Below are 72,089 nucleotides of genomic sequence, written 5' to 3'. Positions count from 1 at the left end.
CAACGTGTCATTTTGTGTGTGTAAAATGTGTATACATTTATTGATGAGTAAACCGCCTTTTCATTTTATAGATCGTTCATCGAAGCTAGAAAAATATTACACCCCTGGATTCAGTACATTGAAATGTTTTGTCAGACATGAATGATTTTTATGACAAAAATATATTTAAAAAGTTATACAATGAAATATACTGAACAATGATTTTCTCTACAACACCTGATTACATGTAACAGACTTTAGCCAACCCGATTAACAGACCAATTGGAATATAGCCGCATACTCAGTATAGATTAACTGACCAAAGTCTCGGTGCCGGACATGTAGTCATATATTGAATATATGAGAGCACATGTAATACAACACTTTTTTCCCAAGTTACACAATTATGCCGTAAATATTTATTTGTCTATTCAAATTGTCTAAACAGAGCAAGGCTACAATATAACAGTATGGTAAACAGGAAATTTGTATCTTTCATATCGACTTCTCAGTTCTGGAGATCATTACAATGTTACTACGGCAGCGAGTGTGACTATTTGCAGTTACATGTATATAATTAGTTATCAACAAATGGAGAGTCATTAGTTTCTTAATTGGAGAAATTGATTTGTAACATGTATTGCTTTATGCATCATCAGCATACAAGCCTGTATCGCTGCTATGCTAAATTAGAGAAAAAATAGTGTAACAATTATTAAATCGATTTAGGTTATACAAAAACTTTATTCAAAAAAGGTTTTACGAAAACATTTGCTGCTCGTTAATTTAAAGGGTATAGTTGCAGACGTTTTCTTTTATCGTGGTAAACAATATGATTGATATAATACGTAAAAATCAACACTGTGCATCCTCGAAGCAAAATACCAAGATGAATGAAAACGTAAACGAACATAAAAGGAACATAAAATCAACCGATTCTTAAAAAGATCTATAGACGAGCACGTACTCTTCAACTTGGAAACGATTGCTTTGAGGTGCCTTGTCAAAATAATTTTCATGAAATCGGAACGTGGGCGTGTCTGAGAGCACCTTTTCTTGATGTCAACAAGCGATGCAAAACTTTCTTAGTGTACATTAAGTGCGAATCCAGTTGGTTCATCGAGACCAAATTTTGCAATGTGTTAATCTACTAGGCAAGATACAGAATCCGTCCATTACTGTAAAACATGCCTCCTGTAAATCGTCCTGCCTGAACATTCTGACAATAATGTAGTAACTGTTAAGAGATTGTTATGGACCTTAATTGGCTTTCTCTCTGTTCAAATCGTCAGAATAGGCCCAGTTTGAACCTGTTCAGAGAAGTATGCGATGAGTGTAATCTTGTTAAAACACATTTATGTTTCAACTGTTCATTTGAATAAAGTTTACTATCAATATATATGATCAAAGAACTTAAAACATAAAGAACTAACTTTTCGTATAAAACATGTTATGAATAAAATGGATATTTTTTAGGGTGTGAAACATTATTTGTAAGTTTAAATAAATTACGTGCTTTTGATGGTATGTTTGATTCTGTTAAAATTGTTGACATGTCTCTTCCATAAATCTTAACAAACAAAAGTTTCCATTTTTTATAATAAAAGTGTCGTTGATAAATCATAATCGCCAATATATTAGCTGCATCTCATTTACATGAACTTACGAAGATCAAACAGGAAACTGGCTCGGACGTCGCCCAGTACAAAAAGGTCCGGAACAGAAGTTACATGGACACAGTGTCGTCTGATATGGCAAGTGTCCCCTCATCACCAGACATGACAAATATCTCAAACATGACTCATTCAGATCATCGTACTAGTGAAAATAGCAATATTACACATATACAGCCATGTTCAGTTCTCCTTAAAGACATTTTGATTTTGATGACTCAGAACAACACTGTCGCATTTCGAAATGTGAGACCGAAGGCTGCAAAACTTTTTAAAAATTTTAATAACAGGTGCTGAATTCACTAGCAATTTAACTAAGATGTCATATTTTACCAGAAGTAACGATGATCTGAATGGTAAATCGAGTAATGTCGTCTACGGATAAGAGTGAACCTCTGCGGATTGGTATAAGTCGGTGAAATGAAAGGAAGGCTAAACAAACGTATGTGCGGTCATAGATCGGACATTTACCTCACTGCTAACGACATTCTTTACCAGCATTTCAAACAGCCCGATCATTTCGCCGTTTCTATGACAGCACGGGTTATCGAAAAAATAAACCATAGTTCTAACAATCATAATCTTGCAACGCCTCTCCGTAGACAAAAAGAGGACTACTGGATTAGACAATTGGGAACTGCGACACAATATGGTTGCAATGACAAAGTTGGTGGTATAGGTATTCTATCTAGTCCTTCGTGTAGCTCGGTGAATGTGATGAATATTTTCAACTCTACTCCTCGACGAAGACGCAGTCATGGTCATCGTCATTTTACATCACCTACTCTGCATGATGTCTCTATTAATGACTTGCTGCCATTTATACAAAAGCCGTTAGGTATTCATCATATTCGCACGAAACTATATGCATTACCCCTTTCAAAACTTCATTCTCTGTTCAATTAATGTTTGGTAATCAATGTTACAAACCCTCATTCGAATCAATACAAACTTACAGCTATAATTTCGGATATTGCAAGTCACAGACTTTTCAAGCCAGTCCGCATTGGAAAAGATGAAAAAAAGAAAAGATATATCCTTAATCTTTCCCTTTCCAACAAAGGTCTCGATGGCGTCAACTTAGGCAATATCCTTCATCATAAATTAGTTCAATCGAAAATACCTCCTTATTTCAAAGACCAGTCTGTACCAATCATTTTTTATACCTATACCAAACCTATTGCAACTAAAATTTTCAATTACAAACACGTTTTGCAGGATCTCAGTATTGACGACTTCAGGTCTAAACCTCCTGAATGCACTTGTGCTAGTTCCCAATTCACATATAATCCGGCTGGCCACGTTATTACCGGTGACTTCAACATTGTTAATAACACTTCCCTACGAAATGTGTTATCGAAAGGTCCAAAATATCGTGAGCCGAAATCCATCAATTGGAAATACAACTTTAAAATGTTGATGGATTCAGTCGAGGATTATGCCAGGCAATGGGCTAAGCGTGAGAAGGAAGACGTAGACACTCTTTCCGAATGGATTAAGGCAGTGATGTCGTTGATACAAATCAGAATTAAGAAGCTGAATGGGTCTATCAATGCCCATGCTACGTCAATTTTTAAAGACCCTAATGTTGCAAAACACTTATCCTATCTTCATGACAAATATGTTGTTGTCCCCGCAGATAAAGCCCCAAACAACATCGTTTTTGTGTGTAAAACTCATAACATTAACTGCTTGATAAATGAATTAAGTATTGACAATTCACTTAGAAACCCAACATATACCCTCATCACACTTACCAAAGAGGAAATCCTGGATAATCATAGGTCTGTTCTATGTTCCTTTGGAATTTCAACCAAAGATGATGAACTGGATCTTCCATCACTGTATTGGATACCTAAACTGCATAAGTGTCCTTACAAACAACGGTATATTGCTGGGTCTTCAAAGTGCTCCACGAAACCTCTTGCCAAGTTATTAACATTTATTTTATCAGCAATCAAAGACGGGCTTCAAAGTTATTGTGAAACTGTCTATTCTAGAGGTGGCGTGAATCAGATGTGGATACATAAAAATTCCAAAGATCTTTTAGAGTACACACAATCTAACTCTCTTTCATCTTGTAATAGTATTAAAACGTTTGACTTTTCCATACTTTACACAAGTATTCCACATTCAAAACTAAAAGACAAATTGAAAGAGTTGGTTTTGCTTTGTTTCATAAAAAAGAATGGCCAACGAAGATACAAGTATCTAGTCTTAGGAAGGGATATATCCTACTTTGCAAAGGATCACGTGCACTTTGATTCAAACAAAAAATTCTCTGAAACTGCCATATCAAGATGCTTGATTTCTTGATTGACAACATATTTGATGCGTTCGGAGGACGTGTTTTTCAACAATCTATCGGCATTCCAATGGGAACGAATTTTGCCCCTCTTCTTGCCAACTTGTTTTTTTTTATTAATATGAGGCTGACTTCAAACAGGAACTTCTAAGGAAGAAAGATAAGAAGTTAGCAATATCCGTTAACTCTACAATCCGCTATATAGATGATGTTCTTTCACTAATTAATTCACAATTTGGTGACTATGTCGAACGCATCTATCCAATTGAACTAGAGATAACGGATAAAACAGATACAGTTAAGTCGACTTCATATCTTAACTTACATTAAAAAAAATTGACAATGAGGGTCGATCAAAAACAAAACTTTCGACAAAACAGATGATATCAGCTTTCTAATTGTGAACTTTCCATTTCTAAGTAGCAACATTCCAGCAGCACCTGCATACGGAGTATATATCTCCCAATTGATACGATATTCCCGTGCTTGCATTTCCTATCATGATTTTCTTGAAAGAGGGTTGTTGCTCACAAGGAAGCTATTAAATCAAGAGTTCCAAATGGTGAAGTTGAAATCATCTCTCCGTAAATTTTACGGACGCCATCACGAGTTGGTTGACCGTTATGGAATAACCGTTTCACAAATGATATCGGATATGTTCCTTAAGTTGTAACTACAATCCCCTTCCCTTTCATAAATGTGACCTACCGAATTAGACTATTTACCGGATTTGTTATCTTATAAGCAACACGACGGGTGCAACATGTGAAGGATCTGCTTATCCTTCCGGAGCACCTGAGATCACCCCTAGTTTTTGGTGGGGTTCGTGTTGTTTATTCTTTACTTTTCTATGTTGTGTCATGTACAGTACTATTGTTTTTCTGTTTGTCCTTTTCATTTTTAGCCATGGCGTTGTCAGTTTATTTTCGATTTATGAGTTTGACTGTCCCTCTGGTATCTTTCGTCCCTCTTTTACAGTCTTCTTTTCTAATTGATAAACGTAAGTATTCCATTATGCATCACTTGTACACCTTTTTTCAGGCAGACTTGTTCTTGTATATTTATTTATATGAATCATAGTGTATGGCCAAACTCAGTAAATACTTGTCAAAATTGCATTCAATAGAAAACTTCAACAACACTTACCGACAACGTGATAATTTTTGTTTTCGTTAAATAATCAGGAATGTTCTAAATATTCTGCCGAAATTTACCAAAAGAAACTTACTTCAAAGAAATCAAATATAAATTGCCAAACTGTCGTTTCTTAGATTTATATATTTAAGTTTTAAACGGGAATCTCTACACATAAAAATTACCACAAAAGGGACGATTTTTAGTTCCATTTGTTTATTTCGCTTTTTTTGGCACCATCTTGCGGTGCTTATATTTCACAGCTCGTTCGATACGTTCGTTTCTGTTTTGATGTTTTGGATTCCTATGAACGTTAGCTATGCATGTTTAAACTTTGGTCGTTTGCTGTCTTATTGGCAATCATGCATGTTTCACATCTTATGTTTATTTTGCTGGTTATTGTTTTGATTAACACAACTTCCTTAAACCTTTACTAACTTCTTTTATTGATAAAATATTTGATTGTACCTGTAGAAAACGTATTCTAAATTGGATTGCACATTCTGACTTTTACGCAGATGTTGGTTACCCAGCCTGGAAACATAGATATGATCCGGGTAACATGATCGATACTTTAATTAAACTTTTTATAAACATGATAAAAGGTTACAAATTTCACACTTATTATATCTTGTAATGTTGTTGTAATTGTATTAATATCGATTTTGTTAGCAGAAAAATAAAATCAAACTCTGTATTATATTTTATATATGTATGCACATGCACTGCTCTTCAATCTGTCGGTACCTGTATCATGACATTGTATGTCATGTTTTTTTCTGATTGATATTACGTATTTACACTTGATCCATATAATGATAGATGTGTACGGATGAATATTTTACATGATAAATTTATGTTATCTTGTCTTTGATTTTTACTAATATGCTTGGTCTGTATGCCATTGTGTGCTTCTTCGTTACATGTTTGTATTTGTATTTAGTGGTTAGGGTTATAGAACAATGTTGAGTGCTGTATTATTGACATTTTTACATATTATGTCGTTGTTTTGTTCACGCATCATTGTCAATATAATGACATTTGATGCGACTGTCGTACAAGTGAGAGGTTTAACTAGCTATAAAACAGGTTCAATCTACCATTTTCTACATAAGAAAATGCCTGTACCATGTGAGGAATATGACACTTGTTGGCTGATTGTTTGATGTGTTTCAGATTTTGATTTTGCCATTTGATTCGGGACTTTCCGTTATGAATGTTCCCCGGAGTAAAGTCTTATACGCACTTTTTTTTATAAGTTTTATATGGCTTTCAATTAGCTATCAGTAATTGACAGTACTCTAAGATCAGTACGTATTATCTTTTTGTTGTTAGGATTTATAAATACCCATCCACGTTCGGTTTGTTGAAGGACGTATGCATCTTTGATTTCTTAATTATTATGTAATCAAGTTACTCAATTTAGTGGAACAAGTTTTCTCAATAGGGTTCGTAAAATTCATTTATGTATTAGATTTTAGATTGACTCTTTCCTGTTTTCGTCGCCGTCTAGAGATTTTAAGGAACGGCAATCTAATATTAAAATTTTTTAACACGGTACTTGTACTGGTTACATATACCTATCGGACTTTTATTGTATAAGAGTTATGGGACGTTTTTAGTAATGTGATATATGTGACACCCAAATAAAATATACTAACACCTTGTGGACGCAATTCCTTACGTAAAATTTCACACATAGCTCTTATACTTGGTACTGCTGTGTGCCATTGTTGGTAATTGACAAAATTGTACCTCCATTTTCATTTAAATATATTTCCGGGACTTTGACAATCGTGTGAGTATTGTAACAACACCACCGTGGGTGTGCATTCATAGCGTATCTACATTAAAGAAGCTATGCGCATTTTTCCATTGCTAAAACTGTATAGTGATTGCAAACATCCATTTTGTATTATCTTGTGTTGTTTTTTACTTTTGGACGTCACCCGAAAACCATCAGTCTGCTATCTTCACAATATAATCAATATTACTAAAACGCTATTTAGGTATTTATTAATTATTAGGAATTGTATTGATTTTTCTCTTGAAATTCGACAATTTGATACATTTACGATTTTAATCAGGTAATTTCTTTTTACTTTTAAGCATATCAAATTCCAGTTTTCCATCAAAATTACTTCCTTCAAACAGTCTTTTTACCTGAAGTCGAAACATACATCGTACGTAAACATAATCTAGAAATAAACAAGCAGGAAACATTTTCTGTTGTTGTCGTATCTAAAACAATGTAATTGTTTTTAACAGCTTTGAAACTTTCAACATCATGTATTTGTTAAAAATATCTCCAATATCCTATTATAAGTACTCCTGGACTGAAGAGGGAGAGCATACATAGGGTCTGTTTATTTGATGTAGTCTCGGTAAACAGTTGAGTAAAAAAGACCACTTTACGGGTACAATTAAATTGAACTTTTAACATAACCAATATAAACTCCATAACAGGAAACTGGCTCGGACGTCGCCCAGTATAAAAAGGTCCGAAACAGACGTCACCATGGACACGGTGTCGTCTGATACGGCAGGTGTCCCCTCATCACCAGACATGACAAATATCACAAACATGACTCATTCAGATCATCGTCCTAGTGACAACAGCAATATTACACATATACAGCCATGTTCAGTTCTCCTAAAAGACATTTTGGTTTTTGATGACACAGTACAACACTGTCACATTTCGAAATGTGAGACCAAAGGCTGCAAAACTTGTGCAATTTTTATTACAGATGCTGAATTCACTAGCAATTTGACAAAGAAGTCATATTTCACCAGAAGTTACGATGATCTGAATTGTAAACCGATAAATGTCGTCTACGGATTAGAGTGCAACCTTTGCGGATTGGTATACGTCGGTGAAACGAAAAGAAGGCTAAACAAACGTATGTGCGGTCATAGATCAGACATTAACCTCAAGGCTAACGACATTCTATACCAGCATTTCAATCAGCCCGATCATTCCATCGTTTCCATGACAGTTCGCATTATCGAAAAGATATACCATAGCTCTAACAATCCTAATCTTTCAACGACTCTCCGTAGACAAAAAGAGGACTACTGGACTAGACAATTGGGAACTGCGACACCTTATGGTTGCAATGACAAAATTGATGGTGTAGGTATTCTATCTAGTCTTTCGTGTAACTCGGTGAATGTGATGAATATTTTCAACTCGACTCCTCGACGTAGACGCAGTCATGGTCATCGTCATTATACATCACCTTCTCTGCATGATGTATCTATTAATGACTTGCTGCCATTTATACAAAAGCCGTTAGGTATTCATCCGTTTCTAAACTTCATTTTCTGTTCAATTTATGTTTTGAATCCACTGTTACAAACCTTCATTCAAACCAATACAAAATTACAGCTATAATTTCGGATATTGCAAGTCACAGACTTTTCAAGCCAGTCCGCATTGGTAAAGATGAAAAAGAGAAAAGATCTTTCCTTAATCTTTCCTTTGCCAACAAAGGTATCGATGGCGTCAACTTAGGCAATATCCTTCATCATAAATTAGTTCAATCGAAAATACCTCCTTATTTCAAAGACCAGTCTGTACCAATCATTTCTTATACCTATACCAAACCTATTGCAACTAAAATTTTCAATTACAAACACGTTTTGCAGGATCTCGATATTGACGACTTCAAGTCTAAACCTCCTGATTGCACTTGTGCTAGTTCCCAATTCACATATAGTCCTGCTGGCCACGTTATTACAGGTGACCTCAACATTGTTAATAACACTTCTCTACGAAATGTGTTATCGAAAGGTCCGAAATATCGTGAGTCTAAATCCATCAATTGGAAATACAACTTTAAAATTTTGATGGACTCAGTTGAGGATTATGCCAGGTAATGGGCTAAACGCGAGAAGGAAGACGTAGACACTCTTTCCGAATGGATTAAGGCAGTTAGGTCGTTGATTCAAATCAGAATTAATAAACTGAATGGGTCTATCAATGCCCATGCTACGTCAATCTTTAAAGACCCAAATGTTGCAAAGCACCTATCCTACCTCCATGACAAATATGTTGTTGTTCCCGCAGATAAAGCCCCAAACAACATCGTTTTTGTGTGTAAAACTCATTACATTAACTGCTTGATAAACGAATTAGGTATTTACAATTCACTTGGAAACTCAACATATACCCTCACGACACTTACGAAAGAGGAAATCCTGGATAATCATAGGTCTGTTCTGTGTTCCTTTGAAATTTCAACCAAAGATGAAGAACTGGATCTGCCATCACTATATTGGATACCTAAACTACATAAGTGTCCTTACAAACAACGGTATATTGCTGGGTCTTCCAAGTGCTCCACGAAACCTCTTTCGAAATTATTAACATCTATTTTATCAGCAATAAAAGACGGGCTTCAAAGTTATTGTGAAACTGCCTATTCTAGAGGTGGCGTGAATCAGATGTGGATACTTAAAAATTCAATAGATCTTTTAGAGTACATACAATCTAACTCTCTTTCATCGTGTAACAGTATTAAAACATTTGACCTTTCTACTCTTTACACTAGTATTCCACATTCCAAACTAAAAGACAAATTGAAAGAGTTGGTGTTGCTTTGCTTCGTAAAAAAGAATGTCCAACGTAGATACAAGTATCTTGTCTTAGGGAGGGATAAATCCTACTTTGTAAAGGATCACTCTGATTCGAACAAAAAATTCTCTGAAACTGATATTATCAAGATGCTTGAATTCTTGATTGACAACATATGTGTTACGTTCGGAGAACGTGTTTTTCAACAGACTGTCGGCATTCCCATGGGAACAAACTGTGCCCCTCTACTTGCCGACTTGTTTCTTTATCATCATGAGGCTGACTTCTTGCAGGAACTTCTTAGGAAGAAAGATAAGAAGTTAGCAATATCCTTTAACTCTACTTTTCGCTACATAAATGATGTTCTTTCACTAAATAATTCAAAATTTGGTGACTATGTGGAACACATCTATCCAATCGAGATAGAGATAAAGGATACTACAGATACAGTTAAGTCGGCCTCATATCTTGACTAACATCTAGAAATTGACAATGAGGGTCGGTTGAAAACAAAACTTTACGACAAAAGAGATGGTTTCAACATTCCAATTGTGAACTTTCCATTTCTAAGTAGCAACATTCCAGCAGCACCTGCATACGGGGTATATATCTCCCAACTGATACGATATTCCCGTGCTTGCATTTCCTATCATGATTTTCTTGATAGAGGGTTGCTGCTCACAAGGAAGCTATTAAACCAAGAGTTCTAAATGGTGAAGTTGAAAATATCCCTTCGTAAATTTTACGGACGCCATCACGAGTTGGTTGACCGTTATGGAATAACCGTTTCACAAATGATATCGGATATGTTCCTTACGTCGTAACTACAATCCCCTTCCCTTTGATGAATGTGACCTACCGAATTAGACTATTTACCGGATTTGTTATCACATAAGCAACACGACGGGTGCCACATGTGGATCAGGATCTGCTTACCCTTCCGGAGCACCTGAGATCACCCCTAGTTTTTTGGTGGGGTTCGTGTTGTTTATTCTTTAGTTTTCTATGTTGTTTCGTGTGTGCTCTTGTTTGTTTGTCCTTTTCATTTTTAGCCATGGCGTTGTCAGTTTGTTTTAGATTTATGAGTTTGACTGTCCCTTTGGTATCTTTCGTCCCTCTTTCATAGAAAGACAAATACACACATATGATAAAATACTGATCATGCTGATATATATATATTATTCAATATCTATTTAAGGCAACACCAGGTATATATATTAAGTTGTGGTTTTTTTTTTAACTATTGTTGTTTTTTTTCCTTTTTTTTTTTTTAGACATGGCGTTATTTTCTACTTACTAGTTGAATATACTTCAGTATTTTCTCCTCTATCTTATGTGCGTTCGTCTTATGAAGGTTGGTTTGTAGAAATAAAAGTTTTTACCTGAATATATTGACACAGGTTTTAGGAATTTTGTAGTTTCAATGCTCAGCATCGTATTTAATTTTGCCCTTCAACTGTTTTTATTCTAGCGCCACTAGATACTATGAGTATTTAAAAGACGAAACTAGCGTATCGTGTACCAAATCGAAGTATTTGATCGTTAATGAAAATTAACTTTCACTGGGTTGACGCAGATGCTAGTGAAACTGTCGTGCCCTATGGAATCATCAACGCAGGAGTCATCACTTTAGCACCGGAGAACCTGAGATCACCCCTAGTTTTTGATGGGGTTCGTGTTGCTTATTCTTTAGTTTTCTGTGTTGTGTCATGTGTGCTAATGTTTGTCTGTTTGTCTTTTTCATTTTTAGCCATGGCGCTGTCAGTTTATTTTCGATTTATGAGTTTGACTGTCCTTTTAATGTGTTTTGTCCCTCTTTAGTATAGAATTATGGTACATAAAGGAAAGGAGAATGTCCGGTAAGACCCCTTTTTGGCCCCAAAATATAGCAGTATTACCAAATTGTTAAAATGTAAACGTTTTGTTATTTTTTGGACAGTAGAATGCTTCTGCTACATAAATATGGGCTGTTTTTGACAATACAATGCACATATATCGAGTACTAGCACCCCTAAGTCATGCTAAACTTTTTAAATCTTCACAATTCTATCATTTTAGTTAAATTTTAGACGGCTTTCGCTTTTTACGAAAGTGGCCGCATTCATGTTCATCCTTAATATTGGAATGAAAGTTGTATTTTATGATAATACATAACATATATAAAGGTTTAGGATGAACACGGATGCGGCCACTTTCATTTTTGACAAAAACCATCTGAAAAGTGACATTTGTTTAACAAATTTGGTAAATTTTTCATTTTGAGCTTGAATCGTATCGTTTTTAATGACTAAATCAGTTAAAATCTTTCACAAAAACTAACTGAATCAAATGAAATAGACACTTAAGTGTTTAAAAAGAGGTCAAAATCTTTCGACAGATGAACCTGAAATTTGAGGCCAAAATCGGTCCTTACCCTGACCTACTTCAATATTTCGGAATGTATTATAGAAAATTAAGCAAATGAATGTCTCAATTTGAAAAAAAAAAACTATCGAAAGTTTTATCATTTGTTTCAATGTTTTAGTTATACAGCCGTACAGTTTTGTGCATCAACTGAATTTGACACTTATTTTAACAATACACATTATTCACATGCACTCTGTAGCTTTTAATGATCGATGTATTGCATTTGCATTGTACATGTTGAAGTTGATTTGTCAAAATGTATGCATTGCAAATATATCTTAATGTACAGTCTAGTTACCAAAATAGTTTATTTAATGTGCAAAGAAAGGATTAGTTTCGTTGATGGATATGAATTCGTAAGAGGCGTTCTATGTAAACATATAATTTGCAACTGTTGATACTTTAAAAAATCAGGCGACTATACCGTTTTGACAATCGATTAGCTTGCTGTCTAAATTTACTGCGTCGTAGTAGGTCTATAACGGAATACGACATATGTTAAAGTTGTAAACCACATATATACATTATTAAAGAATCATTCCCATTGAGAATTGCTTTTTATTTAAGTGCTGTTCTGATTCAATTTTAACTTACTATCTACACAATCGGCACAGCTTGAAAACATCACACACTGTAGAGTTTTGAAGGACAGTTACATGATAAAATTTGGTTGCTTGGTGTTCTGAAGAGTAAAAAAACCAAACAAATTATGTGTAATTGGCATATTTATTTGGTCATGGATCGTTAAAATCATGTATTTCTATTCTCAATTTTATTGACCATTTACCAAATAGGAAATCCTGGAAAATCATAGGTCTGTTCTATGTTCCCTTGGAATTTCGACCAAAGATGATGAACTGGATCTTCCATCACTGTATTGTATACCTAAACTACATAAGTGTCCTTACAAACAACGGTATATTGGTGAGTTTTCAAGTGCTCCACGAAACCTCTTTCTAAATTATTAACATATATTTTATCAGCATCAAAGCCGGGCTTTGTGAAACTGCCTATTCTAGAGGTGGCGTGAATCAGATGTGGATAGTTTGTCTTTTTCACTTTTAGCCATGGCGTTGTCAGTTAATTTTTGATTTATGACTTTGACTGGTATCTTTCGTTCCTCTTTGAAAAAGTTGATATTATTATTTTGATAACAAGATATCATTCAAAGTCTATGACGCACTTTTCATATGTGGAATGTAACCTATCGAAGTAGACAAATTGGCGATTTTGCTATTATTCGGGAAACACGATTGGTGACATATGTAGATCAGAATCGTCTTACACCTACGGATCACCTGAGATAATTCTCGGTTTTTATTTTTTTGCCAGGGATTGTCAGTTCATTTTCGACTTATGAGTTGAAAAATCACTTCGGCATCTATCGTCTCTCTTTTAAATACTAATTACTATCAATAAAGTCAGTTTATTTCTATGTCATTTTGACGTTACATATGATATTGGTTATCTTACCAGAAAATGTTGATGATAAGCTTTTCTTTTATTGAAAATTATAAAACAGTGCCATAATAAAGGAAAATATTGTTCATAAGAAATAATGTCCTATAACCAATGGTAACATTTAATTATGGTATTATGTTTATGCTTCGTAAAATGGTTTCTGCACATTGAAACAGTACAAATTTAAAAGTTCAGTGAATGCAAGAAAAAGTAGTACAAAAACCTTACATATTGAGAAGAAATATTTAAAAGAGAAACACTTATGAACCATACCAACAGCCAACAACTGAAGATCATGTTCCGGACTTAGGACAGGTGCAAGTAAATACAACGGGTTTAAACATTGTATTTGCATGATATAATGTTTTTAATAATTTAAAATATATTACAAAGGTTCCACCTACCAGGTTCGTAGTAGTCATAGACTCTAACAGCTGATGGTTTCAATTTAGACACTAATCCAGTGCGGGTGGCTTTCATCGTAATACAAATAGGATTGTTGGAAATCTGCCAGAGAAGTAATAATTTCATCAAAACAGTGCGATAATATTTTAAAATTTGATTCTGAATGACTATTCGTGTGGCTCAAATATGAATATTCTTCATTCATTATCAATAGAGAAAAAAAGACAGTCGAAACACGTGAATTAGACAAAAATGTAGAGGCAAAAAAATGCTCTGGAGGGTTCATTAGTTCCTGCTCAACCTGTGACGCCGCAGATCATCTTACCTTATAAGATTTATAAAACGTCGGTAAAAGTACACTCTTATTCGATAGTTAATACCTGATAACAGAAATGTAAAAACAACAACATACAAAGTATCACTGCTGTATGGATATGGACAAGATTAGCAGGTTCAGAGATTTTAAATAAGATAATTGCCTTCTAAAAACTCAGAAATCATCTAGTTAAATAAAATAACAATATTTGCTGGCCCCAGACGTCTCAACGACCGAGTGTTTTAAGTGGTTGATATATTGTATCAATAGCAAGTCATCACTGAGATTGTTAGTTCAAATGGTGCATGTAGCAGGTGCGCTCGACTCAAATTTTAACTGATGAATATTTTCAGTTTTCCTACTGAAGTTCGGTAGTTTTCGCTTCTTCCACAAATAAAATCTGACCGCCACGAATAGCACATTTATGCTGAAATTTGCGTTAAACAACAATCAATCAATCAATAAATCTGCACATTACATGTAATTGGGGCATAAAACAGAAGCATTTTACTGTTTTTATAAATGAAATTACCTGCACCTTAGTGATTCATGGGAAGCAGGAAAATAATACATCATTTACTGAAGTGAATGCACTAAAGCATTTTAAACAACTGAAGGATCACTGGATAACAATAACAATCAACTTTAACTGTTAACAGACATTGGAAGAAAATAATATGTACTGATAAAAAGATCACATACCATACTTGGTTTAATGCATAATTTTCATATACATACACTTGGTTGTGTCTTTAGTTTCCAGAATACATCCCTTAAGATGTGGTGTATGCGCCAATAAGCCAACAAAGCAAAGAAATGAGAACCAATAAGATATCACGAGGTGCACAGTCCCCGCCATTAATGCATGACAGATTTATATATTTATTTGTCGAGTTTATTTTTTCTTTTTCAAATTCGAAACCCAAAATGTCTGATGAGTGCATATTGTAACTCTCTTTTGAATTAACCCGTTCTATCCAATGTCAAGAGTCACCCTACATATGTGGAAGCTTTATATATGTCAAAAATTCGTTGTTAATTTTGCGACTAAGTGTTTACCTATTAACACTGTCTAACATAAGATAACTACCCAAATATTTTACAAATCATACACATATGTGCGTATCGCTACGAAAAATAACTGTTAACTTTTTGCGACTTTCTTGTGGAATTCATAATTCAGAAAACATTTTAATTAGGGTTTGAAGTTTTTACCTCATCAAAATATAAAACAACTTTTTTATTTTCCTCCTCAATTTTCTTAACTACAGACATATGTGCAATTTCATCTGTCTTAGGTTCAAATCCGGTTGGAATTCCAATCTCTTGAACCACCATTCCACTTGATCCTCCTAGAAGCCATCTGCAATAAACAAATCTTTATAAAAACAACATTTAAAATAGGTCCTTCAAATCAATGCAATTAATTTATTGTATTAATTTACATTTTTTGATTGAGTTAAGCCTGCCAATTGATATTTTATCGTGTGTTTTTCTATGTTGTGATGTTATGCTATTGTTTCAGAAGGTTTGGTACCATTAAAACGTTTAATCCCGTTGCAAATGTTTGCACCTGTCCTAAGTCAGGAATCTGATGTACAGTAGTTGTCGTTTGTTTATGTAATTTATACGTGTTTCTTGTTTCTCGTTTTTTGATATAGATTAGACCGTTGCTTTTCCCGTTTGAATAGTTTTACACTAGTAATTTTGGACCCTTTTTAGCTTGTTGTTCGGTGTGAGCCAAGGCTCCGTGTTGAAGGCCGTATATTGACCTACAATGGTTTAATTTTTTAAATTGTTATTTGGATGGAGAGTTGTCTTATTGGCACGCACACCTCATCTTCCTATATCTATAAACACGTTTATCAAAACTAAAGAAAGACTGACATGTACAAATGTAACCTATTGTCGTAAAACACTCTAAAAGGATTATAAATACTTAAAATAATTCTTTGAATAAATTTGCCTACGACGCGTGCGCTGTAACTAAACATTATTGTGATGATGACATAAATCCGGATAAATGTTTGATGCAATACTTTCACAACAAATTTGCAAAAAGATTTAAAAATGAACCTTCGTATTGACAAAAATAATTGATGCAATCTAGTTAAGAATAATTGTAATTAATATCTATACTATTAAACGAGAAGACCTCATTTTTGGTGTCGCTTCTCTTCTTTCCACAATAAATTAATCAACACACCTGTGTGTCCTATAGGTACAGTGCATAGTCGAATTTGTCATCCATTCATATGATTATTCAGATTGAGTTATTTTAGGAGAAAAACGAGAAAAAAGGCATCCGGGTATTGTCCCGTCATTGTACGAAATTTTAAGTCAGATTAGACTTCCGGTTTGCGTTTTTCTGTATACTTTGAACATACATATACTACGAATAAAGTGTATTTTCAGAATTTTATCTGCTATCATTTTCAAGTTTACTATCCACGGCAGTCACAGAGTTTATTAAATAGAGAGGGTCTGTATACTATATCAATGATTACCATGGATCGATTAGTAAACTTAGAATTGAAAGTAAATACGCTTTATTTATATAGTAATGAATGTTCATAATATACAGATAAGCGCTAAAATTATTCATGTGAACTTTTGATACTTTTTCTGAAATTCTTTAGTCATTAAATCTTTTACAAAATTCATTGATTACAAAAAAAAAGAAGATGTGTTATGATTGCCATGTTGAGACAACTCTCCACAAGAGACCAAAATGACACAGAAATTAACAATTATAGGTTACCGTACGGCCTTCAACAAAGAGCAAAGCCCATACCGCATACTCAGCTTCAAAAGGCCCCGAAATGACAATGTAAAACAATGCAAACGAGAAAACTAGCGGCCTTATTTATGTACAAAAAATGAACGAAAAACAAATATGTAACACATAAACAAACGACAACCACTGAATTACAGGCTCCTTTAACCTATGACTTATGATACTTTTACTGAAATTCTCCAGTCATTCTGTATTTAACAAAATTCTTCCAACAACACTTTACATACTGATACTTTAAACTACGCTCTGAATGCCCGCGATTTCGCGGGTGTGTTCTAGTTTCATTATAAACGTCAATAAGTATATATTTGATGATTAAGAACTAGAGGCTCTTAAAAGCATGTGTCGCTAAACTATCTGTATGAGCATCTTCAACGTATATTCAGCAAAAAGACCAATAGAAAATGTTCAAAAACGCGTCATTAAAACGCAAAAGCTGTAATAGTTTTATGAAATCGTGATACTATTTTGAGATTTATTTGTAGATTTTGTCTCGTTGATTAATTTTGATGCAAAAAGTTTTTTTTTTTTATCTATTATCGAAAATAGGTAAAACTCCTCATTTATGGACAATGACTTCTGTTAGTTCTGAAAGTATATAAACTATAAGTAGATCTTATCCTTTCGAACATTTCGGATATTGACAACGTTTCTCCACTTATATCGGGTTTTTAAAGTTATAGTCAAAACTTGTTTTACCCCTAGCATGCCTATGTTCTATATGCAGATCATGTAACTGTGTTATCATACATCACATACATACATTTACAGCACAACTGATTAAGCAGTATCTGTTAGCCGTTTTCCAATGATCATTAAAAGTATAGCCTGTAAAACTATTTAGGGTGCCAGCTTTGATAAAATGGAAATACAAAATTCAGGTAAATAGAAAATTTATCATAGTTTATAAAATTCAGGGTGATTTTATTCTTCAACTATATTTTGACAATTGGAAAAATTAATTTGACGTGTAATATTTCGGTGAAATAAAAATATCACAAACCTTGTACATATTTGTAGCTCTATCAAGTCAATTGTTTGCTGCAAAATGCTTATAGAAATATCAAATGAAGGTAATTCTCGTTTCCTGTGCACTTTCTCAACATTATAAAATACAGCTACCTGTAATCATAATATAATAAGAGTGAGCACATGTTTTTTTTTTAATTTTTTTTTTTATCTAATTTGTTTTTAGAAATTTAGATTAATATGAATATACACAAGCATCAACTAGTAAATCTAAACAATGCAGCAAAAATAAAAAATAAATTCAATGTTTACATTAAGGAAATATTTTGAGGAGGAAGGTTCCATTTATCATCTAAACAGGTCTTTTGAGATAGTTAAACAATGTTTCCAAAACCTTTAAAATATTAACTTATCAAATTCTTATTCATTACCCATCCCACTAAAAAAGGCATTCAGAGAACAGCTTAAACATCCAAGGAAACTTTTGCTTGGGGAGCGTCAAACTTCTTTTGTCTTTACCATATTACAAATAATTGAGAGTAACTAGTACATACGTCAACTAAAGCTATTCCATGTCCACTGGCCTGGATTTGAACTTGCGATGGAAAAGGTTGTTGGAGCTGTAATATTATAGAACCAATATATATAAATATATATAAGTATATTTGAATCAGTTAACGCTTGAAATGAAGCTTTGCTAGTATCTTACACCGATTAAATTGTTTTAAAAAAGGCAGAAATTTAAAAATTGGAAATCACAAACTAAAGAGATAACACTTCAAACTTCCGCTATGAAATGGTATATGATAATTTATCATATGTTTAGTAGTAAATACAGTAGTTTTGCATATGTGATAAATAGCCTGCTGTTTAATCCATATCGCGCAACTTTGATGCGCACCCTTTATCGCATACCCTTTATCACACCCCTACCCTTTATCGCATACCCTTTATCACACCCCTACTTTTTTTTACATAAAGTCAGTTTTGGGTTTTTTTTGCTTAAGAAAAATTTTCCTCACAATAGGTAAATTTTTTGAATGACGTCATTGTTTGGTATGTGACGTCACGAACGTCAAGGTTTCATATTTTTTGGCACACTAAATGCAACTATGAAAAATACAAAACACACAAATTAATACAATAATAAACATAATATTTTTAAAACAACAGCACGCAAATTGTAAGGTAACCCAGGTGGTTCGGATAAGTAATTGAGCAGTTCTTTTAAGGCATTTGAAACAAGACAAAAGTAGAACTGAAGGTAACCCAGTGTTATGGATCAGAAAACAATTCATATAATATAATACTCTTCTGTTGAAATATATGATAAAGTGTATAATACATGGCAAAATCCGTATCACATGCCGTATCACCCTCGACCAATATCATCCCTCAGGCCTAAAGGCCCTTGGGCTGATATTGATGTCTCGGGATGATACGACATATGATACGGATTTTGCCATGTATTATTCTCTATATAAAATAAAATAATGATAAGTGATTTTTCTGTATTGTTGAACCAATCCATAAAAATAAAACATGTTACATAGAGGAAAAAGTAATCAGTATGCTGAAGTGTCTTATAAATAACATATTTGAGGAATTTTCTGCATTCATATGGAAACAAAATGTGCGCATCTCCTTGCATATCTCTACTTATTTTCATATGATTCGGAGTTCCCCGAACACTTTTCAAATCAAGTATATCAAAGAAACCAGATCGTTCAATTTCGCTTTCAGATATGATGATGTTCTTTTCACTTACCTATCAAATTTTTCTGATTGGGTTTCATTAATATAACCCTCGGAACTAGAAATAAAAGAAAAAAGACACGGCTTCGTCTTAGCCCATTTCTTAACCATCTTGAATGCCGAAGCCGAAAAATGATTAACAAGTGGTATTTTAATAAGCGTCACGTCCTTTTCCTAAATAAATTCATAAGGATAACAAGACCAAGTTGAAAAATATTCCATACTAGCTTCACAACTGCTAGTAGTTCGTTGTTAATTTATGTATCGTCATTTCTTTTTTATTGTTACCTTTTCAGACATCGGACTCGGACTTCTTTTCAACTGAGTTTTACTGTGAGTATTGGTTTGTGTTTGTTTTTGATACATTGGCTAAAGGTATAGCGGGAGGATTGATATCTCAAATAAATGTTTAACCTTGCCGCATTTTTGTCCGTTCTAAGTCGGGAGTCTCTGGCATTTGTTAGTCTTGTATGACATTTGTTTTGGTTTAGTTACTTTTTTTATGTTTCAATTGATTGATTGATTGATATTTGGTGTTTTAACGCTACTTTTAAGCACCGCATTTAGGCTATTTCATAAAGGCCAGTTTTTATTGGTGGAGGAAGCCAAAGTGCCCAGAGAAAACCACAGACCTTCGAAAGGAAAACTGACAATCATAGTCAATTAAGATTGGAGTCGAGAGCACCCCCACGAGCGGGGTTTGAACTCACAACCTCATTGTTGGCTGACTAGTGATAACAGTAGTAACTACTTACACCACTTAGCCACCGAGGCCCCTTTATGTTTCGAAGTTTAGTATGACGTCCCTTATCACTGCACTAGTACAATTATTTTAGGGGCCAGTTGAAAAACGTTTTAGGGTGGGGGATTTTCTCGCTGTATTAAGATCCATTGGTTGTTGTTTCTCTGGCACATTTCCCATTTTCATTCTCAATTTTACAAATAATAAAAAATGGTGTTGAGCTTTTCATTCTAGATATTGAGGTTGTGTATCATCTTAAATACGTGTTTCAGTTTTCTTGTATCTATCTTTGTAAATTATAACTTTTACTGTTTAGTCTATTTTTCAAAATATCTATTAGACGTAGCTCGGTACTTATACATCCCGTCATTGTGTTATTATGCTATTGTAAGTTTTGTATTCTTGTCTTAAATTTTTGCTAATGCGCTTTGTCTATATGTATTTTGTATCTTTGTTGAAACACTTATTTATTTTATGGTGATTATGACTATAACACAAACATGACTATTGTACACCAATTTTTGACATTTTCACTTATTATATATAAAAAATTAAGATACATGTATAGAATGATTGCCAATGAAACAACTCTCCACAAGAGACCAACATAACACAGAAAGTAACAACTATAGGTCAGCGTATGACCTAAACCAATGAGCAAAACCCATACCGCATAGTTATAATAAAAGGCCCCGAAATAACAATGTAATACAGTTCAAAGAGAAAACTAACGGCATAATTTATGTACAAAAAATTAACGAAAAACAAATATGTAACACACAAACAGGATAAACAAACGACAACCACTGAACTGCAGGCTCCTTTGTGTTGTTCACACATTGTAGTCGATATAATGGATTTTCATGCGACTGTCACACAAGTGAGGGGTACAGCTAGCTATAAAACCAGGGTAAATCCGCCATTTTGTACATTTTGGACTTTTGATTTTGCTATTTGATTAGGAACTTTCCTTTTTTATTTCCTCGGAGTTTCAAAAATACTTTCGTTTTCTATTGGACAGCCATACATCTGATAATGAACGTACCTCAGCTGCTTGAAGAACTAAGGCATTTAAAGTGTTAACAGTGAATTGTTTTACTTGTGGACCTGCTGTGACTGATACAGTCATATTGAGTTGTTGTGGACGGATTAAAACATTGAACTCAGACAACGACTCTAGTGCTATCACTGTATCCTACAATAAAAGAAAGTATTTATGTATGTATCTGTAGTTAAATTAACACTTTACGGTCCTCAAATTGTTTTTAAAAAAAATCTTTTCCAGCTTTTATAAGTTTATAACATGAAATATATTAAACTCATAAAAAAACATATTATCTTTATCTTCTTTTTTATATTCAACTAGGATCTCAGAAAGAGGCATTCTAAATTGAGATTAAATCAGAAAAAGGGGTACGTATTCCTTTTAAATAAGACTCTTAACATCATTGAATAGCAAAATAGTATAAAAGGTACCAGGCTTGTAATATGATAAACCAGATAGGCGTTTCGTCTACATAAGACTCATCAGTGACGTTCCGATAAAAAAAAGTTAGAAAGCTAAATAAGTATAAATATGAAGAGCATCGAGGACCCACAAACCATGTTTTAAGGCATTATAACCGTGATCTGGATTATAAATGGTTTGAGCATTCCGAATAAAGATAAATCATGAAAGAAAGTTTCGGGCGCTAGCAATCTCAAAGTATCGATCATCGGAATTATAAAAATTGAAATCGTAAAATATCAGTCAATAACCACAATGTGAATCTTTTCACAAGTGAGCGCAGCAAATGTCAATTTTAAGCTGCAAAAGACTTTTCTTGAATATTGATATATAATAATAATAATAATACATTCTTTATTTAAAGAGGGTAAACTCAGTTAGTTACAATAAACTAATCTTCCCTGAGACCCTCACATACAAATTACAATACAATTAAAACACACATAGTTAATTTACAGTCATGTAGTTCAATGTATTGTTATTAACATAATATATAATGCTGTTTAAGTTGTACATGTAGTCAAAAAATCAAATGAAAATAAAAATTTTCAAATACATTGTAGCTAACATTTCTTATCAGGATTGTGTCAGGTACTTCTTATTACTTTGCTTAAAAGTAAGTATTTTGAACTTTACGCATTTTGTGTGGTAGTCCATTCCATAACACTGATCCAGAATAAGCAAAGGATTTCTTAAATAGCTCCGCTATCATATTACCTTGAGTGACATCTCTTAAGGAGTGAAGATTATCATCTGATTTCAGTTTAAACTTTTGAACTAGGTACATTGGTGCTTCCATAAGCATACATTTATATAGAAGTAAATAATTGTGGTATTTTATTCTATTGTCAACTGTCTTCCACCCAAGTTTTTTTAATAAGGGGGCTAAGGGGGGTAAAGAATCTGCATCTATAATTAATCTTGCTGCCCTTTTTTGGAGTTTCAATTCTTGTTATCCCTTCATTTTTACATTCACCCCAAAAAATACAGCAGTAGTCAATTAAGGGAAGAATATACCCATTGTAATATATTTTCCTTGAGTTTATATCTACAAATGTCTTTATTTTAGAAAGAAGGTATATTCTGGATGATATATTAGCACAAACGTGGGCAATTTGATTTTTCCAGTTGAGTGTGCTGTCAATTTTAACATCTAATAATTTTTCACATGAAGAATTTTGTAATACTTTTGAATTTATTATCAAGTTTGGTTGATAAGTCTGAATTGATAGTTTCTGTTTTGTTCCAGTAACCAAACATTTTGTTTTATTTGTATTAATGAACATGTTATTCATTTTACACCACTCTTCAACCCTGTATAAATCTTCTTGAACATCATCATGTATATTTCTATGTTTTTCCCAGATTTATAAAGAGTGTGTTATCAGCATATAGGTCTGTTTCACAATTTCCATTGCATAAGAGAAGGTCGTTTATAAATAGTACAAACAATAGGGGACCAAGTATAGAACCTTGGGGGACACCAAATTTTACATGTTGTTGTTCAGAATAAACATTACAAATGTTTACCTGCTGTTTTCTGTTATTGAGATATGACTTGAAAAAACTAACAGTAGCCTCACTAAATCCATAAAGGAGTATGTTCGATAAGGTCCTAAAATGGCCCCCTTTTTTATCATAAATTTCAAATTCGGATTTAACGACCAATATCACGATAAATTATAGCTAATACATTGACTAGCTAGGATATAAACCATTTTGTTGAAAATTTTACGTTTCTGCGTTTCATTATGACATCACAAATTGTACTCATATTGATTTTTCACGAAAAAAATCAATGAAAATGGGTAAATTTCCATAGATTATTGGACAGGAAACATAGAGCGCATACGTCGACAACAAAAATCTTTTAAAATAATGTTTGTGAAGACATTTCACATATCTTATTTGAATCTTAAGCTTGTCGACGCCTGCGCTCTATGTTTCCTGGTCCTTTATTTGGTTGAAATCTAGCTGATTTTGTCAAATTTCATCAAAATCCCTTATCTTGACCTTTTTGGGATGTAAAAATCAACGTGTTAGAATTAAACTTTGACAAAAATAGTTCTGTTTAACTTTCTAACATGTCTTTAAGGCAACTTAAAACATTTATTGTCTTGTAACTATGAACTTTATAATTGGGGCCAAATATGGCCCTTACCGAACAAAGATTATCATGATCTACCAAATCAAAAGCATTTTTTAAATCTAATAAAATTGCTAGATTTAAATTACCATCATTCATTTCTTGCAACCATTTGTCAATGATATTGATAAGTGCAGTTTGACAAGAATGCTGCGGCCTAAAACCAGATTGTGTAGGGTGTAAAAGTTTAAGTTTAAATAAATATTTGTACATTTTATTAGAAACATGTCCTTCTATTAATTTTGATAAAGTTGGAAGAACAGATATAGGTTTGTAATTTGTTGCTAAAAGCTTGCCACCATCCTTGAAAACTGGTGTTACCTTAGCAACCTTCAGTAATGAAGGATATATACCAGTATCTATCATTCTGTTATATATATATGTGAGAGGTGATGCAATTAGAGGGGCACTTAATCTTAGGATTTTTGGTCCAATATTATCCATACCAGATGCTTTATTTATATCAAGTTTTGCTAATTCATGAAATAGCTCATTCATGTTCACCGATGGTATAGAAAAATTTTCATGTTTATGTTGTTTATTTTTAACAAATTTACTAAGATTACTAAAATCTGCTTTGTTAACAGGTGTATAACTTCCTTGTTCTCTTAGTTTTTCAGCACAGGAAATGAAAAAGTTATTTAAAGTATCAGCTATACATTTTTTACTTTTAGTTGTATTGTTATCTTCTGTGGCTAACTCATATGGTGTATTTTTAACTTTTGGGTTCAGACTGTGAAGGCATTTCCATAAGGTTCTAGGGTCATTGGAGTCTTTTACCATATTTTTATAATAATTCTTTTTTGAGTTATCTACAAATTGTTTAGTTTTATTTCTCCAAAATCTAAACTCACTCCATAAACCAAGTGCATTATATTTATCTCTCATATTCCTAACGTAAATGATTTCACTGTTATACCCTTCAGGCTGCCTGTCCCTTTTAACTCTCTTTTTTAACAACAGGAGCATGTTTATCTAAAGCCTTGTTCAATATATCATTAAACAATTGTAGACAGTCAGAGGGGTTTTCTTCAAATTCAATTTCATGAAAAGGTGTAGATTAAAGATCTAATAAAAATTTGTTTTGGTTGAAATTTTTGAAATTTCTATATGTCATTGTACCCTGTGTATTCTTTTTGCCAATGTTGACTTCTTCCCTTGTTTAACAGATAGGATAATGGTCACTCATTGCATATCTAAACACATGTGATTCCTCTACCATATTTGGATTATTGTCATAAATATGATCAATCAGTGTACTAGTATATTTTGTTACCCTTGTGGCTTCTACAATCAGTTGTTGAAAATTATATGATTCTAAAACATTCAGCCATTTTTGCGGAGGTTTGTTTGATGCTTTAAAATTAAAATTAAAATCACCAATAATTGTTATATCTGAATTCATGGTCATTGCCACTCTTATTTCTTTTTCAAAATCATAAACCCAATCTATCAGTGACTTAGGTGGCCTATACACAAAACATAATAAAAAAGATTTTTTGTAATCTGGTTTAATTTCAAACCTCATTGTTTCCTTACCCCCTATTTCTATGTTGTTGTTTTTTTTCAATTTAATAGTTTCAGAAAAGTAAACGATCAGACCACCCCCACCTTGGGATGTTCTGTTGTTTCTTTCAAATACATAACCAGGAACTTGAAATTCATTATCAGTTGTGTGTTTTGTTAAAAATGTTTCACACAATCCTAATACATCAGGTTGGTTATCAGAAAACATAAGATTATGTTTAATTTCTTCATATTTACTTTCAATCCTATTAACGTTATGAGAACAAATCCTGATACATTTTGATTTACTAAAACCATAAGAATTAGAAATCTTATCATTAGCTGTCAATGCATGGTTTTCTAAATTGATTATATAATATATAAAAACAATAATTGCTAAAGTAAACACAGAGACATAAGATAATTTAACATCAATTCTTAAACTGACCTGAGGGAGAGGTAATAATAAATTATCTACATTAGACTCATCATCAAATATTACACAGTTTGCATCATGCTGTTTGATACCGAGTAATGTATCCTGTCCAGATGTCTGAGATTCAGTGTTAGAATTATCAGAATTAATCAACCCATCATTAGTACTATAAAGTTAAGTCAAGTGAGAAATTACTCTCATTCGTTTCTTTAATTGTTTTTCTAGTGTTTCTAGATTTCTTTATCTCAGAAATCATATAGATGTATTTATGTACTGAAAGTAGTTAATAAAAGTTCACGAATGCTGAGTTATAAAACAAAAATAAACTTTTAGATCCAATATACCTGTGTTGACACAAATCCACCATTATAATTTCTTTGTTTTACTAACCATCTTAGCACATCAAATCCATCATCCGTTGACTTTAAACGAGCATAGATTAGAAGAGCATATGCTGTCATCTCAATATCAATAGGTGACTGGTATTTATTTGATGCCGACGACGGTAATTTACTCCAATATTTAGTATCTCCTACAATTAATAATTGAATGCTTTATTGTATTAATCTTCAAAACTGAAAATACATATGTATGTATCAGTCAAATAGAATATTCGATTTAAAGAGAAACAAGAATGTGTCCAAAGTACACGGATGCCCCACTCGCACTATCCTTTTCCATGTTCCATGGACTAAAAATTGGGTAATAATCTAATTTGGCATTACAATTAGAAAGATTATACTATAGGGATTATATGTACCAAGTCTCAAGTTGATTGGACTTCAATTTCATCAAAAACTACCTTGACCAAAAATTTTAACCTAAAACTCCCACTTTCTATGTTTAGTGAACCGTGAAATTGGTGTCAAAAGTCTAATTTGGCTTTACAATTAGAAAGATCATTTCACAAGCAACAAGTGTACAAAGATTCAAGTTGATTGGTCTTCAGCTTCATCAGAAACTACCTTGACTAAAAACTTTAACCTGAAACTCCCCCTTTCATTTTCTATGTTCAGTGGAACGTTAAATTTGGGTCAAAAGTCTATTTTGGCTTTAGAATTAGAAATATCATATCATAAGCAACCAGTATAGTAAGTTTCAAGTTGATTGGACTTCATCTTCATCAAAAACTACCTTGACAAACAAAACTTTAACCTGAAACTCCCACTGTCATTTTCTATGTTCAGTGTACCGTGAAATTGGGTTCAAAATTCTAATTTGGCTTTAAAATTAGAAAGATCATTTCATAAGCCACAAGTGAACTAAGTTTCAAGTTGATTGGACTTCAGCTCATCAAAAACTACCTTTTTCATTGTCCTGAAGCGACTAGCACTTAAAGTCATTATTACCTGTAATAGGAAATGAAAAAACAACTTACGAAAAATCATATGCCAGCTAGTTGTAGTGTAAAATGGGTAAACAGGTTCATGATATTTGTAGATTGTAGCATATGTCAGCATCCTATACTGGGAGTGCTTGAAAAGTGAATTATATCTAGATAAGAAGTGGAAAATGTATGAAAAGTCATAATAGATATTTCCAATAAAATGAAATTGCTATACATAACTAACGTTTCTGAGGGTATTTCAATTTATTGCATTGAGGCATGAATGACGGGAGCATAGATTGCATGATTTGTTTTGCTTGTTGAATACACATATTGTGCTGAAACAAATGGAATAAAAAAAATAGCACAATACGCTTTTTGTTTTTAAATCTTTACATATTTTGTTTTCATATTCTAAAAGATTTTATCGAATTAAACTTTTTCAGAAATAATTTACCCAATTGTCGGAATCAAGTGCATCTATTATTACTTAGACAGTTTACTTGACCCATATATTTAGTTCTCAAATATGGAGTTTAAAAAAAAACTTAAATTTAAATTAAGTTTGAAAAGATAAAATATAGAAATCTGAAGCGAGATGGTATTATCATTTTTGATTTATTAGTTAAAAGTTAAAAAAAGAGTTTCAAGCACACCGGCATGTAGAAGGTGTATATTACTAAATTTCCTTTTAGGATGTTTTTCAAGATATTTAGGTCGAGACAAAACTATTCGTTGCCTTATGGTAGTTCTGTACATCATACTGGGAAAAACGATTTGGTTGATACATTCTCGCTGTTCAAAACCTATCTTGACGGGAAGATCGCTACTCTTCACAAATATTTGGCAGTTGGCAATGCTACCAAACTTCAGCAGGAAGTGTCAGTGAAACTTAAAGGTGAGGGTAACCAGATACAGTTCAATTTTAATTGTGAACTCATGGCCGACCTTGTTAAGCTTCCGATGGGTGTATTCCTGATGAAGATGTAGCATGTCTTAAATTGGTATCTGGTGCTATCCCTAAATATAAGAAGCGTAAATATAAACTGAGTTTTACTGTGCGTATTGCTATGTGTTTCTTTATTCTACATTGGACAGTGGTACAGTCGGAGGGTTGAGATCTCACAAAACATTTTTAACCCCGTCGCATTTTTGCGCCTGTCCCAGTCAGGAGCATGTGGCCTTTGTTAGTCTTGTATGTTTTTTTTAATTTAGTTAATTTTTATGTTATACAGTTCAGTGTGACGTCCATTTTCACTGAATTAGTATACAATTTTTTTTAGGGGCCAGCTGAGGACCACCTCCGGGTGCGGGATTCTCTCGCTGCGTTGAAGACCCATTGGTGGTATTCGGCTGTTGTCTGCTCTTTGGTCGGGTTGTTGTCTCTTAAACATATTACCCATTTCCATTCTCAATTTTTTTTAAATTTATATTGAATACTTAAACGTTCTTTACTTGTGTTTTTATTATGTTTTGATGATTTAACTGGCTTTAAAAGTTACACTGCATGTGTTGATTATTATCTTCTTTTTTGACGTCAAAGCGATTTAACATTTGCGTTTGTCGAATTATGTCATCTTTTAGTTTTTATCTGGTCTAATAAAATTATTTTAGAAGGAATGCATGATCAACTTTCAAAAGTTGTGCAAATACAAAACATATAAACAAAATATACTTCTGTCCTGTCTTTTTCGTACTTGCAAGTTATTGGACAGTAAAAAAGCTATTTGGATTAATCCTTGTGAAATTTGCATTAACGTTATTGAAAAGGTAAAATGTATAGTTTGGTGTATGTAGGAAACTAGAACTGTTCTGCTAACTACTTGTGAAAAAACCCTTGGCAACAGAAACGTATTCAACTTCTTTTTTTTTAAATCGACCCAATTTACATAGTAAATTTACGACTTCTTACATTTTATGAACGCAAATAAAATATGTATATAATATACTGTGCACTGTAGTTCGTACATTGTTGTAATATACGGAAATTTTTGTTCATCTAAGTATCTTTTAAGAAATGTGCTATAACTTTGTAATAAAGGGATTATCTTTCACTACATGTATGACTATGTTTGATTTGCCAAGTATCGCTAACATATGTATGGTGTATTTTAGTCAATCTGATTAAAATGACTTTCTTACTCGTCGAAGTTTTAAGCATAGCGAAATCTCATATCTATGTTTTAATACATTGCTGTTAAATGGGAATATTTGTTGTTGTCTAAGCATGTTTACAAAATTTATTCCATTTTTGTTATATAGGAACTATTTGTAGCTCTGTTTTTGTAAAAAGAAATATATGACTTAATATCTTTTCTCAGATATATAACATTTTTTTTGTATAAAAGAAAAATAAACTATTTACCTTGGTTTTTTTTTTTATCAAAGTATCTTTAAAAGAAATATATTATATTGTTGTAATATGTGGAAATATTAGGCGTTTATCTAAGCATATTAACTGAAGTATCACCAACTTCTGTGTTACATGTATATATATACAAGTCTAAATTAAAAACAACGTTCAAACCTATGATTGCGTTGGATAAAAACCGTAATTTTTATACGTGTGCATGTACAACAAATTTCGTTGTAGAGAAGTCTAAATACAGCACAAACAACATTTTCCAAAAGACCAGAAAATATATTTTAACAAAACGTATTTGACTTACAGGTCGAACAACTGATGTTCTTAAACCCTGCTGACTGCCATTGACGATTGCCAAATAAATTGTTCACAAGATTTAATAATGGATCTTTATATTAATTTAATACCAAACAGAAAACAAGAAACTTGCGACAAAGATGGTAAACAACAAACATAAGGTGCGATTTTTTTTTACACTATATCCGGTTTCGACAATTAATGTCTCTTCAGTGATGTTAGGGATCGAAACAGTATTTGGAAGGCCATATAATTTACCTCAATTTAGGATAGACTCTTGAATTTTAAAGAGTCGAAATAGGATGAACGGATTATATAAACCGGAGGGAAAATATAATACAAGCCCAAACGAAATAAATATAAACAAGTCTAAATTGAAAACAACGTTTAAACCTATGATTGCGTTGGATAAAAACAGCAATTTTTATACGTGTGCATGTCAAACAAATTTCGTTGAAGAGAAGTCTAAAAACAGCACAAACATCATTTTCCAAAAGACCAAAAGAGTGAAAAAATATATTTTAACAAAACGCATTTGACTTACAGGTCGAACAACTGATGTTCTTTAACCCTGTTGACTGCCATTGACGATTGCCAAATAAATTGATCACACGATTTGACAAATGGATCTTTATATTAATTAAATACCAAACAGAAAACAAAAAACTTGCGACAATGATGGTAAATCAAAAACATGAGGTGCTATTTTTTTTACACCATATCCGGATTTCGACAATTAATGTCTCTTCAGTGATGTTAGGGATCGAAACAGTATTTGGAAGGCCATATAATTTACCTCAATTTAGGATAGACTCTTGAGTTTTAAAGAGTCGAAATAGGATGAACGGATTATATAAACCGGAGGGAAAATATAATACAAGCCCAAACGAAATAAATATAAACAAGTCTAAATTGAAAACAACGTTTAAACCTATGATTGCGTTGGATTAAAACTGTAATTTTTATACGTGTGCATGTCAAACATATTTCGTTGAAGAGAAGTCTAAATACAGCACAAACATCATTTTCCAAAAGACCAAAAGAGTGAAAAAATATATTTTAAGAAAACTCATTTGACTTACAGGTCGAACAACCGATGTTCTTTAACCCTGCTGACTGCCATTGACGATCGCTAAATAAATTGATCACAAGGTGTAAGAAAATGGATCTCTATATTAATTTAATACCAAGTAGAAAACAATAAACTTGCGGCAAATATGGTTAACTACAACATGAGGTGCTAAATGTTTTATATATTTTATTTTATATATATATATATATTTATGTAACATATAGTACAAATTTATATATAAGCAGAGACTAAAAAAAACATAATAGAGATTTCCAATAAAATGACATTACTCGATATAACCAACCTAACTGACCGTATGTCGGCCTATTTCAATTAACGATGACGGAGGGGAGCATAAACTGCATCAACTCGTGGCTCGTTGAATACACATACTTTGTTTGAATTGGTGCTATTTTAAACTTAGGGATGATTTGATTGACAACAACCTTTGAAGGGGATGATTAATTGAGGTACAGGTAATCAAATGCACCGATCGTTACTTCGTCATTACACTTGACCAATATATTTATCTTTCAAACGATGAATCCTTTTTTAAAAAGCTACAAAATCAAAATTAAGCTTGAAAAAATAAAAATAATGGAATTTGAAGCGAGATTATATTATCATTTTTGATATAAAAGTTATTATATTAAAAAAAATAATTTAAAACACGCTGAAATGTAAACGGTTAACGACTGGCTTCCTTCTTTTTTTTTTAGCATACTTTTATAATTTATTTCCAGACTATTATACGTACATGTATATGTATCTTCCATATTCATAACTGTCTCTATGGTCGCGCGCTCGACTCAAAGTTGATCGGGGTAAAAAAATATGGAAACTATTGGTCTTGTTCCGATCGTCAGTAAAACCATTGCCAAAGTGTGGGGAGTCCGTTTGAAGGGTCTACAGTCCCATCCGGTCAGAGTGAAAACGTTAAATCCGATGCCTCTTGTAGAGAGAATGTCACACTCTCTACACGTTTATTATGCATGTAATATTTACCACTGGACGTTAAGCATCCAACCATCAATCAATCGACAGAAGCGTAATTTGAATTTTATTGATGGTGTGGCAAATGAGTTGAATCTTTGCAATCAAAGCATCGACTTGATTAAAAGACGCCAATGCCAATAGGGAGAGGACGGTTAATAGGTGTGGTAATGCCAATAGGGAGAGGACGGTTAATAGGTGTGGTAATGCCAATAGGGAGAGGACGGTTAATAGGTGTGGTAATCATATTCTTGATAGGCCAAACACTGGCAAAACGATCCTGTCTATGAAAAATCGAGATTTGTTGAATTTTATTATGAAATAATATTTCTAGTGCGTTTTAAATCAATTAATTCCAAGGAAACTGTTGGTTAAAGGTTTAATTCTCACTATTCAGTTACAGACAGGTCCTGAGCAAAACAAAAATAATTGACAGAACTATATGTATGGCCTCCTCTAAAAAGCTTTTGTACGGATTTGGAAATATTTAGTTTAAGATTCACTATGTCTTTGAACTTTATACGTTTGACTTTTTTCAAATAAAATGGATGATAATAAATGGGTGAAGTATGAAGTCTTGCTTATATCAACCAAGGTAGAAGAGTACTACATAAAATGTAAGAATGCCAAGTGTCTGTTGAAAATTTTGTCCACCAAAAGTAACAAGTTCGTTTAAAAAAAATCAAGCATCATATTAGTTTCACAGTTATGAACTCTTGTTTGAATAGGTTTTTTGCAAGATATACTTTGTCTGTTACTTAATTAAGATATTTGCATCTACCTTGTTCATTTTATGTAAGAAAGTTTTCAAGACGTTAATAATGAGGAACGAGTGAGCAAACAACACAAATGGGGATTTTTTTTATCAAAACATTTTGAAATAAATGAAAAATACCATTGTTTAGAAATTAAATGGAAGTTATAGTTTCAACTTTTATGAAGACACAAATTCTGACAAACTCTGGCCGATATTTCTAAAATTGTAAGACAAATATCCTTTTTAATATTTTTCTCGCAACAAATATAATAAAGAGACAGATAAACTAGAAAGAAAGACCGAACAAAGTATAATTGGGTCTTCATCTACAAAGAGTATTGACAAATAATTATCCTAATCAAAATCATGAAAGATAACTTAAAGCTTACGTATGAAAGGTATGGGATACGTGTGTTTGTATATAATATTATGTCAATGAAAGTTAAGACGATAATCTAGGAAACCAATTAAAGATAAATTGAGCGACGTATTTAATCAAATTCAATGGTTGATAATAACCAGTCCCAGGTCCGTACGTCGAGTTACGTACGTATGTCATTTTATTGGAAATCTCTAATAAAACATACAGTATAACATAATTAACGTAGTAAATGAAAAAAAAATGATTATAGTAAAATGTTAATTAGTTTTTTTTTTAGATGCAAGGCTTTAGGTTCCTTGTGAATTAGAACTATATACGAAAGTATTTTATATCATTCACTACTGAATAACAATTTAATAATATTCTATTAAGTATAAATAGTCTCTCAGTTTAAACTTAAGTAATGTTTGATGAATATTTTCTTAGTTTGTTGGTATCTATATATTAATGATATTAAATATTTCGACTTTTAAAGATAAATATCTATAACAGAAATATCGTTTTGTAAATTTTTTCTGCATGCTTTCCGAAGTTTTCACAGCCTATGATTAAAATAAAAATTATCATGTCGTAAACATTCCGAAATAATTAGTTTATTATGGGACTTTATATATAATGTCGAATGTTAATAAACTTATCCCAGGTTTATTGCCACAATGCACATTAGCACGTTGTATTAAATACTACACACACAACGCGTACATGGATAATTTCAAAACATGAATAATATAATTGTGTTATTATAATTATACTTGATATTTAATATTATCATATACTTAGACTAAATAACATATGATTTTTACTGTATGATAATACAATTGAATTAACGTAAATTCCATATTTTTCGAATTGGTCCTTAGCGGGCTGATATGAAAAGTTGATCACATGCTTCGATTGTTATCACATGCCTTTCCGTAACGTTATCACATGGCATTCCGGTGATACTCGGCAAATTCCGGGAAATACACCTCAATGCTACGTTTTCAGTGAAAACCATTAAAAATTAGTGTACAAAACAATCATTTGTATACTGGAAAGTATATTTTGTGAAATAATTCAAAAACAAAAACAAAAACAAAAACAAAAAAACAAAAAATATATTAAATAAATGCATTGTTTATAAGTTTCAACATAATTTAGAAAGTTGCCAAACAGTCTTCATTATGTGTATTGTTAATTTTTGTTTGTTTTTGTCGATTCGTCCATATTAAAATGTATTTCTTCTCTGTTGAGACAAATGATAGAAAAATTTCATATCGAATGTACTAAATTTGGGGTCCGACGTCCGTGAACTTTTCAATCTTCGAACTTCTATTACAGAACCACGTAAAAGGATCAATATATGAATCAGTTATTTTTCTCCATTGTTGAAGCATATGATAAAAAGATCATAACATGTCATTTTTCATATCGCATGTATTATCAGCCCTCGGTCAATATCAGCCCTCGAGCCATCCGGCTCTTGGGCTGATATTGAATCTCAAACAAACTTTGTGTCAAACTTTACCATCAACAAAATTTTTAACACCATTATTAATGACTGTTTAAATCAATGTTCAATCTTAAGAACATCTTACGGCTGACGATGTCATATTTTCCGTTTTATTTCAAGAAAAACAAACCGTAAAAAAACGAGATAATAATTCCATGTATCCTTTTTTTTTCTAAATCAAGTTTAAAAATATATAAAATTTCTATGAATATTACGGAATTCTACAATATTATAGAAACAAGTAAAACAAGAAAAAACCGAGGAAAACACAAAACGGAAAGTCCCTAATAAAATTACAAAATAGAAAGCTCATACACATTAAACCAATGGATAACAACTGTCATAATCCTGATTTGGTACAGACATTAGTGTTAAAAATTGTGGATTGAACCTGGTTTAACAGCTAGCTAAACCTCTCACTTGTATGGCAATCGGATTACATTTCATTATATTGACAAAAGTGTGTGAACAAAACAAATAGACATAATAGGTAAAAATGTTAAAAATAGGGGTACAGCAGTGAACATTGTAATCTTAATCACTATAAAAACAAACAAAAATGACAAAATAAAAAGAAAAACTAAAAGGCATAAAGCTTAAAAGCACATTAGCAAAAACGAAAGACAAGAATGCAAAATTTTACATTTGCACAATAAAAAAATGACGGGATGTATTAGTACAGAGCCGCGTCAAATTGGTCCTCTAAGTGCCCCGACTGCTACAAGAATATACAAACTTATAAAAGTTAAATGAAATTAAAAACATTAAATAATATTTTTCTTGGCATTATAAACAAATACATGAATAAAATTTTCCCACATTAAAAGACTAAAAAAACACTTATAAATGATCTAATAAAACTGAGAATGGAAATGGGGAATATGTCAAACAGACAAAAACCCGACCATAGAGCAAACAACAGCCGAAGGCCACCAATGGGTCTTCAACGCAGCGAGAAAATCCCGCACCTGGATGTGGTCCTCAGCTGGCCCCTAAAAAAAATTGTGTACTAGTTCAGTGAAAATGGAAGTCACACTAAACTCCAAAACATATAAATGAACTAAAATTAAAAAAAAACATATAATAGATATAGGAAGATGCGGTATGAGTGCCAATGAGACAACTCTTCATCCAAATAACAATTTATAAAAGTAAACCATTATAGGTCAAGGTACGGCCTTCAACACGGAGCCTTGGCTCACACCGAACAGCAAGCTATAAAGGGCCCCAAATATTAGTAATGTAAAACCATTCAAACGGAAAAACCAACGGTCTTATCTATATAAAAACGAGAAACGAGAAACACGTATGAACTACATAAACAAACGACAGCTACTGTACATAGACTAACAAAGGCCAGAGGCTCCTGACTTGGGACAGGCGCAAAAATGCGGCGGAATTAAACATGTTTTGTGAGATCTCAACCCTCCCCCTATACCTCTATCCAATGTAGAATAAAGAAACACATAGCAATATGAACAGTAAAACTCAGTTTAAAAGAAATCCGAATCCGATGTCAGAATAGGTAACAAAAGAAAGAAACTAAGCATAATGACAATGATACATAAATTAACAAAGAACTACTAGCAGTTACTGACATGCCAGCTCCAGACCTCAATTAAACTGATTGAAAGATTATGTCTTCATCATATGAAAATCAAGTACAATCCCTCCCATTAGGGGTTTGGTATCATACCATCATAAAATGTATGAGAAGAAAATAACCCGTATCATGCCAACAACTGGTTTTAGAATAAATGTATTTATTTCCGATGCAAAGACCCTATGAGTGAATTAATATTAATACCAAAATATGCAATTCTTAATGACAAGTTAAAATAAACTACAAGAGTTAACATTGCAAATAAGCTAAATATTACAAATTTGTTAAATAATAATGTATATTAATATGAAATCAGTTTATCTTAAAATTGTCTGATCAGAAAACACGGAAACAATGGCTGAGCATAGGATAAAACTGAACTAGAAGTATAAAACAATGTTTGATTCATTATTTTGAAATGTAACTTTTCAAACAAACACCACAGAATGATGCTAAAAATGGCAAATATATCATTTCCTAGAAACTGATTTGATTACGGCAATTTTTATTTATCAAATTTATAAACACTACAAATTTTGTGAACCGGAAGCACTTTTCTGAATGTATTATCATCACGAATACTTGATCCTAAATGTGTTAAAGCTAGGGATGCATAAATTATCTCAAAATATATAAAATATAAAATAAAGTAAAATATTCGTTAACATTTCTAGAACTTCATTATATCAAAAAAATGTCTAATGTATTAATCATTAGAAACATGAACAGATATGTCACGCTGCATACATATGCACATGAATTCTGCTTGTAATGTTGTACTATTTTTACAAAGTTACGAGCAAATGAAGCAGCATTTTATATGTTAACAAAGGACAAAAACACAAAATAAAAACACGATTTGAAAATTTAAACAAAATGAATAGGATATTTCGTTAAAATAACTTTGTTATGGTATATTGTTGTACGAATTTTAGGTTAGATTTGTGGGTTCCTTAGATTTTGTTTCGTGCAACAAGGGCGCTGCATATTTATTATATTTTAACGTCGTCTCTTACTTGTTAAATCATACATTATCTTAGTCAAAACCCCTTTCAAAAGTCAACCAAATTAAAAATGTATTCAATTAGCATGATTATCTCTCGTTCTAGGACTAAATATAAAACCACAATATATGGTAACAAATCACAATATTATAAGGATTTAAACCTTCTAAATAAAACTTTATATTCTTTTATATTTTTAAGTAATTATTAAATGAACAGTTGCAGGTACTCTAAAAAAAAAACAAATACTGCTTGAAAATCTCCTCTGTTTTTGCTGTTTGCATCAAATGTTTTCATTGCTGACTGGACCTCTCTATGAACTAGATTGATGGATGTACTTGTTTTGTTTCAGCAGATGTACAACAAAATTTTCGTATGACAAATAATGCAATAACAAAAAGCACTACAAGAGCACCAGTAACTGTTCCGGCTATAATTGCTGAATGATTGTCTTCTGAAAAAAGAACGATTCTATAAGTAATGATATTTTTTTTAATTGCACTGCTAGGCAACATTTTGTTTTTAAATATATTTTTACATCTAGGCTTATTTCTAAAGACAAAAAGCTAACATATCACGTCTTTCTGAAAAGTCATTCGATTAAATAGATATTATGGTTGGTCCATATCATGTAGGACCAGTCCTTCTCCGTCGTTCAAAAAGTAGATTTATGTCTAACGTGACTAGACTAAGTGTTATAAATGTATATCATAGCTGAATTGAGTGCAAGAATATATATGTCAGGTCACACGTTTTCCTTTTTTTTTAAATGCAAATTATTAACAAGGAGAAAGCTTCTAATTAAATTGTCATTAAAAAACGACGATCAGAATTATTTACAACAACAGGGTAACCTAATCATACAAAGGGTAACATTTAAATGCCTCTGATTTAACTCCCCTAATAAAAAGCAAGCCTACAAAAAAGGTGGCGTACAAAAAGGCCAATTTATTTATAAAGAAAACGCAATCAAATACTAATGCTCACTTTAATCCACAATTTACATCGGAAATACCACAGGACATCGAATATCTCTGACTTTTAAAATGATTTATTTTTTTTCCGATTCGCAGGACAATCAGTATTTGGTGTAATGAGAGTTTCTAGAGTTTTCTGCTTATGAACAGATACATTCGTTTACTGTGTAATCATATGAAGTTGTTCTGTTGATTTTTGATCATCCTTTTAGTCAGCTATAGCTCGTATTAAGGTTTTGTTAAGTTAGATAATTCGATCTTCAATTTATCAAATTGTTTTTTAACCTTCAAATATAAGCAGATCTGTTTAAATTTGACATTGGAAAAGCATTGCTTTCGTTCACGTTAAATTGAAATGATACTAGTAAAATTAAACTCTAATCAGGGATATGTCACACGCATTTCACCCAAGCCATTTTTCCCCGTAGAAGTAACAACTATCAGTATGAACAAGAATGATTTGTTAAAATTCAACAATTTTTGAAGACTGCACATTTTTAAAGATGTTAAGACTATATGTTTTACGAACAGATTATGAAAAGGTTAAACACTTGCCAATGAAACCTTTCAAACCTTTATGTCATATTGTTAAGCATTCTTGAACTCGTCCATTGCTCAATGTCGGATGAATAAAATTACTGTACACGTGTGTGTAAAAAAATATAATTAGAAAAACAAGAAAATGTGGTCTAAGTTGCCAATGAATATATTCTACACCAGAGACCAAATGAAATAGAAATGATAATAAATAGGTATCCAGTCATTAAGGTTGACCTTAAGCTATAGAACGCCAAAACTGTCTTGTTATGATCATTTTTCATTATTTGGTGTGCATTAACCTTTAAATGATGTGCACTTGTCATTATATGATGTGTAAACACCTTTATATGACGTGCACATATGCTTATAGCATGTGCAAGTATCTTTATTGGATGTCCAAACATCTTTGTATGATGTGCAACTATACTTATATGATGTGCAAATGTACTTATATGATGTACAAATATCCTTATATGATGTGCAAATGTACTTATATGATGTGCAAATATCCTTATATGATGTGCATTTTCCCTTATATTATGTGCAAACATCTTTTTATGATGTGGTTGTGTCATTATATGGTTCGGTTAACTTCATTATATGAAGTCGAAACGTCATTATATGATGTACTTTCATCGTCGTTATGGTCAATGAACGTGATTACGATAAGAATGATTACTGTCTACTTCATAACTGATTCCGTTCTGCTTCTGTAGAATTAATATAAACACGGATCAAATCTTTAGCTATTTAAAAAGAGAAAAACCTTGACATGTTTGTTCCTCGATTTAAGATGAAAAAAATCACACCAAATATTGATGGAAAATTGACAAATTATGAATTTTAATCGATATGGGTCTACAATAATGAATAAACAGGATCTACAAAAATGACCATACAGTTAACTTATTACGTTTTAGAAATAAATCTTTAATCTTTTAATCGAAAGTGCATTTTTAAGATAAAGTGAGACAGTGCATTTTAACAAAAATGAACGTTTTAAACATTTCGGCGGAAGATTAAGATCAATTAATACAGGAACTAGTTGAAGAATTTCCCGGCAACGGCGATAATAATAATTATGATAAAACAAATTTTATGGCTCTTATTTATAGCTTGCTGTTCGGTTTGACTAAAAGCTCCTTGTTGATGGCCGTAATTTAACCTATAATTGTTTACTTTTTACACATTATGACTTAGATGTAGAGTTGTCTCATTGGCACTCATATCATATCTTTTTATTTCTATTCATTGCAAAAGACACCAATGAACTCAAAGTCAATTTAAAAAAATATTTTATAACGATAGCTACAAAATTATCCTCTCTTGCATATATGGTTATACCGGTATGAATAATTGGTTGATTAATTTGTTGATTGATTGCTTTTTAACGCCACGTTCATCACTATCATGCTATTTCGTGGTGGTGAGTTTATCTTGATGGAGGAAGCCGAAGTCCACGGAAAGAACCACCGACTTTCTGTAGGAAAAACTAATAAATCTATTCAATTAAGATTGGAGTCGAGCTTACCTGCCACGTGTGGGATTCAAACTCACAACCTACATGTAAGTGTTGACAGGCTAGGTACCTGGACCACTCGGCCTCTCCTCCCCCAAAAAAGGAATTAAAGGAGATGACCTTCAACTCGGTGCAGGACATTTGCTTGCATCCTTTTATTAAGTTTTCATGCATTTATTGTACACTTACATGATTATGAATGTATGCTTGACGTCCAGCGGAAAATTGATATATATTATCACTGTACTGTATACATATTTTTTTAGGGGCCAGCTGAAGGACACCTACGTGTGCGGGAATTCTCGCTACATTGAAGACCCATTGGTGGCCTTCGGCTGTTGTCTGCTCTATGGTCGGGTTGTTGTCGCTTTTACACATTCCCCATTTCCTTTCTCAATTTTATATGTATATAAAAGACTATGTGGTATGATTACCAATGAGAAACTCCCCACAAGACACCAAATGACACAGAAATTAACAACTATAGGCTAGAGGCTAACATGTTTTTTTTTTTAAATGTTTGATTCCAAGTTTCTTGAAAGATACTTTATCTTTCAAGGAGGGAATCAAAATAATTATTTCCATTGAAAATGTGAGAAAAAAAAAATAATGAAATTAAAAAAAAGAAATAACCATATTATTTAAAAAAAAAAGAGTTTTTTCATTAGAGTCGACAAATTTGTTTGGTCTGGAACAAGGAAGTACACGTCCTCCTGCCCACGCTTCATGTTTACATCACAATGACCGTGAGGGCATTCCGATGTATTGTCGCAACAGAGATTTGACTTTCGATTTTGACTGGTACATGTAACCGATCGTATTAAAACTCAGACATAATCGAGTGCAAAATAACATTCCTTGTCGCTTCAAATACTACCCATAAAAACATTGTTTTAGAATATATTAAATTAATAAATATGAAAATCTTGTGTCGTTAGAAATATATTTATATATTTGTAAGTAATATCTATGCACACGTACAGAACAATTGTGTTAACGCATGCGGAAGAATATCTGAAGAACGTTTATGCGGGGAAAATGAATGCCTACATAAATCAAAACTATTAGAAAATCCGAATTATTACAGAAGAGTTTTCACCATGCACTGCACTGCACTATTACTAGAATAGTAGAATAGAATGCTATAGCATTTGGATCAACATATACATGTAACTGTTATAAACAAATATTGATTTAATATATAACAACAAATCAGAGTATACTGATTTGTATCACTACAATATAATTGTGATTACGGTGAGGTTGAATCTCCTGTCATTTATTTATCATCCATTCACGCACAAACTTGTCTCAGAAAAAAAATATATCTCAGTAAGTTAACCTCATTTTCAGGTATTGAGATGTGATTTTTTTTAGACAAGTGCGTGTGACCATTCACGAGAACTTGCGGTCATCCGATGTTCAGTACTTCAGTCCTTTGATACTTTCTGTTCTAATAAATATTACATCAGCCAATGAAATTTAGCTTTCACATTTTTGAAGGTGTATATAAATCCGACAAAACCGAGTATCCCAATGGTCTTTAAACAGAAAAAAGAATGGAGTGTTTTCAGATCCGCGTAAGCATAGCTTGGACACACAATATCTGTAATTTAATAAGATTTGGGTCTGAATAAACATAAAAACACTTTATTTATTTTTTGTTTACTGGGCCTGTTGGTCTCTGATAGATAGAGAGTTGTGTTTTAATTTTTTCTAAGTGAAGATTTACGGCGGTGACTTTTAATATTTTGTGTTTATCTTTTAAACTACAATAGATTAAAAAAATATTAGTGCAATGTGTCTTAATATATTCTATGGTAAATTGTAAGGTCCCATTTTGGGCAATTTTGGCTCTTATGAGTTTTGTTGGTTTATTGCCTATTATCTTGATAATTTTTCTTAGAAAAATTGTTTTCTCGTTTGAATTGTTTTATATTGTCATTTCTGGGCCTTTTATACTGACTAATTTGCCACTAGACGTCAAGCAACCAACACATAATCAATTTATACTGACTTATGGCTTAAGAAGAAATTATTTGTTGAAAAAAATAAGGATTTAGATTTTAACAGATGAGGCTAGCGGAGCTAGGCGTAAAATTGGCGTCTTTCGAGTCAAAACTATTAATTTTTACTAGGGGGGGGGGAGAGTAAGATCAGGGTCGAACCCTAAACAGTAAGGGGAAGTATAAACATAACCATTCAAGCTTTATACAGGTCTGAATTTGAATACATTTATTATTCAATATCTGACACATCATAGGTTTGTGACACATAATAAATGTGGTCTAAGATTTTCGAAAGTTAAAATTGGGCAATTACTAGTACCTATTATATTGTCCAATATCCGAAATCTAGATTCAGCATATCAAAGAACCCTAAGAGTTGCTTGTTTTAAGTGCCGTTTTGGCCCCTTATTTCTAAAACGTTTTTGTCTGGCAACAAAGTATTTACGGACAACGAACACATCGCAAAACATTAAACTGCGTCAAATCTATAAATATAAACAATTGAATGCCACCATTTTGTTTTAAAAAAAATCAAAATTAAATGCTCCCTTATTTTCTTCCTATCCCCTCTTTATGGGGGTTGCAAATGACCGGTCCATTATATTGGTTATTACCGAGTTTTGTGTCTTTCTTCAGAAAAGTGATATATAAAGACAAACTTCCACAGCTAAAGTGATCAGCAAAGCAAACTTAACAAAACAAGGAGAATACTGGAAATTCATGTATTCACTTCTTTAAAAAAAAGCCGCTAATTAGATATAGGAAGATGTGGTGTGAGTGCCACTGAGACAACTCTCCATCCAAGTTACAATTTAAAAAAGTAAACCGTTATAGGTCAATGTACTGCCTTCAACACGGAGCAGTGGCTCACACCGAACAACAAGCTATTAAGGACCCCTAAATTACTAGTGTAAAACCATTCAAACGGGAAAACCAACGGTCTGATCTATATATATAAAAAAACGAGAAACAAGAAACACGTATAAATTACATAAACAAACGACAACTACTGTACATCAGATTCCTGACTTAGGACAGGTGCAAACATTTGTAGCGGGATTAAACGTTTTAATGGATCCAAACTGTTCTCCCTTTTTCTGAAACAATAGCAAAACATCACAACACAGAAAAACACACGATAAAATATCAATTGGCAGGCTTAACTCAATCAAAAAACGTAAATTAATACACTATGAACGAATAAATTTGATCTGCGATATATGAATGCAAATGCACAGTTTATATAAAATATTACATGTAGGGACAAACATTCAAAGCCAAAAAGCAAACAAACAACTATAGATATAAAGTTATTGTCAAATATAAGCCTAGTACAATGAGCATGGCATAAAATAATCATTTCTGTAATTTAATAACTTTAACTGTATGCCCATTATTGCAGGCCTCGTATGTTCATTATTGTAGACCCATTGATTAAAACTAAACTTTACAATTCACAATTTGACAATTTTCCAATAATATCTGGTGTAATTTTTTCATCTTAAATCGAGGAACAAACAGGTTTTTTCTTTACATCTCAATCATTTTCCAAACGATAGCTACAGATTTGGTTTTGGTTTATATTAAATCTGCAGAAGCAAATCGGAATCAGTTATGACGTAGACAGTAATCATTCTAATCGTAATCATGTTCATTGACCATAACGACGATGAAAGCACATCATATAATGACGTTTCGACATCATATAATGAAGTTAACCGAACAACATGATATAAGATTAGGAGCACATAATATAATGACACAACCACATCATAGAAAGATGTTTGTATAAAATATAAGGGAAAATGCACATCATATAAGGATGTTTGCACATCATATAAGTATGTTTGCACATCAGATAAGGATATTTGCACATCATATAAGAATGTTTGCACATCATATAAGTATGTTTGCACATCATATTAGAACATTTGCACATCATATAAGTATTTATGCACATCAAATAAGTATATATGCACATCATATAAGTATATTTGCACATCATATAAAGATGTTTGGACATCACATATAGATACTTGCACATAATATAAGCATATTTGCACGTCATATAAAAGTGTTTGCACATTATATAATGACAAGTTCACATAGTGTAAAGGTAATGCACATGATATAATGACAAGTGCACATCATATAAAGGTAAATGCATATCATATAATGAAAATGGTCATAACAAGACAGTTTTGGCGTTCCATATTAAGCAATGTGCAAAGTCTATCCCACGTACAAAGTTTAAAAATCCCCGAAATGACAATTGTTAAACAATTCAATCTAGAAAACCAATGGTGAGACAACCAGTGACTTACAGGTTCCTTTTGAATTATAGCTCTTTATCTTTTATATACGCTTTGGATTTCAAATATTTTGGCCACGAGCATCACTGTAGAGACATATATTGTCGAAATGCGCAACTGGTGCAAGAAAATTGGTACCGTTGATTTTATTCCACACATATTATGGTCGGGTAAATTGATATAAGGAGATGTAGTATGAACCACACCAACAAACGACAACTACTGAACATTAGATTCCTGACTTAGGACAAGTGCAAACAAATGCAGCAGGTTTAAACGTTTTAATAGGTACCAACCTTGACCCTTAACTGAAACAATAGTGTAACATCACAACATAGAAAGACACACTACATAATATCAATTGAAATGGCTTAAAGCCTGTTTGTTAACACCAAACTCTCCAATAACTTTGTACATTGGTGAAACGGAACATCTTAAGTAAACACCAGATATCAATTGGATATAAGAGATGTGGTATGAGTGCCAATGAGACATCGCTCCATTGAAGTCATATTTTGAACTCCATAATAGGTCAAAATACGGTCTTCAGCACGGAGCCTTGGATCACACTGAACAGCAAGCTATTAAGGGCCCCAAAAATGACTAGTGTTAAACCATTCAAACAGGAAAACCAACGGTCTAATCTATATAAAAGTGAGAAACGAGAAACATAAATAAACCACATCAGACGGAAACCACTGAAGACCAGGTTCCTGACTTAGGAAAGGTGCAAAAAATGCAACGGGTTTAAACGTTTAAATAGACACCAACCTTTACCTAAATATTCTTAAATATGTGAGGTTCGTTTCTAATTTTCATTTTTTTTTGTATGCTGTTCTAAAACACTTCGGAGAGAATACATTTGCTGGTGTGCATTATCTGGTAGTTGAAAAAAAAATCGCCTGAAAGAACACAAACTTACGAAAAAACAAACCAAAAATACAGCAGTCACTTACAGATTCCCCTTTCCGAAACTCCCGACCTTTGAACCAACCAAAAAAACACCGAACAAGTTACACATTATCATTGACTGAAGACATAGAAGCTAATCATGCGTCTCTTTCTCTCTCTCGATCGACCGATCGATCCAGCAATAATCCAGCACGCAAAGAAAGTCTTGATTCCGGAATGTCTTGATAGGCCAAGTAAAACGGTCAGCCTTGAAAGAATAAGTTGCTTATCAAAGAACTTTACTCACCAGACCTGGAACCGACGTTATCTGCTGCTGTAAAATAATTTATATTTGTATTAATAACTAACACAAATTCTGAACACACAATTGATAGATTTTTTTACATTTATCAACGAGAAGAATACGGACGTACAAATAAGCAACAGTCATTGATTGAACCTAAGTTTTGGGTGCATATATATTTCACCAGATAATCAAATTTTTCCAGAATGTAGAATTTTCCATGCTTTCATTGAAAATATGCTAAAAAGTATTGGTCATCTTGCTATAACAACGCTCAATGTAAAAATTGGTAACGTCCGCTAATACATTTAACGACGCATCAATAACTAATCGAAATCCGAGAAATGTATATTGGTATTGGTATTAAAAAAGTAAAACGAAAAATACTGAACGCAAAGGCAATTAAACTAGAGGCACTAAAGAACCTGTGTGGCTTACCTCTCTCTATGCACATATTAAATAAAGGACACACATTATAGTCAAGAATAGAATTCATGAAAAAATCAGTTAGAGTGATGGTGACTAGTTTGTAGATTTCACTATACTGAACATTCTTGTTGTTTACAATTTTCTCTATCTATAATGAACTTGGCCTAGTAGTTTCAGAGGAAAATATTTCTGTGAAAATTTACAAAATTTTACGAAAAAATGTGAAAAAGGGAAATAACTCAGGAAGCGGTCAATTGACAACTGTGATCATGTCGACTTATTTATAAAGCTGATTTTGCTGAACAGTTTTGCTGTCTACGGTTTATCTTTATCTATTGTAATATTCAAGATAATAACCAAAAACTGCAAAATTTTCCTTTAAATTACGAATTTAGGGGCAGCAATCAAACAAAAGGTTGTCTGATGTGTCTGAAAATTTAAGGACAGATAGATCTTGACCTGATGACCAATTCAATCCATGTCATATTTGATCTAAATGCTTTAGTTTCAGAGATATAATTGATGTTCTATTTTTAGTCATTGCGGCTATTTTGGTTCATCGGCTGGGTTATCGGATACATTTTTAAACCTAGATACTCTTAGGATGAATAAAGCCAAGTTTGGTAAAATTTGGTCCAGTAGTTTCAGAGGAGAAGATTTTTGTAAAAGTAAACTGACGACGGCGATTGTCTTGTTTCTCATCATTTCTTACCTATTCGGCTGCTATACACTTGGTCTCAAACGGTCTCGATAACGATATTTAGTTTTTATTGTTGTGTCCATACTAAGCAATATTTAGAAAAACTTTAATTATCTTAAAACTTCGTCAAACCGTAGCAGTCTAAATTTCTACCATTTATCTTTGAGTGTTAATAGTAACAAAGAGCACATCAACTATTTAAGGTAAACGAATCGTAACCAGTAAGGTCTGAGTTATTCGCTTTGTCGTACGAATATGAATATGACTACTAAAACTGATGAATAAAGGATAAAAACAACAACAAAAATTCATACAGTAGTCATGCCACTCGCTTGAAGTGTAAAATCATCTTCAGAAACCAAGGGCGCACGTGACATTGTCAATGTAACTATCAATGACGTCATATGCAAACTAGTGATAAACAGATTATTAGTGGTTTTTCAAACTCGAGGATGTTTCTGGTCCATTTCTCATTTCAGGGCTGTCGCCCTTGGATGAGATTGTCGCTGATAAACACCCTCTCGTTTTAAAACCATCGATAATCTTTAAGTATACAAAATTGATACACATGATAAATAACATTCTAACATGGTTTGATGAGTATGAATTTCTCACGAGTTTATACGGACAATTTCAATTAGTATCTTATCTAACATGTTATTTCTTCTCCGTCATAACATGTATGTATTAGATAAAACACAAATGTAACAAAGAAACAGGCCGGTAACAACCGTTGCCGGATAGTTTTTCTGCACGAGTAGTCAGGTCAAGGTCCGAGACGATACCAAGTGCAAGTGCAGAAAAACTATTTGGCTGGTTGCAACCGGCCTGTTTCTTTTGTTACTTTTTTATCTGACTTGTACGACGTTTCAAGAAAGTAATAATACTTTTAGCAAGACTAAACATTTGAGAAACTTAGATAGACAGAAAGCAGTAAATGTAGGTTATTATAGTATAAACACATTTTATTTTCATTTCCCTTCAACCGAGATTTTTTTTTCAAGAAAAAAAATCAGGAATCTTATAAGTTAATAAAAAAAAAAAAGAACCATTTCAAGTAAAAGATAAATGTTGTACACATTTTAGACTTTTTAAAATGCAATTTCGTAAAAAAGTAATATATTAAAGGAATATTTCAGTGGTAAGTAAGATAACGTTTGATTTATATGAATAAAACGAAAAGCGAAAAGGGGGAAAGGGGGGGGGGGGGTAATTCATTTTAAAACAAACAGTCTGTGATCTTTATTTTTTATGAAAAAATGCATGATGTGCCATTCTATCCCCCATTCTAAAAAAAGATCGTTAAAATCACGTATTTGTTGCAAAATATATGAATTTAATATGCAGTGGTAGGGGTCCTAGGGATTGGAACAACCTTTTTTTTGGGCGATCAATGCATTTAAATGGGGACATGAAGTTGGACCCCCCTGCTTTGTCCTGGATTTAGACCTTGATCCGCCACTGATATAAATTCGATAACAATATAAAGGTATCAAAAGAATGAATTTCCTACTTTATTAGTGAATGAAATGTTTATGAAAAAAATTGATTTTGTCTTAATATTATATATATTCAGGCATATACTTTGGTTTTTTTTTAATTATGCTCGTCTCTAGATCTGCAAGTGTTGATCGGGATTAAACACGTGTTACTATATGATCCAATCGCAGCTTACCGCCCAAAATTGATGACATAAGTTGAATGATTTTCTTCTAGATTTCTTGCTTACATGGACATGTATTACATCAACACTTTTTGTTTATAGGATCAATCGTGCATTGGTGAGTTGTTAGGGATTTTATCTTTTGATATTAGATTTGATTTTTATTTACTTATTTCCTGTCTTATTTTTATTGAAATATACGCGTCAGTTTCATCCTTTCTTTACTTTCAGCATTGTCCAAAATACTATTCATGTCAATATATTAAAGAAAACATTTATTGACCGAATATTTTGCTACACAAAGGGGGCGTTGTGTTCTTTTTTGAGTATATTAACTATTTACTTTTCAACGCCATCACCCAAATGTTTTTGTTTCAATAAGAACCAGGGGCGAATCCAACCATTTTAAAAAGGGGGGTCCCAACCCAGGACAAAGTGGGTGTCAAACTTTATGTTCCCATTCAAATGCATTGATCGACCCCATCCCCCTGGATCCGCCAATGAGCACTATTAACGGTATTCGGAAAATCAGGAATCATGCAAAACATTAATTTGTCATCTGCTTGACCATGAATTTTTTTTATCATAAAATTCAGGATCAAAATATCCATTTTAGGAGAAAACCATACCCCCCTCCGCTATTGAAGTTAAATGTCCAATCCCTTAGTGTACTGATATGAATAATATTTACAAAAATGTAACTGGAAATGTTTGAAAAAAGAACATGATGCTAACGTAAATATACTAGAAAATAAGTTGGTGAACCAATAAGTTCAAATCTAATTGAAAGTTAAAGTGCCCATGAGCTCACTGATCACGCACGAGTGATTCTATTCATAAAAAGTGCCCGTGTAACAACTAAAAAGAGTCCGTGTATTGTCTAAAAGAGTACGTGTAACACCCGTTAATGTACTGTTTTTCTATAGCTCTGCGGTGGGCAATGTCTTACAAGTCTTCTTTTCTGTTTGCCCACCCTTTGTCATACAGGTGAGATGTTTGGCTAGCTGTAAAACAGGTTTGGTCCACCATTTTATACATAAGAAAATGCCTGTACCAAGTCAAGAATATTACAGTGGTTTTCCTTTCGTTTGATTGTTTGAGATTTTGATTTTTCCATTTGAGTACGGACTTTCCATTTTGAATTTTCCTATGAGTTGTTGTTGTTACAGGTAGAATTATTTCTCTTACGTGAGGTGTTTTTTAAACATTGTATCATATTGATTCAATAATAATAATAATAATAATAATAATAATAATAATAATAATAATAATAATAATAATAATAATAATAATAATGATAATAATAATAATAATAATAATAATAATAATAATAATAATAGAAAAAAAGGTTGTGTTTTTACTTTACGCTATAAATACTTTTCAGTCATGTACTTATATTTTATATTTTGAAGTTATTTTTACTTATTACTAATTACTAATTAAATAATTACTAATTATGGTGCTACATCGCCAACGCTAACGAAATCCTATGTGAAGGTATTTGTCGTTATAAATGACTTCACATTAAACATATAATTTCCTCTAGAATCTGTTTGGATCATTTTAATTTTAACTTTCTCATATAAAAGATTTTGCTTCTCTTCACATATTTGCCTTGCATGTTCTGAAATATTAACATGCTGAGATTAGCAAATATATATATTTTTTAGATAAAACACTGTTATTTGTTTTTTCCTTCAAATTGTAGTGTATTTGTACCTGTACAATCTGTGAAATTAAAGTCAATCAGCTTTATGCTTGTTCCATGACACATTGCGCCTGCATCACCGAGAGTCTTGTTTTGTAGAAATAACTTTAGGTGTAACAATTCACAACATGTCAGTGGATTGTCACTTAAATCCCTTAAAAAAAGAAACAATACATTTAAACTTTGAAATCATTCGTTTTACAGCTTTCATGGAGCATGGACATAATCCATGCGTCTTAATTTGTGAATAAGATTGTCAATTAATCATTTAATAAACCCATTATTGCAAATGGTGACATGTACATGAAGTTCGAGGAACAACAAAAAGAAAGGAAATACTTCGGTTTTACGTACTGTTCTGCTTCAAATTTTTCAAAAGTATACAATTTTTGTTTAATTGTCGTGTATTTTTTGTTCACTTCAGTGTTTCTATTGTGTCGTTGTTTTTTTTCTTATAGTTGATGTTTTTCCCCGGGTTGAGTTTGTAGCCCTGATTTGTTTTTGTCTCCATCGATTTATTACTTTCCAACAGCGGTATACTACTGTTGCATTTATCTATATTATTTATGGGAGAATACTCCGAGCTCTCAACCCAATTAATATAATGCACGAGTGCCTTAACAATTGTAATTTAAAATGTTAAACAAAATATAAACGAATGAAATTATGTAAGGAAAACGACAAAAGCTTATCATAAACTATTGTAATAAAATATATGAACATTGTGGTATAAACCATTTTTGGAGTGTAAAAAATTCTTAGGATGTTTTAGAAAAATTACGTGCTTTTGGTGGTCCTTTTGATTCTGTTAATAGTTTTGATTTTTCTACTCTTTACACTACACTTCCACACTATCTTATTGAAAAACAGTTTTCCTATTTAATTAAATGGTCGTTTGGTAAACTCAATGTAGATATATTGCTGCAACTCATTTAAAGCCTTTTTCTCTAATGAGAAAGATAAATATGCTAGATATACTTACTGGAGGTGTGATGAGATGATTGAAGCTGTTAATTTTCTCCTTGATAATATTTAAATACGTTTCGGCAACAAAGTTTATCGACAGGTTGAAGGTATCCCCATGGGCACTAATTGTGCCCCTTTAATAGCAGACTTGTTTTGTACTGTTGCGAATCACAGTTCATGACTAAACTCAGTAAAGACCCGTCGAAATTGCATTTAATTGATAAATTCAATAACACTTAACGTTATCTTGATGAAATTTTTTCGTTAAATAATCAAGAATTTTCTCAATATACTGCGGAAATTTACCCCAAGGAACTTACTTTAAATAAATCAAATTTATTCCGTAATAACTGTACTTTCCTGGATTTATATATTTCGGTTTTAAATGGGAAACTCCACACTAAAATTTACGTTCCCTATTGTTAATTTTCCATTTTTAGATGGTGATGTTCCTTTGGCACCATCTTATACGGTATTTATATTTCACAACTTGTTCGCTTCTTTAAATAAACGTATGCTAAAAGGTTACCTATTCAACACTGTAATTAGATCATTGAATATTGTTTTTATTGGTATAAATATTGAATTTGTTATCAGTAATTTAAAAGCTAACTAAATATTACTAGTATGTTATATGCATATACATATTCATGGATCTACAATCTGTCGATACCTGTAACTTGGCATTGCACAAGGTCATGTTTTTCTCTGGCTGTTTATGACGTCTTTACACTAAATCCATTGGATGTTGGATGTGTACGGACTGATTGTTTAGTCTTAGTTGCATGATTTTTTTATTAGTTGTTAGTGGCTTTGAACTAGCTGTCAGATAACTGCGAGTACTCTCAGATCTGTTCATTGTGTCTTTTTGTTTCGGGATGTATAAGTACCGGGCCACGTCCACTTGTATTTTTGTCCATCTGATGAGTTAAGCCTTTTCAACTGATTTTTATAGTTCGTTCTTATGTTGTACTGTTATACCACTGTCCCAGGTTAGGGTCCCGCTAACATGTTTAACCCCGCCACATTATTTATGTATGTGCCTGTCCCAAGTCAGGAGCCAGTAATTCAGTGGTTGTCGTTTGTTTATATGTTACATATTTGTTTTTCGTTCGCTCATTTTTTTTTTACATAAATTAGGCCGTTAGTTTTCTCGTTTGAATAGTTTTACATTGTCTTATCGGAACCTTTTATAGCTGACTATGCGGTATGGGCTTTGCTCATTGTGTAAGGCCGTACGGTGACCTATAGTTGTTAATGTCTGTGTCATTTTGGTCTTTTGTGGATAGTTGTCTCATTGGCAATCATACCATATCTTCTTTTTTATATGTTTCATCCATTTGTATTTAATTCTTCTTAAACTATCGAGTTCATGCGGTTTACATCTAGTTTACATAACTTGACAATGGAACTTATAGTTATCAAAGGTACCAGACTTATCGTGTAATACACCAGACGCGCGTTTCGTCTACATAAAACTCATCAGTGACGCTCACATCAAAATAGTTATAAAGCCAAACAAGTACAAAGTTGAAGAGCATTGAGGACCCAAAATTCCAAAAAGTTATGCCAAATATAGCTAAGGTAATCTATGTCTGGGATAAGAAAATCCTTAGTATAATTCATAATTTTATAAACAGGAAATTTATAAAAATGACCATATAATTGATATTCATGTCAACGACGAAGTATAAACTACTTTGCTTGTGATAACCTCGGGGACGAAACGTCCACCATCAATGCCATCGACCCAGTGGTGTAAAATATAACAAAAGTAGTAGTTAATATGTGTAAATATAGATAAATGCTAAACTGATGTTTAGTCATGCACTTAAATAAGTCAAAACAGATAAATTACTTGCCTTTTGAAAACCCACAAAACAAACAATGCATGAGAGACAATAGTTGCCGACATGCAGTTTACTTAAACGGTGACATATTTCATGCGTATCTGTATGTACTTAACTGATGACAAATATCATGCGTATATGTACGTACGTAATTGGCGACAAGTATCATGTGCATATGTATGTACTTAATTGGTGACACATATCATGTGATATGAACGTTATTATCCGACGACAAATACCATGTGTATCTGTTCGTTCATTTGACAAGTTTTTAAACTGCATGAGCCGAACTAGTTTAATTTTTAAACATGTTCTAAAATTTTGTACTACACCTAACTTTACTTTTTGCCTACTTTAAAAATTATTTTTAACCGCAGAAGTATGTTTGTATACTGGTGACAATGCCAAGTTATGTCTCTATGAGACGAACAAAGAGATCATATCTGGGAACCAGTATGTCAACAAATCAAATTATTTATGAATATTTTATATCTCCCCAAAAGAGGCGAGGTTTGAGAAAGCGCTTTCTTTACAAAGGGCAACCGGACTTGTTTTCTTGCACCATATCAAAAGAGATAAATTTACAAATCTTTCTATTATAAAATTACTGTATCTGAGTTATCTTCCCTTATGTGGAAAAATTGAAAATATGGATCTTACAAAAATATAGTGTTTTTTTTTTTTTTTTAGAAAATACAGCCGGAAACATGATCTGCTACTTGAAACTCAAGATGGAGGAAGACAGCCAGAGCCACCTTGAGCACTAACAATAAACTAATCTATTAATGAGTTACATCGTCAGACGAACTGTGCATGTATAATGAACAATATATTAATAACAAATGCATGCTTACTAGAAAAAATACAGAACGCTTTTCAAAATCCACAATGAAATGATTTAAAAAAAGTTTTTCATGCACATTTGCTGTAATTGAAAATCATATATTAATTAACTGAGAAATAAGACATAATAAACATTTACTTACAAGATTTGAAGCGCTGTCAGGTCTTGGAATATATTTTCTTCAAGCACGGTTAAATCATTATTTGACAGGTCTCTACAGGTAAAAACAAATAAAAATTAAAAGACAAATTTTCCTAATATTTATCAACACAAATTCATTTATATGTACTTTGAAAAGGTGTGGTATAGGACAATTTCATTGCAACAATATACTCAAGAATGGCAATTAATCTGAAATATTTATTCAGTGATTATATTGCCAACATGGTCAAGAGACAAATGCAAAAATTACTTTTTCTTCCGTTAGAGATAACTCCCAACGTTTGACATGTTTGATAATGTTCATGGACGGCAACTTATATAATTAAGATCAAAGAGGGTTTTACAAGCTGGCAAATTGCATGCATACCAAATATATTTCATGGAAGTACTTTTGGTTTACAAATATCTACTTTTTTCATTATTTTTGTCTTTCTGTGGCTGAATGCTACATGAAAATCTTTTCAAATTTAAAGTTATACTTCATTTCAATTGTACATTTAACATTTCGAGAACCATTAGCACTTTATCGTCAGATGTTGATGTCAATTGTCAAATAGTTTGTATTACATTGGAAACCTGTTAACAGATAGGACATAAAACTTACTGGTCAAGCCGCAATTATTCAAACGTGCTATTTTCAAATACTCCTAAAATGTAATATTTAAGTCGAAACAAGTAACTTTTGTACCAAAAAAATGTCTAAGGATTTCCTTTCATTAAGAACACTGTCCCTCAATATATTTGAAAATATTTTAACATGCATTATCCCGTCCAGGGCCATATGCCTTAAACAGGAATGTAAAGAAAAAGTTAAACCAATGTCTTGTCAATTTTTGACTGCAATAGTAGGAACTTTGTTTATAAATTATGCAATTTAGGTTTCAAAGTTATATGTTACATTATGTCAGTGTCAAACCGGGGTGTCCACCCATTTGTAGTTAATGTACATAACCCTAGTGTTTCTTATTTCATTTGTAATCGAAGAAATACACATCATACGCACATCATCAAGATTTATTTTAAGATACGACAAAACGACTCTATCGAAGAAAAACAAATAGTCTTTCAATTGCTGACCAATTCGACAATGAGATAATACTTGTAAGCACATTAATTTTAATATTTTTCTTAGAAGCAGTGCAGTCTAAATATACACAGACATCAAATCGAAATCGATATATAATTAGAAGATGTGGAAATATGCTTTATCAAATCACTGAAGAAAGAATTTTAGAAAATACCTTCTGCACACGGATGTTTACAAGGAAAACTGAAATGAGTGGACAAATAGATATATCGAAACAGTAAACCAGTAGTATATAGTGGCAACTGTCTTTCTCCGGTTTAAACCATTAGATTGATAGTATATGACGCCTTCTTCTTTTTGGATTGATATACAGTATTCGCATTATAAGCACATTGAAAGATCTACTTTTATAAAATCAACATCCATAGATGCTTGTTACAACCAAAAAGTTAAATGACCAAAAACTCTGAATTTAATTCAAAACGGAAAGTCTCTAATCAAATGGCAAAATCAAAAGATTAATCGCACCAATCGAATGGATAACAACTGTTATATTCCTGATTAGGTACATACACTTTCTTTTTTAGAAAATGGTGGATTGAACCTTAGTTTTATAGCTAGGAAAACCTCTCAATTGTATGACAGTCGCACCAAATTTAATTATATTGAATACGATGCAAGAACAAAAATAACAAAAAGAGAGGGGGATCTTGTGAATAAAAATTCAAAATTCATTAAACAGTTTGCCACTGAATGTGATAACACTCATTCTATGTGTAACATTATATTTACAACCCATTACGATGATAGTACATTTCTGGCCAGTCATATACAATATGGGGGTAATCAGACAACTTCCTATTGTAAATAAAAATAAACGATTACTCGATTAAATGATGTATTAATAAGCTATTAATTAGGTTATGATCTGAATTATAATCTGTAAAGAACCAAAACAGATTGCGTTTGTACTGGCGCTACACACACTTTTTCATGTTTCTTCCAAAACTTTACAAAATAACAAACCTTTGTGAAATCACGCAAACATAAAGCAAAGTATTGCAAAATAACGTAAATCTTTGCGTTATAACATAACCCTTTGTGAAATAACGCAAACTTTTGCATTATACCGCAACCATTTGTTTTATCGTATTTGCACAGTCTAACCATCGGGGACAACAACCGTAACGTTTGAGGTGGGTATAACCTCTTAAAGCGTAATTATGGATAATAGTAAATCTAGTCTGACACTGCTTTAGTTTAGATTCAGTTTTCTAATATTTTTATTATTCTATCAATGTATACATACAGATTGGTTAGCGTTGGTAGGTTTTGAAATGCCCCTTGCTGTATTGTAGTTAATTGATTGCCGTCCAAATACCTGAAACAAAATTATGGTGATGTTTCATATATTTCACACTAAGGAAATTGTTTATTTTCATTGATATGTGAATATTTATCTAATTTTGATTAGTATTACATAATAATATTGGTGTGACTATGACGCAAATTGGTCAAGAAATTTAAATAGTGGCAACAACAGTTAACATATGGTTTAACATTATTCATGAATAACCAGCTAAATATTTACGTAAGTTGCCTTGGATTAAAGGAATAAAACTTTGTGAATACATTTAGGATTAGTATTTGAAATCACTAAAATCATAGTAATTGTATTTAACCACATTGAGTATATCTTCCTAGGACAACAACTAGAGACTATCAAGATCCAGTGTCATATAATGCAACACGCAAAGAACTAATTGGTTGTAATTAAAGGACAATAACTTCAATTAGAAGTCAGACAATTTTTGCCATTTGTCTTTATTATAGATCTTGTCTTGCTGATAATTTCTGTTGATAAAAGTTTCTTTCTAGCTAAAAGTTTAAGATATAAGACAAAAACGCATAAACAAAATTGTACAAATCGGCATTAAAGGTCAATAAATCTGATAATTATTCAACTGATGATTTCAACCATAGAACTTATTTGTAGAACTTGTCCTCTGAACATTTTTGCAATGTAAAGTTTATCTCTAACACAGTTTTAAGGGCAATTTCTCCCACAGAAATCGTCTGACAGTTTTAAGGATATGGATAATTAATGTAATTGGTAAAGCTCAATTCAGAAACACTTTTCCTTTTTAGATTTCCTTTGGTTTTCAGGATAATAGACAAAACTTGCATTTTACCCAATGTGTTCTTTTTTTTGCAATGTCGACCATCTTTGTTGGCAGGTGGGTCTTTGAACACATTTTTAAAACTAAATACCCCAATGTTTGTTGTGGCCAAGTTTGGTTAACTTTGGTCAAGACCAAGCGACGAAGGATGACGACAAGTGATTAGAAAAGCTTACTTGACTCTTTGGACCAGGTGAGCTAAAAATATGTTGTCTTGAAAACCAATGAAGAAAAGCATTTTGTGAACTTCTGAACATATTTGTAGTTATACCACTGTCGGATACTGCTATTAGACATCTAAAATCAATTGTGTATGATGTGACCACATGGTCAACGTTGACTACCTATGTTAAATAAGATTCAAATCTCTACTGGCTTATCCAATCATTTTGTAATATTCACTGTAGAAAAATCTTTAATAGTATGAACTAAAAAAACGACTTAAATACCAAAATGGAAAGCGTGGGAATGTCATAACTTTGATTGCTGATTTTGGTCTTTTTTTGTTGAAAACTATTGATATCTTATTTGTAACTGTGAATCAGAGAGCATAGTATCAAAGAAATGTGGTTGATAATCAGATTGATAAAAAAACCAAAAAACCCTTCCAAACTCGAAATGTGTTGAATGACAAATATAAATCTTGTTTTCCTTATTGATAGTATTGACATATAAATAAAGGCAACAGTAGTATACCGCTGTTCAAACTCATAAATCCATGGACAAAAAACAAAATCGGGGTAACAAACTAAAACTGAGGAAAGGTATTAAATATAAGAGGAGAACAACGACACAACACTACAATGTAACACACACAGAAACGGACCAAGCATCAGAAAAAAATCCCACGAGAATAACAAATAACATCAAAACTAAATACATGAATTTGGGATAGACATATAAAACATGGTTATAAATTTAGAGTGTGTTTCAGCACATCCTATATATTTTTGATATTATCTTGTAAAAATGATATACCAATAAATATAATCTACATTACAGATGTAAAATATTATTAAATAAAAAAAAATAAACATTTATTACGATATATGAAATCTAATATGCATATGACGTACACTTTGTTACACACCTATGCATCGGTTATATTTGAACTTTCACATGTTTCATTCTTAAAATTAAAGTTTGTTTATGTTTTTTTCTTCATAATATTTTATGGACTGACAAAAAAACCCCATTTATAATAAATGATCAACTTATTAATTTCAGAATCTTAAATTTTAAACAGAGACAAAAGATACCCAATATAAATTCAAACTCACAAGATGAAAATAAATGAACAAGAAAAAGACAAACAGACAAACCGGCAAACAACAGTACACAATAAAACAACATAGAAAAATTAAGAATGAGGAAAACGAACCCCACTACGAACTAGTGGTGATCTCAGCTTCTCCGGAACAGTAAGCAGATCCTGCTGTACATTGGTGCAAGTTGTGTTGGTGATGTATGAACAAATCCAATGATAAGCCAAGTTTAGTAGGTCACATACAATATCTTCATCGTAAATTGAGTTTTTCGAGCAATATCAATTAATCATTTAAAAAAGAAAGACACACATTTTATTATATAGAAGACACAATTTATGATACTAGTATACGGTTCACATACTAGTACGTAAATGCAAGTTGTCCCTCTTCCGTGGGACAATGGGGTGCTGCGATCGGGAAGTACGTTAAATATGGAGGAAACTCTAAATTATGAAAACATTGATAAGATTTGTACTTACAATTCTTGTAAACTAGTAAGGTTTTCAAAAGTGTCTTCCTTGACAAATGTCAATTTGTTTTCGCCCAATAAATTGAAACTGTTTTAATACATACTAAAGTATCGTAACTGTAATATCTATATATGCGTTTAGCCATTCAAATTTTTATTTAATAGTATGTCTTTTGAAGTGAGAATTTTACACAATTTTTCAAACAACAGTAATAGATGGTGCCTCTTAAAACATTTAAAATCCCTGTATCTGTATACACGTGTACTTTAACAGGAGTCTGTTATTCAGTGGTTGGCGTTTTTTGATGTGGTTCATATGTGTTTCTCGTTTTTCAAAAAGAGTTAACGGTTGATTTTTCTGTTATATGAATAGTTTTACACTAGTTATTTTGGGGAACTGTATAGCTAACTTTTCGTTGTGAGACAATGTTCCGTGTTGAAGGCCGTACTTTTACTCATACCACATGTTCTTATTTATATTTGCATTATACATCAAAATGTCATATATATAAATAGTATAATAGTATAAAAACTTAAATAGATTTCAGATGTTGTATATTATGACCAAATGGTAACATTTAATAGTACACAAATTTAAGGTTTATATTATTGATACATCAGTTATTTTTTTTGTTATTGAAATGACTTTGTTTCAAGGAATACCATATACAGTGCGATCCTTGACATTCCTTGATGAATGTCGACAATCTATGGTGACCATAATTTTCCTATATATCAAATAAATATTCATCTTTTGTTTCATTATTGTACCAGATAATAATCGGATTAAATTTCACCGTCATTACATCATGTCAGTGTCAAAACCGAAACGTCAACCAATTAATAGGTAACGTACAAACAACTAGTGTTGAAAAAGCAATGTATAGTAAGATCGCTCATATAAACCTTTGGAGATACTGTGAAACCGTGTTATCAAAAATAAAAAATTAAATAAATAAACAGTTTTTAAATTGTTGACCGAATCAACAGTGAGATTACACTTGTAAGCACGTATATTTGGTATTTTGCTTAGAAATGGTACTGTTTAAACATACGGTGAAAAGTTGAAAAATTGTAATCGATGTGAAAATATATAATTTACCCTCAGGGACAACAACCGTTATACATCCGTTTGATGTGTTTTACCTTCGGATTTTGCCATTTGATAAGGAACTTTCCGTTTTGAATTTTCATCAGAGTTCAGTTTTTTTGTGATTTTAATAAAAAAAAAAAAAATTCAAATTGCTGACCAATTCAACAAAGAGATAAATAAAGGCAACAGTAGTATACCGCTTTTTAAAACACACACAGCAACGGACTAAACATTAGACAAAATCCGATGAGAATAACCAATATAACATCAAAACCAAATACATGAATTTGGGAAAGAAAAGTACCGTGACACGTCTTATAGTAATTTGAATTCACACTCAAATATAGGGGAAAACGAACGACACAACGGAAACACAACATAAAAATGTTACACACACACAAACTCGTTGGCACGTTTTTTTGGTATTCTACTAAGAAATGATGCCGTTTATACATACAATGAAAAGTTAAAAAGCTGCACACTGATGTTTACATGGAAAAATGAAATAAGTGAGAAAAATGAAAATAAGAAAGTCCTCTGTCTTCTACAAAATGCCACAACTTATATCTTTACTATTTTGATGCGCGGTTCGATTTTCGAACAAAAGTTCGTTTACATCAAAGATAAAAAGATATAAAACGGACAACCAAAATAATGTCCAAGAAAATATGACAACATTATATAAAAATAAAAAAAAAAAAAAAAAAAAAAATACTAATACAGTGTACGAAAATTTAAAAAGAAGGCTTTATCATCAAATAAAGAATAAGAACTGAAAAATGGATAATTTGTTGAATCTTATAATCATGTAAGGATGTAAAAATCTGTATATGTATATGTATATATATATATTTACTTTAATGTGGCTGTTGTCATGTCTGTTAAAAATAAGATTATTTAAAAGTAAAAAAAATAATAAAGAGGATTTTTTAGTCAAGTATGGTTCAGACTGAAAAAAAATAGGTAGGAATACAATCTATTATGTTTAACAGTATTTTTACTATCCCTTATGATGATAGTAAACAGTCATTACTAGCCAGTCATGTTCAAAATTGTAGTAATCAATCAATTTCCTGTTGTAAATCATTTTTGATAAAATGTTTTATCATTTAGCTGTTAAATGGTTATTGCACTGGATACATATAAATTTTAAGAAATCAAAATGTTTGACGTTTGCACGGAAGCACACTAAGGCTAAACAAACTTTTTGTCATGTTCTTCCTATGTTTGTGTTATAACGAATCTTTGCGAAATAGCGCTAACAAGAAAGATATACAACCAATACATCAAAATGGTAAAGTTGAAATCCCCCTTTTCGTAAATTTTTCAGACGGCATCACGTGTTGGTTGACGGTTATGGAATATATGTTTCACAGATGATTGCGGATATGTTCATTATGTGGTGACTACAATCCCGTCTACTTTCACGAGTAGACAACCGAATAAAAATTGTTATCGGGATTGTAAACACGTGTGCCACAATCTGAGCAGGTTTTTAGTTCATTTACGATTTATGAGATTGGTTTTCCCTGTTTTATGATATACCGCAACCATTTGTTGTATAATATTTCATGGGAGTCACCTGTTATAAATAGAAGAGACTGCATGCACAGTCTTACCATATGGTGTAACAAATGTTACGTTTGAGGACGTCAGAAATCCATATATCGTAATCATTGATAATAGTAAACCTAGTAAATAAAAGGTAGAAAAGCCATAGTATTTCAAAAAAAATTTCAAACATTTGTAAATAGTAAATTTATAAATATAACCATATCAATGACAATTCATGTCAGCACAAAAAGTGCTGAATACTGGGCTTGTGATACCCTCGGGGAAATAAATCTCCACCAGCAGTGGCATCGAACCAGTGTTGGAAATAAACTCATCATAGATACCAGGACTAAATTTATTATACACGCCAGACGCACGTTTCGTCTACAAAAGACTATCAGTGACGCTCGAATCCAAAAAAGTAAAAAAGGCCAAATAAAGTACGAAGTTGAAGAGCATTGAGGACCAAAATTCCTAAAAATTTTGCCAAATACAGCTAAGGTAATCTATACAGTAAGACACTGCTTTAGCACGGTAGGTATAGTGTCCGGCTAGGATAGTGGTTTTTCGAGTGATTCTGGCGTATAAAAATATAATCCTGGTACTTTTGATAACTATTTACACCACTGGGTCGATTCCAATGCTGGTGGACGTTTCGTCCCCGAGGGTATCACCAGCCCAGTAGTCAGCACTTCGGTGTTGACATGAATATCAATTATATGGTCATTTTAATAAATTTTCTGTTTACAAAACTTTGAATTTTTCATAAAAACTAAGGATTTTCTTACCCCAGGAGTAGATTACCTTAGCCGTATTTGGCACAACTTTTTGGAATTTTGGGTCCTCAATGCTCTTCAACTTTGTATTTGTTTGGCTTTTTAACTATTTTGATCTGAGCGTCACTGATGAGTCTTATGTAGACGAAATGCGCGTCTGGCGTATAAAATTATAATCCTGGGACTTTTGATAACTATTTATACCACTGGGTCGATGTCACTGCTGGTGGACGTTTCGTCCCCGAGGGTATCACCAGCCCAGTAGTCAGCACTTCGGTGTTGACATGAATATCAATTATATGGTCATTTTAATAAATTTTCTGTTTGCAAAACTTTGAATTTTTCGAAAAACTAAGGATTTTCTTACCCCAGGAGTAGATTACCTTAGCCGTATTTGGCACAACTTTTTGGAATTTTGGGTCCTCAATGCTCTTCAACTTTGTATTTGTTTGGCTTTTTAACTATTTTGATCTGAGCGTCACTGATGAGTCTTATGTAGACGAAATGCGCGTCTGGCGTATAAAATTATAATTCTGGTACTTTTGATAACTATTTACACCACTGGGTCGATGCCATTGCTGGTGGACGTTTCGTCCCCGAGGGTATCACCAGCCCAGTAGTCAGCACTTCGGTGTTGACATGAATATCAATTATATGGTCATTTTAAATTTTAAATTTATAAATATAACCATATCAATGACAATTCATGTCAGCACAAAAAGTGCTGACTACTGGGCTTGTGATACCCTCGGGTAAATAAATCTCCACCAGCAGTGGCATCGACCCAGTGGTTGTAAATAAACTCATCATAGATACCAGGACTAAATTTTGTATATACGCCAGACGCGCGTTTCGTCTACAAAAGACTCATCAGTGACGCTCGAATCCAAAAATGTAAAAAAGGCCAAATAAAGTACGAAGTTGAAGAGCATTGAGGACCAAAATTCCTAAAAATTTTGCCAAATACAGCTAAGGTAATCTATGCCTGAGTTAGAAAAGCCTTAGTATTTCAAAAAAATTCAAAAATTTGTAAACAGTAAATTTATAGATATAACAATATCAACGACAATTCATGTCAGCACAAAAAGTGCTGAATACTGGGCTTGTGATACCCTCGGGGAAATAAATCTCCACCAGCAGTGGCATCGAACCAGTGTTGGAAATAAACTCATCATAGATACCAGGACTAAATTTATTATACACGCCAGACGCACGTTTCGTCTACAAAAGACTCATCAGTGACGCCCGAATCCAAAAAAGTAAAAAAGGCCAAATAAAGTACGAAGTTGAAGAGCATTGAGGACCAAAATTCCTAAAAATTTTGCCAAATACAGCTAAGGTAATCTATACAGTAAGACACTGCTTTCGCACGGTAGGTATAGTGTCCGGCTAGGATAGTGGTTTTTCGAGTGATTCTGGCGTATAAAAATATAATCCTGGTACTTTTGATAACTATTTACACCACTGGGTCGATGCCACTGCTGGTGGACGTTTCGTCCCCGAGGGTATCACCAGCCCAGTAGTCAGCACTTCGGTGTTGACATGAATATCAATTATATGGTCATTTTAATAAATTTTCTGTTTACAAAACTTTGAATTTTTCGAAAAACTAAGGATTTTCTTACCCCAGGAGTAGATTACCTTAGCCGTATTTGGCACAACTTTTTGGAATTTTGGGTCCTCAATGCTCTTCAACTTTGTATTTGTTTGGCTTTTTAACTATTTTGATCTGAGCGTCACTGATGAGTCTTATGTAGACGAAATGCGCGTCTGGCGTATAAAATTATAATCCTAGTACTTTTGATAACTATTTACACCACTGGGTCGATGCCACTGCTGGTGGACGTTTCGTCCCCGAGGGTATCACCAGCCCAGTAGTCAGCACTTCGGTGTTGACATGAATATCAATTATATGGTCATTTTAATAAATTTTCTGTTTACAAAACTTTGAATTTTTCGAAAAACTAAGGATTTTCTTACCCAGGAGTAGATTACCTTAGCCGTATTTGGCACAACTTTTTGGAATGTTGGGTCCTCAATGCTCTCCAACTTTGTATTTGTTTGGCTTTTTAACTATTTTGATCTGAGCGTCACTGATGAGTCTTATGTAGACGAAACGCGGGTCTGGCGTATAAAATTATAATCGTGGTACTTTTGATAACTATTTACACCACTGGGTCGATGCCACTGCTGGTGGACGTTTCGTCCCCGAGGGTATCACCAGCCCAGTAGTCAGCACTTCGGTGTTGACATGAATATCAATTATATGGCCATTTTAATAAATTTTCTGTTTACAAAACTTTGAATTTTTCGAAAAACTAAGGATTTTCTTACCCTAGGAGTAGATTACCTTAGCCGTATTTGGCACAACTTTTTGGAATTTTGGGTCCTCAATGCTCTTCAACTTTGTATTTGTTTGGCTTTTTAACTATTTTGATCTGAGCGTCACTGATGAGTCTTATGTAGACGAAACGCGCGTCTGGCGTATAAAATTATAATCCTGGTACTTTTGATAACTATTTACACCACTGGGTCGATGCCACTGCTGGTGGACGTTTCGTCCCCGAGGGTATCACCAGCCCAGTAGTCAGCACTTCGGTGTTGACATGAATATCAATTATATGGCCATTTTAATTTATTTTCTGTTTACAAAACTTTGAATTTTTTGAAAAACTAAGGATTTTCTTACCCCAGGAGCAGATTACCTTAGCCGTATTTGGCACAACTTTTTGGAATTTTGAGTCCTCAATGCTCTTCAACTTTGTATTTGTTTGGATTTTTAACTATTTTGATCTGAGCGTCACTGATGAGTCTTATGTAGACGAAACGCGCGTCTGGCGTATAAAATTATAATCCTGGTACTTTTGATAACTATATTCGTCCATTTTTTTCGAATGCAGTTCGGGCTTTTTCGAGTGATAAAACATATGATAAGTTAAATTAACGGATATTTCGTTTTTAACATTACTACCAATCTTATATTGAATACTATATGTGTTTTGATCATCAAAGAAGCATAATTTCCTTGTATTTAATCCAAAAAAATCAGTGTTTGTTATGTGCGGTTTTTTACGAGAGCAACTGTGAAATTGTCCGGGTTTTTAGAGACAGCTGGTCCGTTTTCTTTTACAGAAAATTTGATAAGGAAAAAAGGTATCCTAGACTTTAAAGAATTACTTTTTTTAGTTTATAACTGTAATTAAGTGAAGGACAATATCATATATTCCCAATAAGTCATCAAAAACAAAATCAAAATGAATCTGTTTTCCAATTAAATGCCAATTTTCTGTTTGAAGAGCGTAATACAACTACTTTCCAGTGTTTATTTAGAAATTACTTGATCCTTAACAAAACGGTGTTTAGAACATAATGCAGGGCACTCATATTCATTTTAACTCCATTTAATGCTACATTTGATTTCAGAGTTAATAATATTTCTTGTGGTGAACCCCGAAGATTAATAAAAGAAACCTATCAATAAAAAAAACTTTAAAACAGACACACTTAATCCACCCTATTTTTATTTCCATTAAACACAAAATTTGAATGAAATTCAGATAAAATCAACAATTAAATGAATAGTTCATTAGCCTAAATATGACCCTTTAGCAATAATAGACAAATACAAAATGGTCATATTATATGCTATCACCAGCTAGATTGTCCAGTGTTTCGAACCAGGAACAGCATTGTAATGTCTTGATTAATATTCATATTTTCCACTTTTTAGACACTTTTGTTTTATTGAAAGGAAAGGAAGTTTTCATGGTGTTAAGTTGCTGTATGATCATACAATTGCATAATCAGACTTCTCCTCACAGTTGTAGCATTTAGTAATTTTCGGTTGCGATTTCTTAAACAATAAAATAAGTAATAAAAGATACAAAACAAAAAGGTAATGAAATATCTAAGATTTATATTCTTTTAAAAACAAACATATATCTCATCTTATACAAGATGTTTGACTGTCCCTTATGTATCTTTCGCCCTCTTCTATACAATATATGTATGTACGTCTCAATTCGAATTGTCTATGCTTACATTCTGGACCATATGAGTTTTAGGACCATACGCGTATGGTCAGTATCATATGCGTATACTCATATGGTCAAACTGTACGCGTGTGGTCAGACCATATGATAGATATAGGAAGATGTAGTATGAGTGTCAATGAGACAACTCTCCATCAAAAGGACAATTTATAAAAGTTAACCATTATAGCTAAATGTACGGCCTTCAACACGGGGCTTTGGCTCACAACGAACAACAAGCTATAAAGGGCCCCCAAAATAACTAGTTCAAAACCATTCAAACGGGAAAACTAACGGTCTAATCTATATAAAAAACGAGAAACGAAAAACACGTATAAATTACATAAACAAACGACAACTACTGTACACCACAATTATTCTTCCCCTTGGGAAATTGCTACAATGCATTTTTTGGTAAAAGTCATATTAGATTAAAAATTTGCACCGCTTCAAACATGAAATAAATGAAACTGCTTATAGACCATTATTATTCTAATAAAATATGCTTCTAGGAAAATCCATCAGTGCTTTTCCTTTTGAGAGCCCTATTAACATGTCAATGGTAGGATTTGACTCTTGTATAAATGACTAAGGCTAATTTGAGGAGTGGTCGGAGGGGTCCTGATCCCGAAATTCCGAGGTGCGTTTTTTTTAACGAAATTCATATCCCGACATCCCGAAATTGGACAAAAATATTCCCGGATCCCGTAAGGACCAATCCCGAAATCCCGATCCCGACGTCCCGAAAAAGTCCTGCCTCCCTCTAATCTCTACCCTACTTTCATTTTGGCCAAATCATTACTTTCACTTTCAACAATAAATTGTTATGCCCCATTTATGGGCATTATGTTTTCTAGTCTGTGCGTCCGTTCGTCCGTCCGTCCGTCCGTCTTTTCACGCTTCAGGTTAAAGTTTTTGTCGAGGTAGTTTTTGATGAAGTTGAAGTCCAATCAACATATTTACTTTTTACTTAGTAAATATGTTTCCTATGATATGATCTTTCTAATTTTAATGCCAAATTAGAGATTTTACCCAATTTCACGGTCCACTGAACATTGGAAATGATAGTGCCGATGTGGCATCCGTATACTATGGACTCATTCTTGTTTCCACATGTTTTACTTATTTCAATATATGTGCAACTGGTATGACCCCTAATTTTTAAATATTTCAAAGAAAACAGTAGACAAAATACAGAGTCTCTATATGTTATAGTAGTATAATCGTAGTTACATCTGTCATACGATTGGTTGTTCTTGTGATGTTAAAAACCGGAAGTCTTATCTATGACTAAAAGTCAGTCTGATGACGGAAACAATATCCGGACACCTATTTTGTCGTTTTTCCCCGAAAATAACTCAATCTGGATAATCATAAGAATGGATGACAAATGCAACTATGCATGTAACTTATAGAACACTGAGGCATGATGATTAATTTATTGTGGAAGGAAGAGAAGCGACACACAAAATGAGGTCTTCTCGTTTAGTAGTATAGATTCCTATCTTTGTCACCAAGCAGATATACAAAAGAACTGAGTGAACGATATATATTTAAAGTATCGGTTATTGCATTATTCTGTTTGAAACTTCTATGATTGTGATTTTTTTTAAACGTGATTTATGAAAAAAACATTTAAAAAAATAAATATGAAGTCCCTATTCTTCTTCCTTAAATATGATCAATTCTACTTGCAACTAACACTCTTGCACCTCCTCACCCCAAAAGTATAATATAAAAAAGCAAAAAGGCATTTCAAAACGTTTTAGAATAACGACATATGCATGTTTTGCAACTGATGTCGTCATTGTTTTACTTTCATATCCATAAATTCCAGATTGTGACAAATTTTACGTTTTTAAAACATTGCTTTAGAAGAAAATCAACGGCTGTGTCTCATTATTTATTTTGGAAATACACATACAGTGTACTTTGCACGGATAAATGGTCATAACTGGACACTTCAGTGATTAGTTTATCCACAAAAACAACCTATAAATTGACAGATCACGGGTGAACAGGTTACACTCCGCCCAGTAAAGTGAAATAAATCAAGTTATACATACAGACGGGTTAGCTCTGTTAGGTTTTGAAATGCTCCTTGCTGTATTGTAGTTATTTGATTGCTGTACAAATAACTGAAACACAATAATGGTAATGTTTCATATATTTTACACAAAGGATATATATAAAAAAGAAGATGTGGTATGAATGCCAATGAGACAACTATCCACAAAAGACCAAAATAACACAGACATATTATGTTTATAATAATTTATAATTAGACATTTGTCTTATTTTTGTTAGCAGTTGTTGTTCAATCATGCAAATAGTTTGTTTCTGTGTATGTTTGCGTTTGTTTTTGTTGCACTTCAGTGTTCCTGTTGTTCATTTGTTTTCCTCTTATAGTTAATACTTTTGCCTCGATTTAAGTTTGTTACTCGGATTTTTTTCTCTCAATCGATTAATGACTTTTAATCACCGGTATACTTCTGTTGCTTTTATTAAATGTTATTGGTGTTGTCAGGACTCCGGTAAGGGGCAACAGGAATAAACATGTGATTTTAAAAACTACATTGACAGTTTGTTTTCTAATTATTTAAATGATCAATCAAAGCAAAGTATGCTTAATTAGTTTTTTTTAATATAAAGTCATCATAGATTAAAATTGTGTGCGTCAAAAAAAGTAATGGGAGTTCTGCATGAGATAGACGAAAACATGTTTTTGTATGGTTTAATTTGCTCAGACTAAAGTGTTTTTTTTTTATCCTGGTATCAATGATGAGATTATTTACCACCACTTGGTCGATGGCACTACTGATTGAGGTCTCCTTCCTGGATGTGTCATCAGTCTAGTAGTCAGCACTTCTGTGTTGACATGCACTACAGTCACTACAGTTGCAATGCTCATAATAAAAAATAAACTCATCATAGACACCAGGAATGAAATTCTGTATTTACGCCAGACGCTACTGATTGATGTTTCCTCCCTGATTTGGCCATTAGTCTAGTAGTTCGCACTTCTATGTTCACATTAGATATTACTAATTTTGTCATTATTATAAATTGACTGTTTACAAAACTGTTGATTTTTCAAAACACTAAGGCTTTTCTGCTGAAGAAAAATATTACCTCCGCTTTATTATGCATCCTTTTCGAAAATTTGGATCCTCAGAGTTCTTCACCTTCTTACTTCATATTGCTTTTAACATTTCTGTTTCTTGTTTTACTTATGTTTTTTTTTAAGACAAATTACGCGTCTGGCGTACACAATTTTAATCCTGGTGTATGTGATGTGTTTATTTACTATGTCATGAATGCAAATCGCGAGGCAAATTTTGAATAATGAATGATAATAACTTCCATATCTCATGTTCTTTGTCATTTTTACACTTGTCTTTTTAAAATCTCCATATATCATTAACATTGATGGTAAACCTTATCAACCAATGAATAAGTTTAGTTATGGTTTTTTTCCGTCATGATAAAATATAAAAACAATGTAAACATACAGTCGGTCCAGTTTTGGAAGGTCTTGAAATGTTCCTTGTTGTAATGTAGTTATTTGATTGCTGTACACATATCTGAAAATCAGCCCTGGTACTGTTTTAAATGTGTGTGGTGTATGATATAAATTGATCTACTGCAAGTGCATACATACGACTATGATCGTTTCTGGAACATTCAAATACAAAATAAAAGAGGAATTGTGGTGGGTTTTGTTTCTTATATCAACTCAAAACAAACAGTTATATACTTTGAACAGAAATTTGTTGAACCCATAACTAGTTATCAAAGATATGTATATTCATTTACATAAGGTCGATTCTATCCAAGGCAGTTTATATATACTAGGCAAAAAAAGAAACGTTACATTGGTTTTATGCCGCATTTATCGGCATTATGTTTTCTGGTCTGTGCGTCCGTTCGTTCGTTCGTTCGTCTGTTTGTTCGTTCATCCGATCCGAGTACTTGGGACACATTCTTGTTAATTTGAAAATATCACATAATATATATTAATTTCAAATATTTTTTTTTATTAATTATTTAAAAGCAAAGTTTGTTTATTGAGTTGTTTAATATAAACTCCTTAGAAGACCCATTGGTGGCATTCTGCTCTTTGGTCGGATTGTTGTTTTGTTGACACATTCCTCATTTCCATACTCAATTTTATCATCTCGTTTAATAGTATAGATTCCTATCTTTGTCACCAAGCAGATATACAAAAGAACTGAGTGAACGATATATATTTAAAGTATCGGTTATTGCATTATTCTGTTTGAAACTTCTTTGATTGTGATTTTTTTTAAACGTGATTTATGAAAAAAACATTTAAAAAAATAAATGTGAAGTCCCTATTCTTCTTCCTTAAATATGATCAATTCTACTTGCAACTAACACTCTTGCACCTCCTCACCCCAAAAGTATAATATAAAAAAGCAAAAAGGCATTTCAAAACCTTTTAGAATAACGACATATGCATGTTTTGCAACTGATGTCGTCATTGTTTTACTTTCATATCCATAAATTCCAAATTGTGACAAATTTTACGTTTTTAAAACATTGCTTTAGAAGAAAATCAACGGCTGTGTCTCATTATTTATTTTGGAAATACACATACAGTGTACTTTGCACGGATAAATGGTCATAACTGGACACTTCAGTGATTAGTTTATCCACAAAAACAACCTATAAATTGACAGATCACGGGTGAACAGGTTACACTCCGCCCAGTAAAGTGAAATAAATCAAGTTATACATACAGACGGGTTAGCTCTGTTAGGTTTTGAAATGCTCCTTGCTGTATTGTAGTTATTTGATTGCTGTACAAATAACTGAAACACAATAATGGTAATGTTTCATATATTTTACACAAAGGATATATATAAAAAAGAAGATGTGGTATAAGACAACTATCCACAAAAGACCAAAAATAACACAGACATATTATGTTTATAATAATTTATAATTAGACATTTGTCTTATTTTTGTTAGCAGTTGTTATTCAATCATGCAAATAGTTTGTTTCTGTGTATGTTTGCGTTTGTTTTTGTTGCACTTCAGTGTTCCTGTTGTTCATTTGTTTTCCTCTTATAGTTAATACTTTTGCCTCGATTTAAGTTTGTTACTCGGATTTTTTTCTCTCAATCGATTAATGACTTTTAATCACCGGTATACTTATGTTGCTTTTATTAAATGTTATTGGTGTTGTCAGGACTCCGGTAAGGGGCAACAGGAATAAACATGTGATTTTAAAAACTACATTGACAGTTTGTTTTCTAATTATTTAAATGATCAATCAAAGCAAAGTATGCTTAATTAGTTTTTTTAATATAAAATCATCATAGATTAAAATTGTGTGCGTCAAAAAAAGTAATGGGAGTTCTGCATGAGATAGACGAAAACATG

At 32.5% G+C, this 72,089-nt stretch overlaps 1 protein-coding gene and 1 long non-coding RNA gene across 3 annotated transcripts; both read right to left on the bottom strand.

The window, feature by feature from the left end:
- Nucleotides 1-5,578: 5,578 nt before the first annotated feature.
- Nucleotides 5,579-26,654, bottom strand: LOC143078113 (CD109 antigen-like). Of its 2 annotated transcripts, XR_012979059.1 has the most exons (9): nt 26,461-26,654; nt 21,567-21,716; nt 18,579-18,644; nt 18,059-18,177; nt 15,474-15,621; nt 13,942-14,044; nt 12,671-12,758; nt 7,194-7,254; nt 5,579-5,625 (listed from the first exon to the last, which is right to left on the bottom strand). XR_012979059.1 is itself a non-coding variant. In XM_076253082.1 (8 exons), coding segments are annotated over exons 1-8 (792 nt in total). In that variant the 5' UTR covers nt 26,578-26,654; the 3' UTR covers nt 7,153-7,253. The 2 variants fall into 2 exon arrangements, 1 of the variants encoding a protein (XP_076109197.1); XM_076253082.1 differs by lacking the exon at nt 5,579-5,625 and having other exon boundaries at nt 7,153-7,254.
- Nucleotides 26,655-56,618: 29,964 nt separating this feature from the next.
- LOC143078112 (uncharacterized) lies at nt 56,619-70,241 on the bottom strand. The gene is made up of 3 exons (XR_012979058.1): nt 70,193-70,241; nt 68,747-68,818; nt 56,619-56,690 (listed from the first exon to the last, which is right to left on the bottom strand). It is a non-coding gene; the product is annotated as an uncharacterized LOC143078112 (long non-coding RNA).
- Nucleotides 70,242-72,089: the final 1,848 nt, after the last annotated feature.

Source organism: Mytilus galloprovincialis, chromosome 6, assembly GCF_965363235.1.
Source record: "Mytilus galloprovincialis chromosome 6, xbMytGall1.hap1.1, whole genome shotgun sequence".
NCBI classification, from domain to species: Eukaryota; Metazoa; Mollusca; class Bivalvia; order Mytilida; family Mytilidae; genus Mytilus; species Mytilus galloprovincialis.
This window is presented reverse-complemented; position numbering and strand designations above follow the sequence as displayed.

Excerpts from the sequence above, each read along its gene's own strand:
- LOC143078113 (XM_076253082.1), bottom strand. The coding sequence starts at position 26,577 with ATGACAGCATATGCTCTTCTAATCTATGCTCGTTTAAAGTCAACGGAT. Across the intron at positions 21,717-26,460 it reads GTGGATTTGTGTCAACACAG|GATACAGTGATAGCACTAGA; the intron begins GTATATTGGATC and ends CTTTTATTGTAG. Across the intron at positions 14,045-15,473 it reads TTGTTTTATATTTTGATGAG|ATTTCCAACAATCCTATTTG; the intron begins GTAAAAACTTCA and ends CTTCTCTGGCAG.